We start from the raw sequence: 68249 nt of genomic DNA, 5'->3' as shown, positions 1-68249 counted from the left end.
TCATGAGTTTGAGCCCAGCGTGCTAAAAGCTTAGAGCCTGCTTCGAATTCTGTGTCTCCCTCTCTCTGCCCCTCCCCGGCTCATGCTCTAGCTCTCTCTCTCTCTCCAAAATAAACATTAAATTTTTTTTTAAGGTAGTAGTTAAAAACAACCCTGATACACACACACACATATGCACAAACCAGCTCAAAAAGGACACGCAAGAAACAGATCAGGCATGGTTGCTTCTGGGGAGAATTCTGTAGCCAGGGGTGAGCAGGATAAGGATTAAGATTTCTACTATATGGGTGCACCTGGGTGGCCCAGTCGGTTAAGCGTCCGACTTCCGCTCAGGTCACGATCTCGCAGTTCATGGGTTTGAGCCCCGCGTCAGGCTCTGTGCTGACAGCTCGGAGCCTGGAGCCTGCTTCAGGTTCTGTGTGTGTGTGTGTGTGTGTGTGTGTGTGTGTGTCTGCCCCTCCCTTGCTTGTGCTCTCTTTCTCAAAACTAAATAAACATTAAAAAAAAAACTTTTAAGTATATATAAAAAAGATTTGCACTATATGAATTTACTGTGAGTCAATTAAAAAAACACAAACACTTAAAATTATCTTTAGAAAGCGTACACAAAATCCATCAATGACATTGAAGCCATGAAGTCCAATCCTCCTTTCACAACCTGGGAAAATGAGCTTTTACAACCTGACCCCCTCCGCCACCCCCCCCGCCGTCCGCCCCCCTCCCCCCCCCCCAACAGCAGCCACCCTGCGCCTTGCTGGCCCCAGCCGCCTGGCCTGGAAAGTCTCCACTACTGGGAATCTCATCCCCCTCCAAGGCCCCACTCAAATGGCATCTGCTACCAGGCTTCTGTCTCAGCACTGCCGGCATTTGGGGACAGTTAATGCTTTGGGTCAGGGGTCATCCCGTACACTGTAGGGTGTTGAAGAGCATGCGGGCCTCTGCCCACCGATGCAGGTAACACCCCACCCCCCACCCCTTTCCTGGATGTCACAACCAAAAATGACTTCAGACATTGCCAAATATCCCCTGGGGAGAGAAATCACCCTCAGCCTCAGAAGCACTGCATCACAGAAGACACTGGCACTTCCTGGGCACCGTGAACCGTGTTGCAGCTCTGATTTCTGTCCCACGGCTCGGGGAGCAAGGGACCAGATTTCTAGCGAGGTCATATTCAAACCCCTCTCCCTACGCTTACTTGTGTGACCTGAACTGGCTTCTCCTAAGCCTCCAGTTCCTCATCTATAAAAAGGAAATGACAGAGGCACCTGGGTGGCTCAGTCGGTTAAGCATCTGACTCTTGATTTAAGCTCAGGTTATGATCTCGTGGTTCGTGAGTTTGAGCCCTGCGTCTGGTTCTGCTCTGGAGGTGCAGAGGCCGCTTGGGATTCTCTGTCTCCCTTTCTCTCTCTCTGTCCCTCCCCTGCTCTTTCTCTCAAAATAAATAAACTTAAAAAAAAAAAAAAAAAAAAAAAGGAAATGACAGCCCCTACCCCAGAGGGCTGAGCACCTGACATACACAATGCCCAGCCCACAGCAAGGGATGGATAGAGGTTGGCCCTCAATATTAATAAACACCCCGAAGTGTTATCAGTGCTATAAGAAGAGTGTGTCCAGGGTGTGGTGGGGGCCACCAGGAGTTCTCTCTGATGCAGATCTCCAGAGATGAAGCATGCCCCAGGCGGCCAGCGCCGGGCTCACGTGTAAGGCTTTACGGAACACACAAATGACACCGGGATCATACGTGACTGGGTTTGGGAAACACAAGCCACCCGGTCTGCTGACACAGCCCTTCTTGCCAGCCACGGGCTCTTAAACCTCTCCCTGCAGACACTCGCTCGGACACGTGCACACTCACTCACCCAAGCATCTCCCACTCTGTGGTGTGAATGATCTTTAATAGAAACTCTCCTGTGTCTGTCTGTCCCTCTCTCCAGAGGCATCGGGACAGGGTGATTCACTGCAGTGTCCGGACATCTCACTCCCTCCCCCCACGCAGAGGATGGAGCTATGGCATCGATGCCTTTCCTGTCTCCCAGGGGGGGTTCTGAGTCATCATCTCCAGGGGACAACATTCTGCTCCCACGACAGGAGCCACGGAGGAAGGGGCTTCGGCAGTCCTGGGGGCAGGGAGGGGGCGTGAATCTGATCCGGTCTCTGTGTCTGCCGGGAGCAGAAGTCCTGGGCTGCAGCTCTGCCCGGGAGAAGCTCCAGGGCTCCCTTCTCACACCTAGAGCACCTCTGGGCAGCCGGTTAAGCCCTTGTTCTGCTCAAGTCCCGCCCCGTGGAAGAAGCAGACAAAGAGGACTGGGTATTTCAGGAAGATGGGTGGGAAAGGGCAAGTTGCCACAAAGCAATGAACATGCACTGCTGACTACAGGGCGCCTCCCTGGGCTGGGTCCAGAGCACCAGGAAAGCCCCAGCCAAGGAGGTGTATTCTGCCTCTGGCTCGCGGCCAAATCTCTCCGATGGTGGCTCCAAGAGCAATGGAGGTCAAGAGCCTGGAGGCTGGTCCAGGTTCCCTGGGGCCCCGACGCCCCAGAGTGCTGCCCGGCAGTGGTTGTTGGCAAAGAGGAAGAGGTCCGAGGTGGCTGGCCTGGCCAATTAGGGATCGACGAAGGACACGGCGATGTAGCGGGTGCCCCTGGTGGTGGGGAGCCCCTCGTGGTAGTGCGTGAGTCGCCCGGGGTGCATGAGGGTCCAGCCTTTCCGTGGGGCTCGGATGGAGCAGTTGTAGCGCAGGAACCGACAGCCCCCGCCCTGGGAGACAGGAAGCGTCAGTTCTCCCACGGGAAGCTGGGCCCTTCCCCCACCGCCCTATCCCCCACCTGAGCCACTGCAGCCCAGTGTCCTCAGCCCAGTCTGCCGGGGATGCCTTGTAGAGTGACAGCCACAGCTGCCTAAGGAAGACACTCAACTCAGCAAAGACAGAGGGAGCGAGAGCACTGGCCTTGAGTCAGGCAGCCCTGGGCAAAGGTTGGCTACATGCTTTACTAACCCAGGCCTCAGTTTCCCCTCCCAGGAAACAGGCATGAACCTCACAGGGTCATGAAAATTAAGTGAGATGATCCAGGGAGGGGCTCAGGGCCAGGTTTCTCAACCTCAGCACTATGGACATTTGTGGGCAGAAAACCCCCCGTTTTTTAAATTGTGGTGAAATGTATGTAATTGAAACTTTACCATCATAAACATTTTTTAAGTACACAGTTCTGGCGGTACTTTCTCTTGTGGGGGGGCTGCCCTGGGCACCCCTGGCCTCTACTCACTAGATGCCAGTAGCACCGCCACAGCTGTGACAACCAAAAATGTCCCCAGGGGGTGGGGGCACAAAACCGTCCCCTAGGTGAACCCCTGATACATGGTAAACTCTCAAAAAAATTAGGGGATGCTTGTGTGGGTGTCCTTCACTGTGGCCAGCCCAGGACTGAGTCCCCAAAATGCTTAGAAAATAGCAGCTTAAAAAAAAAAAAAAAGAGGGGCGCCTGGGTGACTCAGCCAGTTGAGGGTCCAACTTTGGCTCAGGTCACGATCTCATGGTTTGTGAGTTCGAGCCCCACGTTGGGCTTTGCGCTGATACTGTGAATCCTGCTTTGGATTCTCTGTTTCCCTCTCTCTCTGCCCCTCCCCTGCTGTCTCTCTCTCTCTCTCTCTCTCAAAAATAAACATTAAAAAATTAAAAAAAAATAGCAGCTTAAGGAATGAGTGAATGAACAATGAATGAATGAATGAATGAATGAATGACTCCCTAGCTGAGCACACCTAGAGGCCTTCCTTGGGACCTTGAGGCCCCCAGAGCTGTCCCCTCTCCACCCCACGTCCTCCTGGTTTCCCCGGCTCTCCCCTCCAACCACCAGCCTGAGCCCCACACCCAGACTAAGCCCATCCTGCCATTTCCAAGGCAGCCTCTTCCTTCTGAGACTGATGGAAACCCTAATCTCCTTATCACCAACAGCTATCAGGCCTCGAGTACTTACTGGGGGTTCCCATAGGCAACCACCTGAATGAGCTCAGGGAACTGTCACAGCAGTTCTGTGGAGGGCCCTCTACATTTTCCCAGCTAAGATAGGAGGAAACTGAGAGCCTAAGAAACATGTCTGAGGCCACAGAGCTGGTGAGCAGGTAGGCAGGTGCCGGTTTACGCAGTCTGACCTCTGACCTCCCGTGCCCACGCTCCACTGTGTCTGAAGTCCTTTCCCTCACAAACCTGGCACCCTCTCTCTCTCTCTGGTTCTTGGGCACTAGGCCCCGCAGGCCCCGCGGCCCCAACCACCCCGTGAGCAGCTCACCTCGTAATCCACGCCGACCCGGTTCAGGGCGATGTTGATGGTGAAGGTGGAGGCGTCGTGGTGCGGCATGAGGGACGGCTGCTCATCTGGCTTGTAGCGGACAACAAAGGCCAGGTCGAACTGGGCCTGTGTCAAGGGGGTGGGAAAGAGAAGCGGCTGGACAGAAGCCGCTGAAGAGCAGGAGAGGCAGGGGTGCAGAGGAGGGGCCCCTCACGCAGTCTTTGGGAGGCTGGCTCCCTGAGGGCAGGTTTGTTCAACGCCGTGTTCCCCCGTGCCTGGCACAGGGAAGGCTTTCAAGAAAAACGTGCAGAGAGGGGAAAGGACAGAAGGAAGGGAAGGAAGAGAAGGGAAGGGAGAGGAGAGGAGGGGAGGGAAGCTAGGGCAGAAGGAAGGCAGCTCATCCTTACAACCCTTTATGGCAACTAGGCAGGCTGCTGATTCGTCTGTCAAGGGCAGTGCCCAGGCAGTCAAAGCAGGTGTCCGGAGAAAGCCTTGTGTGTGAGGCGGTGATCAAGGGAGGGAAGGAGCACAAAAGGCAAAGGGGCAGTCAACAGGTACTGAGTGGGGAGCTAAAGGGAAATTGACAGAGGAGTGAGTATGCTGGCCAGCGAGCCGGGGGCTTGTCTGCAAGCTGGGCAGAGGCATCCTTGAGGCAGGAGTTAAGGACACGAAGGAAGGAGTCAGAGGAGTGATGTCATAGGCTGGAGGCAAGGCGGGCTGCCCCCACCCTGGACTCTTCCAGAGGCGCCCCCACCATGGGAGGAGACTTCACTCCCACCTGGAGACCAAACATTCAGGCCTCTCCCGCAGGCTGGGACCCCTCTCTCTCCTTCCCCCCACTCTCCTCTCCCTAGCCATTCCCCCCCCCACCCCCTCCCTGGCTACATCCCAGGCACACCCACCCTGGTATAATAGCCTGGGTAGAGCTTCTCGGTCATGGGGGCGATGTACTCCACCAGGAACTTGTGCCATTCCCGCTCAAAGCTGATCTGATTCATGTGGATGTCGATGGTTGGTACGTTTTCGTAGCCACCCTGGATGCGGTTGTCCTGGAAGTGACCAAGGCGAGCGTGGTAAGCAGAATTCTAAGACGGCCGCCTGGTGTGTGGACTGCCCAACCGCCCCCACCCCACCTGTAAACACGATGGGATGAGGTTAGGGCAGAGGGCAAAGCGAACGGGCTCTGCAGATGTCACTGAGGTAACAAGTCAGTTGACTTTGGGTTGATCACACGGGAGAGTGCCCCGGGCGTGCCTTTAAATGAGCATCTTGAAGAGAGAGACTCTCCCGCTGGCCTGGAGGAAGCACGGGAATGAATTCTGCCATAGGAGCTTAGATTAGGACTCCGAGCCTCACCTGAGACCCCAACCCTGGCCGCCCCTCAACTGCAGCCTCGAGAGACCCCTGAGCAGAGGACCCGGCTAAACCACATGTGGACTCCTAGAAACCCGGAGATGATACATGGGTGTTGTTTTATGCTGTTGAAGCTTCATGGTGATTTGCTACACCGCAGAAAAAACCAGGTGCAGAGGGTCACAGGTTGGCTCAGGCACTAGAGTCCCAGCACTGACCTGGTCCCGGGAGCACAAAGGCTGGCCAGACCCCAGAAAGCATGGGCTATGCCAGTTCCTGGCCTCCGAAGATGATGTCACCACCAAAGCACGTGGACCAGCATGAGGCTGGTAATCGGACCACTGGTTACTCCAGCTGCCAGGTCAAAGGTTAGCCAGGCTCTGAGGCACACAGGCCCAGGACCTCATGTGCCTTTAAAAATACCCCCTGAACTTTCTGAACTACAGGTACGGGATTCCTCTTCCAGGGAACCACACGGCCTCTCAATCCAATATGCCACTTGCTTCTGCTGTCTGGTGAATGTGGCCTTAACGTCCCTAATTCTTCCTCATCCCACACTTGCTTGTTCCTCCCCCATTACACACCCAATCTGGTAAAGGAAGCTAAATCATTCTAATAACAAACCAGGAACTGGAAATCTAGAACGTGAGATTAAGGAAGCTCAAAGTCACCTAGCGGTCATGGCAGCCTGCGGACCCATACTCCAACCCATTTCTTCAATCCCCTACTCCTCAGTGCCAGAGCACCCCCCGAAAGAGTCCCAGAGAGAGGGGTGCCTGGGCGGTTCAGTCACTTAAGCGGCCGACTTCGGTTCAGGTCATGATCTCACGGTTTGTGGGTTCGAGGCTGACAGCACAGAGCCCACTTCAGATCCTTTGGCCCCCTTTCTCTTTGCCCCTCCTCTGCTCATTCTCTCTCTCAAAATAGATAAATAAACTTAAAACAAGCAAGCGAACAAAGTCCCAGAGAGGTTGGCCAGCTTGTCGGGAACACAGCCCAGAGGGCAGGCTCCCCCACATTTCCCAGCCCAGGCACCTGGGCCCCCCACCTTGTTATCTCCCAGAGACCACTGGCCATAGTGTTCCATCTCCTCCACCAGCTCGTCACAGGCTGTCTCCGTGAAGATGGGGAACCAGTAGACATCTGGGCAGGGCTGGGGAGGGCGGGGACAGAGGGGAGGACTCAGTCACACGGGTCCGGGTGGCACCGCTGCCTCTTCCCCCACCTCCCCCACCCCCCTGTGGAACCCGCCACAGGCAGGGCCCCTCAAGTGGCCCAGGCCCTTCCCCATACCCTGGTCCATGAGCTGCTAAAGGGGGAAGGAAACTGAGCTCAGAGCTGGTCTTTCTCAGCCAAGGTCACAGAACTACCGGGGCAGAGCCAGGAAGGGAATGTGCATACGGAGGGAGGACAGCCCAGCAGGCTTCAGGGCAAATAGAGAAGCACTGTTTCTTACTACTGGCCCCTGGTCCACGGTTGAGACCACATTTGGGGACATTTTCCTCTTCCTCGCCTGGGCCAGGAGAGCAACCCAAGGTCCCGAGGCCCCTGCAGACTCCAGCTGGGAAGTACCAACAGGAGGAAGGACCAGCCCACTGCCCATGCTCTTGCCCAAGTGCTTCCAGAGCACAGAAAGATGCCTCCCCTTCTCTCCTGGGGCAGCTAATTGCCTTCCTCTGCCCTCCGTCCCCCTCAGCAGGTGTAGGGTGTGAATCAGTACCTTTGTTCCCAGAGGCACCCGGTCCTTACCATCTCTACCAGCTTCCCTGCCAGGGCCTTGGTGTAGTTCTCGTGGATGTACTTCTCCTTCCAGTCCTGGGGCGGGGGGAGGGGAGTCGGTTGGGGTCCTCAGGCCTGGCCCGGGCCAGCTGCGGCTCACTCTTTGCCCGACTCCATGGGATGCTCCAAGAGGGGGTTCGTCCCCCTCCCAGGCCCCCTGCAATGCGGGTGAATGTGTGCACGCCTGGGGGAGGGGGTACGCACCATGCCCACCGGGTGCAGGTGTATGATCTGGGCACACAGTATGCCTGCAGGAGCTGGTGTCTTCACGTGTACCTACATGCGTGTGCATGCGTGTGCAGGTCTGCATACAGGTATGTGCATGTGCCCAAGTCAGCCATAAGCTCACAATGTCTAGGAATGCCGTCACCACTTTCTCCTCCTCTGATCTTCTCGACACCCTCAGAAGTGAGTGAGGCTGAGATAGTATGCCCATTTTAGAGCTAAGATAACTGAGACCCCAAAGGTCGAGAGGCTCAACTAAGTCACAGCTGAGGGTCCACAGACCCAGGCCTGACTCCTGGTCTCCCCTCCACTAGATGGCGCTGCCTCTCCAGAGCCCGCATCTCCCAGCCCAAATCCTGCCCCACACGGTCCGGTCCCCGGGGTGGAGGAAGGCAGGTGGCAGGTAGCCCTCAGAGCCCCCAGCCCTTCTCAGGCTGAGCAGGAGTCCCCTTACACCACTGGCTCGCTGGGGTCCCTTCCTCTCCCTCCCCTGCCCATCCACCCAGGACCTCACCTCGGGGTTGCTGAACACCTCCCAGAGGTCGTTGTGGAGGTGGCTGGTCTGGTAGCTGTCCAGGGAGAGAAGGTGGCCAAAGGTGTGCCGGTTGGTCAGGTACATGAACACATCCTGGGGAGAACAGGACGGATGGAAGAGAGCCCCTCTCCCCCACCAGTCCCAGGAGAGAGAGGCATGGCTGCAGCCTCCTCTGTCCATCAAGTTGGAGATCAGGGAACCAAGTGCGGGCACCCCATCTCGTCTCCCTAGCACCCGGCCAGGCCTGACATGGATACAATCAAGGAGGGCTTCCTGGAGGACTGAATGGGAATCAAAGAACCAATGTTGATGGTGTAGAAGCAAAGAATGGTGTCTGATCCTGAAGTTCAGAGCACAGGAAGACACCATCATGCTGCCACATTTAAATAAAAATAACCACAGTCGGGGGCACCTGGGTGGCTCAGTCAGTTGAGCATACGACTTGGGCTCAGGTCATGATCTTATGGTTTGTGAGTTCAAGCCCCATATCGGGCTCGCTGCTGTCAGCCTATCGGCACAGAGCCCACTTTGGGTCCTCTGTCCCCCTGTCTCTGCCCTTCCCCCGCTCACTCGCGCTCTCTCTCAAAAATAAATATGCTTAAAAAATAAAATAACCACAAAAACATATTGGGTGGGGCACAGGGAGAGGGCAAGGGCGTCTCTTCGGCACATCACTCGGGGTACATTTAGGTGGAGAGTTTAGGGTTTTTTGGCTGTGTTGAAAATGTCAATAAAACAGACGGTGTACAAACTGGGTCCACTAAAATGGTCCCCACGGACCCTAAGGACCAGCCCTCATGCCTGATGCCCCAAGTGCCCCCCACCAGGCCCTGGCATCTCAGAAGCTCGAGGCCTAAGGCGACACGATCCAGACCACCTTCTCCATCAACGGGCCCCCCCTGCCAACTGCCCAGCCCTGCCGACCTGCTGCCGGATATTGGCACAGAAGGCCATGTCGGGGTCCAGCTTGCTGTGGTGGAACAGGTCTGTCTGCAGCAGCTCAGCCCGCAGGGCACTGCCCTTGATCAGGTAGATGTTGGAGATGTAGGGCACGTTCCAGACGCCACTAAGGGCGAGAGAGGAAGATGGAGGGGGCTGCAGGCCGTCATAGGCTAGAGATCAGGGCCCCGGGGGAGGAGGCAGTCAGAGGCCGGGAGGGCACAAGAGTGCTGACTTGATTCCCCTACCCTGGGCACGTGGGCTCAGGACAACTGCCAGGAAGTCCTTCCCTGTGTCTGACTGCAGTCTTCCCTGCTTTGGGTTTCGCAGGAATTCGAGGGCAACAAGGACGGGAATATTGGGGGAAGACGGGTGAGGGCGTTCCCATCCCGCAGGTACTCACACGCGCCGCCCCTGCACAATGTCCACATAGTCCTCGGAGCGGGCGTAGTAGCCATCTGCGCTCAGGGCCCCCCAGAAGTTCGACCACAGCCTCCCATGGCGGGTCATCAACGGGGCGATGACGTTCCTGAGGAAGGGAGCACCTCAGTGGGAGTCTCCCTGCCCACTGGGAGTTTGGGGCAGATCTAATTAGGTGCGGGGCGGGGGGTGGGGTGGGGGGAGGAGTGCCCTTTCAACCTGCAAGTGGGGCCTGGAGGGGGGTGGGTTGGCCCATCTGGTTCGTGCTCCCTCCAACAGGGCAGCCGGGAGCAGAGGGCAGGAGGGGCGGCTTGCAGCAGGGAGGAGGGAACATCTTGGACCAAGACAAGGTTGCCGGGCTGGGGCAGGCCCAGGGTGGGAGGTGAGGCCAGGGTGAAGGCGGAGAAGAAAGGCATGGCGGGGGGCCGGGGGGGACTGGAGCGGGGGCCCGGGCTTGGAGGGCCAGCCTGCCGCAGCCCACCCACAGCCTCACTTGTTCTGCTCGATCAGCAGGCGCAGGGTTTTAGGCTCCGTCAGGGCCACGTCAGCATCCACGCTGAAGTAGTAGGTGCAGCCACGGTCCTGTCGGCACAGATCCCTGCAGGTAGGGGTTCCGGGGTCAGCAGAGGGGTCCCAGGTTCCCAGAGCAGCGCTGCAGCCTTACTCTCCAGGTCTGCCCCCCTCTGTGACCACAGGGAACCAGCCAAAGGTCTTTAGAGGGGTCAGGCCAGCCCTGGTGCAGGTTGGGCCCAGCAGCCTTGACCCCGAGACCCAAACCCTGGGCTGTTAGGCTCTCAAGATGAATGCCCGGAGCTCAGCGACTGCTATCAAGTGCCCTGAAAACCCTCGTACTGGGGAGAACACGGCCCACAGACAGGTTTGTACACCGCCCAGGGCTAGGGGGTAAACCGGTTCTGCCCCTTCTGAAGTGTAGTTTAGTCACCCGTACCAAAAGCCTTACAAATTTATGCTCTTTTTGTTAATCTGGCCCAGGGCTCAGCAATGTACAGCCCGTGCTCCAAATCCAGCCCACTGCCTGGTACCATTGTAGGTCGTGACCTAGGAATGGGTTTACGTTTCTGAATGGTTGGGGGAAACAAAAATCAAAAGGAGTCACATAAAAATCATATGAGGGGTGCCCGGGTGGCTTAGTTAGTTAAGTGTCTGAGGTCGGCTCAGGTCATGATCTCATGGCTCGTGAGTTCGAGGCCTGTGTCGGGCTCTGGGCTGACAGCTTGGAGCCTGGCGCCTGCTTCGGATTCTGTGTCTCCCTCTCTCTGCCCCTCCCCCACTCATGTTCTGTCTCTCTCTAGCAAAAAATAAATAAACATTAAAAAAATTTATTTTCAGGGGTGTCTGGGTGGCTCAGTTGGTTAAGCATCCAGCTCTTGGTTTTGGCTCAGGTCATGATCTCATGGTTCAGGGGTTCAAGCCCCACATCGGGCTCTGTGCTAATGGCACGGAGCCTGCTTGGGATTCTGTCTCCCTCTCTCTCTGCCCCTCCCCTGCTCGCTCTCCGTCTACCTCTCTCTCAAAAATAAATAAATACACATTTTTTTAAAAGTTTAAAAAAACTTATTTTTAAGTCGTATGAAATTCAAATTTCAGTGTTTGGAAGTAAAATTGGTGGGAGCACAGCCACGCCCATCTGTGCTACAACCTCAGGGTCAAGTGGGCGTGGCAGAAGAACCTTCCTGGAGGTTCCACAGCCTCGGATCTGGACTAATTCTTCCACAGTCAACAGGGATTACTTGTTTGTTTTAATAATAAAGGCAAAATCAGAGATCGTCTCTCGAATTGTCCTTGTTTACCTACTTCTGGCTTTCCAGTTCTTCCTCTTTCTCTGATTTGCTTCCTGCACCCAAATGACACTGCTCAGCCCTACCCAGGAGCCCCCAGGTTGGCAGGGCAGTGCCTATTTCCCCATTTGACAGTTGGGAACGCTGAGGCCCAGAGAGGGGCAGGAACTTGCTGGAGACCACACGCAGCCTTCTGAACTCCTCTGTCTCCTGGCCTGATGCCCCCTGACACCACGGCCCCCCTGCCCCCTACCGTCAGCAGAGATGACCGTGGTGCCCCAGCCCCCAACTCACGCGCCCACGTTCCTGGCGTCAGCGTTTGCCACCCGAACCTCAGGGCCCACCAGTTTCACGGACTGGTACTCGCTGCCATGCTCTGCCAGGAACTGTTCCACTTGAGCCTTGTGGTGTTGCTCCTAGGGGTGGGGGATGGGAGGGTGAAGATGGGGACAGTGGTTCCACCCCAGGACCACAGCACCCCTGCTCCTGCAAGCCATTCCCCTTCATTCCTCGCACACTCTTGGCCATTGGCTTTCCTATCTCCAGACCTCTGCCCATGCCCATGCCAGCCTTTCTGCCTGGAGTGCCCTTTCCCAGCCATCCCTGACCAGGCCAGGCCCACCAGCCTCTTAAGAGCCTCTGTCACTTGGACAGCATCCCCGACCCCATATCCAGAGTCGTTGATTCTGCCGGTCTGGAGCGAGGCCCAGGGACCTGCTTCGCTACAAAATGCTCCGCGTGATCCTTGGACTGCACTTTGAAAAACAACAGTCCATTCCCCAGGCCCCTTGCAGGGGGAAGCGGACAGATCAGGATTTTTAGGATCAAACCCAGGATTCAGAGCGAAGCCCGGCTCTGCTACCATTAGTTGTGTGGCCTTGGACAAGCCACCTCACCTGCCTCAGCTTCCATTCCCTCCCTTGTAAAATGGGAGGGCAACTGAGCCCAAGTCCCAGGGTTCCTGTAAGGAGGCGACAAATCAGACCGGGCTCACAGGTCTTTAAAGACTGCCTGTGACAATTTTCTTTTTCTGCACAAAAAATGAGAATTCACGTCTCCAGGGAAGCGGGGAGACTCCCAAGGGCAGGGCTGACACCCTTCTCCCGTTTCCACGTGGCACAGTTGAACTAATGTCTGTGACACAGGCAGAGCTGAGCCGAGTGTGCGGCCACAGGGCCCTGGGAGTGGGGTGCTGACTGTCGGGGCTGAAAGGTCTCAGAAAGGGGTGCTGCCGGATGAGAGGACGTTACGGGAGACAAGAAGCCTTGAGAACAGAGAGAACTCGACGGCGTATCTGGCATCCCGGATGCCAGGGAAATGAGGTGGCACTTTACCCAGCTAGGAAGCGGGGGAGAGGGAAGGAGCCAGGAATACTGAACCTGGGCCTGCTCCCCACAAAGCAGCAGGCCTCAGGGCCCTCCTTGATTCCCCAGAGAGGGTACGCAGAGAATGAAAACCAGTTTGTCACCGAATCGAATCAGGAAGGACAGACTGAGGCAGGGAGAGAAACAATGACGATGATGACAGCTAGGAGCACCTGTCACGTGCCTGCCCTTCCCTCCTGTGTGTTCCCCATGCCTACTTGCTTAACCCATGCGGCAATTCCACGAGGCCGGCATGATTCTAGCCCCATTGAATAGGTGAGAAAACTGAAGCACAGAGAGGTTGAGCAATGTCACACAGCCGATACAAGCAGTGGCCCTGGGATTCAAACCCGGCCAGTCTGACTCAAGTCAAGCCCAACGCCCACTTCCATTTGGCCCAGAGAGTGATGCTTCAGTTAGTTCCGGAGATGTCCCAGGCCACCCCGTGAGGCTGGGCCTTGACCCAAGCCTCACGGCGACCCCACCAAGTGCCTGCTACTCACGTGGTTGTGAATGAAAAGCCGCATCTGTTTCCGGGGGTAATGGAGGCGGAGGAGCCGCTGGAAGAACAGGGATAGGAACGGCGTGGGCTGTTCGATGAACACGCCGACCAGGACTGTGGGCAGAGCTTCATCCTGCACGGGGAGGGGGCGGCATGAGGGGCTGGCGTTGTGGCCACTGGGCCACTGCCGAGCCCCTAGGGTGGCCTGAGGGACCCAGAGCCAGAGGCATGCAGACTTAGCAGGAAAGGGGCCTGAGCCAGGGAGCTCCAAGCAGGATGTGCAGACAGGCAGAGGCAGGGACTGACAGGGAAGCAGAAGGAAGCGGGAGGAGGTGGGGGGGTCCCTGCTGGGCAGATCACGTGAGCCTAGACTTGGAGCCAGGACCAGCTGATGGCCTGCTGTCACACAGCTTGGCTGGCATGGGTTTGCAGCGAGCCATAAACAAGGAGTTAAGGGGGCGCCTGGGTGGCTGTGGGTTGAGCATCCAACTTTGGCGCAGGTCATGATCTCACAGTTTGTCAGTTCAAGCCCCGTGTTGGGCTCTGTGCTGACAGCTCAGAGCCTGGAACCTGCGTCAGATTCTGCGTCTCCCTCTTTCTCTGCCCTTCCTCGGCTCGTGCTCTATCTCTCTCTGTCTCTCAAAAATAAATGAACAAAAAATATATATATTTTTTTAATATGAATAGATAAACATTTTAAAACAAAACAAAACAGGGGTGCCCAGGTGGCTCAGTCAATTAAGCATCCAACTCTTGGTTTCAGCTCAGGTCATGATCTCACGGTTCACTGTCAGCACAGAGCCTGACTGGGATTCTCTCTCCCTCATCTCTACCCCTCCCCCACTCATGCTTTCTCTCTCTCTCAAAATAAATAAACTTAAAAAACAAACAAAAAAAACCCAACAAAAAAACGAGGAATAAGATCTGTGAGTGAGTGGAAGGCAGCTATAGGAGAGGAATCAAGCTGAAGGAACCAGAACTTTGGCATGGCCAGGGGGGTGTGCATGAACAGGAGCCATATGTAATCTCAGAAGGCTTCCAAGAGGAGGTGCCTGGGTGAGGAGGAAGAGGGAACCCCAGACGGGAAGGTTATCCCTTTACCTCCCACCAGAGACGATAGTCTCTTCCAGACTCACTCATCCTCCCCATCTGCGAGGACCAAGCGCCCCATGTCTGGCAGCCTTACCCCTATGCCCCTGAGGCTGCGCAGGCCCTCATCACACACAGCGCAGCCTGTCTCGAAGGTCCAGAAGCGCGGGATGTAGTTGCCCAGGTAGTTCAGCTGCAGCTGTAGGGAGACGTGAGGTCGGAGATGAGGGGTACGGCTGGCCCCGCCCACCTGTAACCACTGAGTCACATCCCTCTCAGCCCCTGGTGTTCCCACACCCCAGCCCTCTAAGGGGACAGGAATGCGGCTTTATTTGGGGCAGGTTTTGGAGAGAATGTTCTGGTGCCCTGAAGATCACCGAAGCTGCTCTGGGGGCCCAGGGAGGACTGGCAGCCTGATACACTTTTATCTCTGGATCTGCCAGAAACAAGCTTGTGAAATGCAGACTGCTGCCTGCCCCCCACCCCAGAGAGTCCAACCGAGCAGCTCTGAGGTGGGGGCAGGAAGTCTGCTTTAATACCCTCCCCTTTCTCTCTGACACGGTGCGGGGAGTGGAGGGGGTTGGGGACCACACATGAAGAAGTGTGCTGTGAGCCAGGGCTGGCTCCCCGGGGCCTGTAAGGTCCGGCCCGCACTCCAGCTGCTTCTTAGCTCCAGAAGCGCAGGGACCAGTCTGTGCTGCTCATGACAGACTATGCCTTATGTCCTTCCTAAATGTTTGCTGAATGAAGAAACAAGTCTGCCCTGGGATGATGGGGTACGGATGACTCGGGGCAGCCCAGCTGGGGCCTGGATGGGGTCAGCGACCTCCTTTCTGTCCTGGGGTTCGGCAGGGATGAACATTACTGACCGTCACAGCAAGGAAACAAGTCACCATGCTGAACTCAGATGTGAGGACAGAGGGAGCCAGGGGGCAGCGGGGCCCAGGGGGGCGGCTCTGACCCCAAGGAGAAGTGGTGGGGTCACAGTGAGAGCAGAATTGAGCCTCTGGCCCTGCTCTCACTCTCCCCAGGGGCTGGGGCCTCTCCCTACCTTGGTGGGCCCATTGCCATGAATCAGGACCGGAAGGGTGTCATAGGCAAGGTTCCTCGCTCTCACATGGCCCATTTCAAACTTGAGCACCACCTCATCTGGGGGTCAGAAAGCACAGAGACATCCAGTATCAGGTCCAGAGGCCAAGTTCAAGTCCTAGCTCCTGCTCAGGGCTTGTTCTGGGCTATTAACATCACTTCTTCGAGCCTCAAGTTTCCTCGTCTGTGAAATGGGGGTAAGAGCGGGAGGGTTCTGTGTTGGGCAAGCACTCAGCACCACTCCTGGCACATAATGAGCATAGAATCCACGGCAACCCCCAGTATTTCTGGTGATTACTTATTCAAGCCAGAAGCAGGAGACGGGAGAAAACAAAGACCTGAAACATCCCAGCTAAAGAAGCCCCAGGGACAGAGCCTGGGGGCACCTGCTCCCGACAAACGACAGACCTGGAGAGCAGCACTGAGAATGTGCCAGCCCCAGCGGAAGGCCTGAGCAAGGTGGGGGACAGGTCCTGTCCTGGTGGAGAGACTCCCTCGGGCAGGATCCTGACGGATCCTCTGACCCCACAAGACAGCAGGAGGTAGCAGCCCATCCAACAGTTACAAATGCAGAGGAGTCTTCCGTCAGAGGCCTGGGAAGACACTGGGGAGGGAGGCCCTCCGTGTGGGTGACCATGTGAAGGGGCCCCTCTGCGCAAGTGCCTGGCTCCCCCAAGAGACGCTCAGGACCCAGCTCCTTAGTCTAGGTTCATGTGCTTCCAGAAGCCACAGACAAAAGGGTGTGGCTTTTCTTGCACCTTCCTGGGAAAGGACTCATTAGATTCTCAAAAAATAAGATTCCATTTATCCCATAAAATCACCAAGCAGCTATTGGGTCCAACTATCCTTTTCTTTTTTTTTTTTTCCAACTACTTTTTTCTTAAGATGTCCATCAGCTTCCTGTGCCAGCCACCTGGGAGGTGGGAGGGCAGGGAAGGAGAGGAAGCAGGAGCGCCTATAAGAACCAGGAATGCAGGGCTGGGGACAGGTACCTACTGTGCACATCGCCCTCCTGCTCCCAGGCTGAATTGCTGCCTCCTCCCCTGGTGTCCCGCAGGCTCTTAGACTGACCTCTTGGCCCTCCTTTCTCCACCCCCAGGGAAACACAGCTCTGCCCCAGGACATCCAGGTGGCCTCTGGGACCTGGGGATGGGGCAAGTGACCTCCTGGAACAGTAGCCAGAGAGAAACCAGCCTCTTCTCCTCCTTGGGCTCAGGCCCTGCCTGGAATCCTCATCGTCTTATTAATGACTCTCTTAGGATCCCTCTCCCCGTGGGGGCCGCTCACCCAAGGCTCCATCCAGATTCTGGAAGATACGGCAGCGGTGGTCCAGGGTGATGTTGATCCGCTCCTGTAGGAAAGAGAGCACTGGGCTGCACCACTCCCCCTGGTGGAGGATGGGGCTCCATCACGCCCAGTGTGGGGAGCCTGCCTTCCTACTTCTGCCCCTTCCTCCCCCCAGCACCCGCTGTGCCCTGGCACACCAGGACAGCTCGGAGCCCTGCGATCTACTGGTCCAGTGGCTCTACTCACAGAGAACCAGGGACTTTCAGAATTGGAAGGCATCTAAGGCCACAGCTGGTTCAAGAATAACAATCATGATAACAACAAATGTTTTTCACTTTACTGTCAATCACTGATCTAAATACTACATAAGTATTAATTCATTCAATCCACACAACATCCTTTTTTTTTTTAAATCTTTAAAAAAATTTTAAAAATGTTTTTATTTATTTTTGAGACAGAGAGAGACAGAGCATGAGTGGGGGAGGGGCAGAGAGAGAGAGAGGGAGACACAGAATCCGAAGCAGGCTCCAGGCTCTGAACGGTCAGCACAGAGCCCGACGCGGGGCTCGAACTCACGGACCGCGAGATCATGACCTGGGCCGCAGTCGGACGCTTAAACGACTGAGCCAACCAGGCGCCCCAATCCAAACAACATCCTTATGGGAAAGTCCCACCATCACTACATTTTACAAATTTAAAAAACAGGGCACAGAGAGGTTGGATAACTTGCCTAAAGTCACACAGCTAATAATGGTTAAGCTGGCATTTGAACCCCAGGAGCCCGGCCCTGAGGTCCCTGTTCACTGCACAGGGCTGCCTCTTCAGGATCTAGCTGTGTCTCATGGAGTCCTAGGCCAGGCCAACAAAGGCAAGTGGCATGCTAGGCTCAGCCCTCATCCCATAGAGAGGGAAGGGGACTCCCACAGGGTCCACTTTTATGTTTTGGACCCTGGGCTTCTGCAAATAATGTCACCCGAGGCAACGGGGAAGGAGGAGGAAAGACTGAGTTAAAAAGATCATGTCTCTACCACACAAGTCCAGCTGTTTCATTTCATTAGTTCGTGGATAATAAAAACTGAGGCCGAGAGAGGGGAAGTGACTTACCCTAGGTCGCACAGCACCGCATGGATGGAGGTTATGGGGACAAGCGGGGAAGAATCCAGGAATCCTGACCCCCTCCACCCAAGGACTCTCTGAGTTTCCTGCCTGCCCGGAGGATACTGGCTAGTTTGGGGCGACACTGGTCCAGACCTGCCACCTTCAGTCCCTTCGACGACCCCTGCCTCCCTTAAGGCAGGCTTGGAGGTCATGGCACAGGTCTGGCCAAGACCTCTTCAGCCCCCAGAAACCTGCCCCCCCCCCAGGCAGGGTGGGGCAGGGGCAGCTCAGCCTGTCGGTTCCTTTCAGCGCCATCACCCCCAAAAAGGAGGCTATGAACTCCTATCTCGCTGACTTGAGTGTCCGTGAGGGTAAAGGCCCCCACTGTCTTCTTCGCAGCCACATTCCTGCCCTGCACCTGACAGTGTCTCACATACAACAGGCGCTCAATAAATAGCCGCTGAGCACCTGAGTGAATCTGCGAATGAATAAGTGGGGGCCCAACCCACGGAGTCAGGGGGCACTGCTCCCACTGTAGCATCAAGATCCAGCGTCAAGATCCCCCCCGCCCTGCCCCTGTTCCTCAGCCCCACCTGCCGCCCCTTACCCTCTTCTCTGGGTCCAAGAAGATCTTGGTGTAAAAGAGCTGGTCACTGTCACCGTCCTGGCCATCCCACTCGGCCACCAGTTTGCTGAGGCTGGGGGCATAACCGATGAAGCCTGCGGTTGGTGGGGGACACACAGAGACAGACACTTAGCTCCGGCCCCTAAACCAGAAGCCTCTTCCCAGACTCTGCTTTCATTCATCTCCCACTCCTTTACCTCCTCTTAGAGGTCCTCCTGGATTGAAGGGAGGTAATGTCTGCAGGCTGAAAGCAACCTGCTAGTTCATGCCACTTGGTGACAAGTTCCCCCTGAGTTCACAGAGAAAGATCAATGGTATCCACTAACCTGAACCAAATCAGGTGCTGGGCACCACGTAGGTGGTGAATAAATGCATCAGACCAGGAGTCCCTGGAGAGCAGAGCTGGTAGGACATAGGCTTGGAGCCCCTTTTCTACAGTTATCTGGGAAACTTGGCCCAGAGAAGGGCAGAGGCTGGGCCAAGATCACACAGTGCATGGGGGCTTAGAGGGAAAAACCCACACAGCTCCTTGGCCACAGTGCAGACTGGAATGGAGAGAAAAGGGAGAAGGGGCCAGCCAGGGAGGGCTCCACCCCAGGGAACACCCCCAGCCTTGGGCCAGGACCAGGCCATCTAGACTGTGCTAACTCTCTCAGCCAATGGGGAGAAGTGGCTGCTGGAGACGAACCCCCTTCCGTGGCTGGACAGAAGAATCCGGAATAAAATATGGATTTTACTCTCCATGCAATAAGAAGGCATTGAGTGATGCGTGTGGCTTTGCGCCTGGCTACTGGGTGGAGAGCGGACTGGAAGGGGTGAGGGCTGAGGCCGGCAGAGCAGGCAGGAGGCTACTGCAAATGGCCGGGAGCCAAGTGAGGCGGCAGCAGTGGGGGGTGGACACGAGGGCAGAGTCAAGACCTTTCAAAGTGGGAGTGGCGTCACCAGCCCGCTGACTGAGAGGCGGAGGGGGGGGGGGGACCGAGGGAGGATATTTGGGGGTGGCTCTGGTTTTGATCTGTGCAGATGGGTGGCTGTTCACAAGATGGGGAGGGCTGCAGGGGGCAATATGTCCCGACGGCAGCGGATGGACCTCTCTGGAACCCGCCCAGCCCCACCGCGGCCTCCGCGCCCAGACTCCTCACCTCCAGAGCCCAGGAACCTCTTGCCATCGGACACTGCCGGGTACTTGGCCTCCAGCCTGCGGTCAGGGTAGATAAGCTCCTCGGCTGAGAAGACCACCTGGCTCCTGGCCTGCCGGAACTTCTTCAGGAGCTCTCGAGGCCCCGACGCAAACACCACGTCATAGCTGTGGCCAGAGCCGAGGAAAGTGGGGGCGAGGCAGAGGTGAGCAGGGGCTCATGAGGCCACCTTTGCCACGCCACCCCTGGGCCACGCCAGGGGAAACGGCTCTTCCCTTCTGTCTTTGGCCCAGCCCGTGGCGTTGCCACCCCGCCCTGGGCAGAGATGGTCCCCACCTCACACTCGAAGCATGGTTCACCCCACCTGGGCAGGGCCCCCTGCCCATCTCACCACCCCTGGGAATGGTCTTTTCTGGGCTCACAGGCCCCCTCAAATGGTAGGCAACCTTAGCTAGAGCGAGTCCCCCCTCACCCCCGATATCCTGCAAGGGCTAGAATATTCTAGAATATTCTCTCTGGGCCCCACCCAGGAAGCCCCCAGCCACCTACCTGTCTGTGAAGAGAATGACCATGTTCTCCTTGTCTGCGTGCTTCTCCAGAGCTTTCTTCAGCAGCCGAACCTTCAGCCCTCCACCTGATGATGCCCCCTTCTCCCCATTCCAGTCTTCCCCCAGGCCCAGCGCCTACAGAGAAAGGCCCTTTAATGTGGGCTTTTGGTACAGAACTATCTTGTCAGCCAAAATTCTACCTCTGCCTGAACAGTGAACATCTTTGCCTGTCTGTCCAGCACCTCCTCCCTCCTCACCTGTGGGGAAACCATTCTACACCGTGTGTGAGGCTGACAGGGCTCTGGGGGTGGAGGTGGGGGTGATGTGACCACACCTGGCCAGTCAGTGTCCCATCCTTCCCCCAGCCATGGGTTTGGGCATGTGACCTAAGCATGGCCTGTCAGACTCTTCCCCGGGACTGTTCTGTCCCAATTATGGAAAGGCTGTCTAGTTCTGTCGAGGTTGAGAAGCTGAGGCATGTGGGTCTGTGGCTGGTGGTCATCCTGCCACCATGTAGAGAGAGCATGCCTGCAAATGAAGGCCAAGAGAACCTAGAGATAGAAAGATAAAGCCCTAACCATGCAGCTCGAACCCCTAGATCCAGCTATGCCTGAAGCAAACCTCTGCTTCAACCTGCATTCATGTGAGCTAATCCATTTTCTTTCTGGCTTAATGCCACTGGATTGCAAGCTGTGTAGGCAATGCCCTGGTCTGCCCTGTCATCATTCCAGCCCCAGTGCCTACCACTGTGCCTGACAGAAGGAGGCACTCAGCACACTCAGCTAAATACTGGAATGTCTCCCTGCAGGGCTTAGCCCCCATCCTGCACACAGAGGACACCAGAGGACAGCTCAGCCTGTTTCTTTAGAGCAGAGTTTATACAGGTAAGATCTCCAGAATACGGCCATCTCAAAATCCCTTGGCGGGGGAGGGGGGAGGAGGGAATTGGTAAAATGCTGGTTCCCAGGCCCTGCCTTCTAAACCAGCCCTACTCCCCTAGTGTTAGCATCGCCCCATAGCCCTCCTGTCTCACTTTCCCCACATTCCCAACTCTGGCACCTCCCAGACTTTGCTTACATTCTCCCCTTCTTGCTTTTCCTAAGTCATCCTCCTCTTTTGGGCTTCCAGAAGCTTTCCCTGTGGCCCCAATCAGTTTGGGAAGGGCAAAAACCCAGCTCCTGGACTCACCCGCTACCCCGCGGTTGTCCTGGCCCCTTCCCCCCACCCGGAGCCTCTTACCTGGATCTTGTAGTTGAAGAACTGGCCTGAACGCTTGAAGCGTCGGAACCCCTCAGTCTCCTTCGTGGCCACCGTGAGGACTAAGAGGTTGTCTGTGGACAGAGGACGGCGTGGTGAGTGGGAATGGAGGGTGAGGAGAGGTGACAGGCAGGAGCAGGTCATTGTTCCTACATGTGTCAAATCCCCGCAGGATGTGCCCTCACGTCCACCCATTACAGACAAGGGCCCAGGGCCCGGGTAGGAAAGATGTGCCGAAGGTCACTCAGCTGGTTAATGATAGAGCGGGGACAGAACCTGGGTCTCCTGGAATCTCCTCCAGGGTTCTGTCCCCCTGGGAACTGAATGGCACGACAGGAGGCGTCCAGAACAGAAGCGTCTGCACCTTGCATGGTGGGGCTGGGTTTCTCTGGATTTAGGGGGCTGTGGCCCCAACACGGGGGCAGAGGGAAGGGTTCGTCCTGAATGCCAAGCACCAGGGGGACCTCTCTAGCTGATGCTGGACATGAGCCCAGGGATGGCCACCTGCCTGCACCCAGGGCGCACACTGCTAATCCATCCCAACAGTCTTTCCTGCTGAGCCTCTCTGCCAACATGTGAGAACCTCTGAGTTGACCCTGAGTGGAAACGGACTTGAAATCCTCAGCTTTGGCCAGAATAGCTGTACTACCTTAATAAGAGACTTCTCTCAGGCTCTGTCGTGTGGCTTCACATCTGCAATAGAACCTGCTGAGGGGCGCCTGGGTGGCTCCGTCGGATAAGCATCTGACTTAGGCTCAGGTCACCATCTCGCGGTCCACGAGTTCCAGCCCCGCGCCGGAATGCGTGCTGACCGCTCGGGGCCTGGAGCCTGCTTTGGATTCTGTGTCTCCCTCTCTCTCTCTGCCCCTCCCCAGCTTCTGCTCTCTCTCTCAAAAATAAATAAACATTAAAAAAAAAAAAGGCTACCCAATTGATTCTGATTGCAATCAGAGTTAATCACCGACTTAAGGAAATCATGATTCATTAAAAAAAAAAAAAAAAAACCTGCTGAAAACAGCTCCCCAGGGGGCATCTCTGGGAGCCCTGGGGAAGTCCCTTCCAGATCACAGTACGAAGGGGCACCTGGCTGGCTCAGTCAGTAGAGCATGCAACGCTTGATCTTGAAGTTATGAGTTCGAGCCCCACGCAGGGCAGAGAGATGACTTAAAAAAACAAAACAACACAAAAAACAAACAAACGACAAACAGTACAGTGGTCAACCCTTTATCCATGGGAAATGCATTCCAAGACTCCCAGTGGATAGGACCGCTCCACAGATAGTACCAGACCCTATATACGCGATGTTTTTTCCTATGTGTATGTATCTACGATAAAATGTGATTATAAATGAGGTACAGTAAGGAATGAACAATCGTGAATAATAAAATGGAACAATTACAACAACATACTGTAATAAGCATCATGTGGATGTGGCCTCTCTCTCAACATATCTTACTGCACTGTGCTCACCCTCCTTGCGATGATGTGACATCTAAATGCCTACCCGACGAAACAGAGTGAGCTGAATGACACAGCACTGTGACATAGTTAGGCTGGAGGATCATCTGCTTCCAGACCCTGGTTGACCGTGAGTAACCGAGGCCGCGGGTTAGGGGAGGCTACTGTTACCCACTCCAGGGAATGCCAGACTAATTCAGTGAGATCGGGCCTGTAAAACCCTCGTTGCGTTTTACTAAGAGCTATGACTGGTGCTGATCAGTGAGAGGCAAACACCCTGCTTTGGCATTCAAGGCCCTCCCTGATCGGCCCAGTGATGTACTCCTTGCCTCCATTGAGTGGACGAGATCTCCCCCAGCCAGGGGTCTCACCTTGCTGAGCTCCTCCCCTCCTGCCCCAGCTCCCTCTCTCTGTCCCCTTTTGCTAATCTTCCTCCAGGTCCCAGGGCCAGTGACAGTGACACCCCTTCCCTGCCACCACCTCTATGAAGCCTTCTGAGATTTGTCCTGACTTCTCTCCTGCCTTTAGAGGTAGGACACCCCCCCGCCCACCACCACCACCTTTGTAGCACTAATTACCGTTTCATGGGGTCCAGGACATAATGCTTTCCTGGGTGAACTGACCCACCAAGTGGCCAGGCCGACACAGGCAAGTAAGGCCTTCCCATACACCCCCACCCCCCTAAAAACAAGAGAAGCCTGGGCTGAAAGAACAGAAGCATCCCGCTTGGCAGAGCTGGCTGAGCTGGGCAGGCTGCTGGCCCCAGAGCAGGGGGCAGCTCAGAAGATTTTGGCAGGAATCCACTGGAAGTGGGCCCAGGGCCCTGGGGAGGAAGGGGTAGATCCACTAGGTAGGTATGGAAAGGGGAGGCCTCACCACCTGACCTTGAGGGCCAGGAAAGAGGGGTGCTGCTCACACTTGAGGAGAGGATCCCCCAGTTCTTGCCAGGATGGTTAAGTGTCCCCACACCTCCCCCCCCCCCCCCCGGAGTGAGGAGAAGAGAGTGGCTGGCTCTGAGGCCCTCCTGTCCTTGGCAGGGAATGCTGGGACAGGGAGTGTCACATTTCACAGATGGACAAAGCCAGCATGTGTGTGTGTGTGTGTGTGTGTGTGTGTGTCTAAGTTGGTGGATCAGGGCTCCTGAAGACAGGCTGCGGTGGGAGGGGCTTGAGGGGGTAGGCATCTCGAGGCTCCTTTCCTGAGTCCCCTCTAGCAAAAGAACGGGTACCCGATGGCTAGCCTTTACCGAATACCTTTGGCACGCAGGACTCGGTTCTAAGCTCTTTACTCTCCTAACTCCCCACTCTACAGTTAGAAACCTACGGCTCAGAGATGGTGAGTAACTTGCCCAAGGGAGCCAGGAAGTGGTAGCACCAGAATGTGGTCACAGAAGTCTGGACCCAGAGTCCCCTCTCTTAACCTCTGCACGCACTGCCCTGGCTTGGGGCAGTGACCAGCTGTCTGTCTCTCCATCTGTCTGAAAAAACCCTAGCTGAGGTCGAGGAGAAGGTCCCAGGCTATGCTGGACCCTCCGCACCCACCCAGCCTGTCTCTTCTCTGATTTCCAGGATGATCCCAGATGCCCCATGGGGGCCTTAACAAATCTAGTAGCCGAGGACTCCAGAAGATCACCTGGTCCAGAGGGTCAACCTGCCTACATATCAGCATCACAGGGAGCCTGTGAATTCCAGGACCAGAGGTCTGAGATGGGCCCAGGAGTCTGGATTTTTTCTACCCTTCCCAGGTGATTTCTGATGTCAGCCCATTGGGAAATTTCTGATCCGACCCATCCCCCGGTCCTGATCGGGGCTCCGATGCAGGGGTGCGGGGGTGGGTCACAGCAAGAGAACTCAAGGCAGACCCCTCCCCCAAGGGACCCTGCCATTACCTCTCAATACCCCCTACCCCCACGCAAGCTGCCTCAGTGAACCCAACCTTTGCCCCATTCCCTTGCCTTGCCTGCACCATTCACTCCTCTTTCTTCTGAAGAGGCCCCAGTCCTCCAGGAAGCCCTCTTTCCTCTGCCCAGCAGGTGATGCACCAGTACAAACATGTTCCTTGTCCCTTTTGCCAGGCCAGGCTCCTGTCTTTATTTCCTTGGCCTCCCTCCCCCTCCCTGGGGCTGGGACTGAGCGTGACTCAGGACGTCTGGTGTATACCGTCTGGCCTTAGGGAGCACGGTGGGCAGGTGACTCTAGTAAGCACTACCACCGGTTGAGCCCTTGCTAGAAGCCACATGCCACACAAAGTGTGTTACAGTCATCACATTTGACTATAGACATCCCATGTGGCAGGTGATCGTTCTACCCCTCCCTTCTATAGGCAGGAAACTGAGGCACAGAGAGTCCAAATGACCTGCCGCAGGTCACAGAATCTTGCCGGGAGAAGGGAATGAGCTGGAATTCCAAATGCCTGTGTTCTTAACCTCCCCATTTCTCTGTCCAACATCCTGGAAGGCTGCAGACCGAAGCCAGCATTTCCAGCCGCCCTCTCTCAGGCATCCCCAACGTGGACATTCGGCTCCAGTCACCCGGCAGGCAGCCAGAGCGCAGGGCATGCCACAGGGTGTCAACGTGGAGGATTCGGTATGGAGCACCAGGGCCCTGCCCCCCTGCTTTCTGGCCGGTCCGGCCGGCCCACCGGGGGCCAAAGCCAGGGTCCGCACGAGGCCTGCCACCCAGGGCTCTTGGCCCTCCAGACCTGCTGCCCAAAGTGTAGTACTGGTTTTCCCCGACAGACAGGCTGTGATCCAGGATCAGAGGTGAGCAAAAGGCAGCCGAGCAGAGCGGCAGACAGACTGCTGGCGAGTAACTTAGCTTCTCTGTGCCTTTTATCTGTAAAATGGGGTCATAACAACAATAGTAGTACTTTCCTCCAGAGACTTTCGTGAGCACTGAATGAGCTAATGTCCGTGAAGTGCTTAGCATAGTACCTGGCTGTGGGTGCCACATGTCATAGGGAACGTCCCGAGAGAAGGGCACGTGTGTGGCCAGGTGCTGCCCCGGGGGTCAGGGATGCAGAAAAGCCACCTTGCTGAGAGCAAGAATGATGGGGACAGGCTGAGCCCGGGGGCCTGGGGGAATACAGATCCCTCTTTGGGGTCCAAAGAGAAGGCTGGGAACGCAAGATGGCTCTCCAGGCACGGTCATGACACACCCAGTCTGCTCTCTGGGGAGGTGGGAATGAAGCTCCTCCCCATCCTCCGTGCTCCCCCCAGGCTTGAACGGAAGCCATAAACGGGGCGGCAGAATGGCAGGAGATGTACATTCCCAGGGCCCAGGAGCCCGGCGTGCCTCTCCTGGGTCTGAAGCCCTACTCCTTTCTGCCCCTTCAGTCCTCCTCGGACACTCCCTCCCCCCACACACATCCAGCTGGGCCCGCCTGGCTCCTGGGACCTTTCCACTCCCTGCCTGGAACAGCATGACCCGGGACCCCCGCCCACGCCCTGTTGACTTCCCAGAGCCTTGGAACTTGGCAGCTGTCAGGCTCCAGGTGGGCCTTCCCTCTCCATGGCCAAACCGAGGCCTGCAGGGACAGGCGGGAGCCCAGGGAGAGAGCAGTGATCAGCTAGAAGTCTCTACAAAAGGGAGAAAGGACCAGGTCTATGGGAATTTGTTCATTTGAATGTCGCTTTGTTGACTGTCTCTTTCTGTCTCCCACATTGGTCTGAGGGCTCCCCCAGCATAGGGCAATGTCTCCCTTCTCAAGCATAGGGCATTCTGGGAGCAGAGGGCTGTATCTCCCCCCATAACATTGGGTACCTACTGAGGTGAGCAGTTCTGGGCCCACCCACCGCTAAAATTGGGAACTCCCTAAAGTGGAAACCCCATCTTTCTCTCCATGTGCCAAATCCACGTGCGTGTGGGTACAAGCTGCGAAGAGCGCCATTCCTGAACCTGCCCACTGGAACATTCCTCGGCAGCTGCCCCATCCCAGCCACCTGGCACCGACCGGGAACCCCAGCCCAACCAGGGGAAGGGAGGAGCTGGCCTCTCTGGGGGGTGCTGGAGCATCCCTCACTCCCGACACCAATCAGTGGGTCTGCAGGACCAACTACCCTCCCACTCTGTCCTAGCCAGCAGGCTGAGGGTCCCACCTCAGCTGGGCCTGGGAAAGCTGAGCAGGCTCCTCCAGACAGCACCCCATCCCCACCCCGTCCAGACAGGGGTCGGCGGAGATGAGCAGCGGGTCTGTGTCCCAGTCAATGACTCCACCTCCAAGCACCTACCATGACCCGAGACCAGGTGTTTAACCTTTTGGGCCCTCAGTCTTCCTATCTGCAAAATGGGCTAATGATTCCTTACTTATTAAAAGGATCTGGATAGAGTAAGGGAAGAGAAGGGCTTCAACCTGAGAGGGGCTTGACGTTAGTTCCATGTCTGGCAACCTGTTACCGCTTGTCCATCAATCTACTATTTACTTACGATCTACAAGGTGCTCTGCCTGGATCATCTCAGTCACACACTCAATCCTGCACCTTTAAGGGGACTCCCTTCTGTCTCCTCTGTCCCCTCCGGTCACCTGCCGGGGCCAGCACGCCTGAAGCCTTGTCATCGATTTGGTCCCTGACTCACTTCTGTGGACTTCATTGTGGGAGCAGGAGTTTTTTCTCCTTCAGTGGTCTGAGGCGGAGGGAGCCCACATCAGCAGAAGCAGGGGAAAGAGAGGCCCAGGAAACAAAGGCTATTATAGGGCGCCTAGCTCCTGGCCAGCGAGTGGACCCAGGCCACAGGCCTTTGGCACACACTATCAGCCCACCCCTGTGCTCAGCACCTGCATCACTGGATTTTTTTGACCTGTTTTACTACCCTGCTGGGATACTCCAGGAAAGCAGGCGGTGCTGGGTCCAAGAAAGAAAATGCCAGTATAGGCCAGGTGTTGAGCTGAACCCTCACCAGGAGGCCTCATCTCCTGGAATCCTGGTCAGAGCACTAGGACTCAGGTACCACTGCCCCCACTTTGCAGGCTAGAACACCAAGCTTCATGGAGATTAGTCACCACGGGCTTTACCGCTAGGAGATGTGTGGCCTTGGGCACAACCTGGCACAAAGGAGGTACTAAGAAACGGTGGTTCCCATCCCCTCCCCTGGTGAGGGTCTTCTATACCACCATCCTGCCTCCTCTGGCTCCCGGGTTCTCAGGAAGGAGGGCAGACAAAACAGGGTACCATGGTCGGGGTGGCCAGTTCAGCTCTGCTTTGCTGGGATTGCCCACAGGCTATGCTCTCCTCCAGGCTCGCGACGTTCATCAGGCAGCCCTGGAGGTGACCCAAGGAGCGGTGGGGAAGACACTAGCACCTACTCAGAATGATGGGGCACACTCTGAAACCTGCGCTGGGGATGTAGAGGGAACCCTAGACACGGAGTCCAGTGGGTCTAGAACCAACCACTCCAAGACTGGACAATCCTGGGTAGTCACTGCACCTGTCTGAGCCTCAGTTTCCCCGGGTGCAACCTGGAGAGAGTTAAGACCCACCCAGCAGGCGCCCCGCAGACCACAGAGGACTGATATGACAGCGTAAATGGCTCTGCCATGTGAGCCACCCCCTCCTCTCCCCACCCCAGTGGCTGTGATGCCTACTGTCTCTGAGCCCGGCTCAGAAACCAGGCACCCCTGGGTGTCAATCCTGGTTCCAAGGCCCCCAAGCTGTGTGATCTTGGGCGAGGGAGCCGACTCCAGAACCTCACATAGTGTGCCCCGCTGGAAAAGGGGGTAATAGAAGAGCTCGCTTCCGCGGGTCGAGATCACGCTTAACCCATAGCTGGCCCATAATAAGTGCTCCCTAAACAGTAGCCATTGGTATTACTGTTATGAGAGCTATTATGATTTGGATGGACCTCGGCTGTCCCTCCCCTCCCGGCTGCATGGACGTGGGAACCGCAGCGCCAACAGAGGAAGTGATTTGTCCGAGTCACCAGCGAGTCAGTGGCCAAACGGCCGGAACCCGGATCCCCTCGGAAGCCCAGGCCTCCCGTGCAGCCCAGACCAGCCTCTCGGCCCCGGGCCCGGCCCGCGCGCTCACCCTCCGGCTTGGCGTCGTCCTTCGCTTCGGCCAGGAGCAGCCAGCCCAGCGGGGCCAGGAGCAGCAGCGGCCGCATGGCCAGGGTCTGGGGACGTCCGGCCGTTCCCGCCGCGCTCGCAGGCTGGAAACTTCGCGACGGGGCCCGCGGTCCGGCTGCCACGCACGGGGCCCGCCCCGGGGGCGGTGTCGCACCGCCCTCTCCTCCCTCCCCGCCGCCCGCCCGGGGGAAGGCTTTTCCCGCAGACTCGCCCGAACTGGGGCCTCGCGGAGCTGGGGCGGCTCCCGGGTCCTTCCGCCCGCTCGCCCGCCTCCCGTTCTTCTCTGGGGCTTCTCTACCGCAGGGAGCGGGGGATACGGGGGTGTTCGGGGCGGTCAGGGCCCTCCGCACCCCTGGAGAGACCCCACCCCCGGCTGCTGGAAATGCAGAAAGTGCATCACCATTCACCAAAAAAGGAAATCACTTAATCCGCCTTTAAGTCCCTGGGCGGCAAACAGAACCTCTAAACCAAGAAAGGTCTTGCTCTGAAGTCGCCGTGTTAAGTGAGTGAATGAAAGAAAAGGAAGCAAGCAAGCAAGCAAGGAAGGAAGGAAGAGAGTTAGTTTAGTTAGTTTAGTGGGAGTTAGTTTAGGACCTCCAAGGGCTCCTGGCACAGATGTCAGCCAGGGGCATCCAAGTCTGGGGAAAGAAAGACATCCTCCCTTCCTAGGAAGAAGCCCTCAGACAGATCGGGAGCCTCTTTCCCGGCAGAGTAAGCTCCAGAGGCGTGGGTGGTTGGGTGCAGCTCAGGGTGCGGCAGGCCCCCCTCCAAACCCTGGAGGGGCAAATGGTGGCTGGAAGAGGCATGTCTTGGATGTTAATGAACAGAGTAGGCCATGCATAGGTCCTGGGAAAAAGAGAAATCAATACCCTAAGACTGCTTCAAGGGAAATACTCTATCAATGTCAGCGGGCATACAATATGACCCCACTCAGTAAAAATACACTCTCGTGAATACAATAGAGACAATGCCAGAAGCAAGTGACAGGCAAATGTTTGCAGTGATTATATCCAGGTGTGGGATTGTATATATGTATGGTTATATATTATACATTACATATATTATTTCCTGGTAGATTTATTTATTTATTTATTTATTTATTTATTTATTTATTTATAAGCAGGTTCCACGCCCAGCACGGATCCCAACACAGGGCTTGAACTCACAACCCCGAGATCAAGACCTAAGCTGAGATCACAAGTCGGACGCGGATACTTAACCAACTGAGCCACCCAGGCATCCCTACTTTTATTTTCTTATTTATATTTTTCATTGCTTTTATAATTTTTCATGCAATTAATATATCCTATGTGTACAATCCAAACAAAACCAACACGTTATTGTTAGAAAATGGGTACAATCCCTGGGCACCTTGGAGCTCATCTCATCGTATAGAGATTTACTTCACTGTACAGATGGTAGGAGGGAGCACAGAGGGACCCAGTAGCCAGCTCAAGGTCACAAGGCAAGTAAAGGGAAGAGGTGTGGGTGCGATCCAGGTTTTCTATCTCCCAGCTGGGACCCCTGGCAGGCGGGGAGTTTCTGCAGCTGGAGACAGGATTTGGTGCCAGAATCCACCGGATGTTTTTGAATTCAGGAGAATACAGACTGAAATTCCAGATCTTTCAAGAAGGAAATGGAGGGATGGGCAGAGGGATGGAGAATGAATGTATGTTGCCTGGTTCAATTTTTCAAAGTTCTTTCTCATTCTGTGTTCACAACAGCCTTGTGAGTTAGGCAGTATCCTATTTGTGAAATAAGGAAACTGAGGCCCAGAGAAGTGAAGGGACCCTGCTCGACATCACCCAGCTGGTGTGGGACCACAGTAAGGGAGGTGGCTTTAGAACCTAGTTCTAACTCTCCATTTGCCGGGACCCAAGGAGAACCTCAATGGTCACAACGGTCACGTACTTTGGACAGACAAAGTCCTTGGGCAGCGGGGTTCCCCTGGTCCACGGGCCCAGAGTCATTGTAAATCAGGAGAGGGAATTAATCTGGGAGGCTGCTGGCCTCCTCTGGAGAAAGGATTCACCCCGGTGCAGCCTGCCCTCCATTCCTTCCGTATCTATTTCCTGCTCCCTTTGCCAAATTGCTAGAACTTGAACCTGGTCCAAACTTCATCCAAAAGTAGAGCCTGTCTCCTTAACCAGTGGTGGCTGCTGCCCAGATGTTACTGCTGGTACGTGCTGCACGTGTTGTGCACATTTAAAGGCACAGGATTCGGCTTTCCTGGGAAGGTGCAGAAAGGACACCTGGCCTGGAGGGCGGTTCTCTGGTGCCAAGGGGTAGGGGCTGATCTTCTCATCTCCATTGTCATCGTCTTCTTCTTCCTCTTCTTTTAAGTTTATTTTCTTATTTTGAGAGAGAGAACGCGCACGCGTGAGCAGGGGAGGGGCTGGGGGGGGAGGGAGGGAGGGGCAGACAGAATCCCAAGCAGGTTCCACGCTGTCAAGCGCCAAGCCTGATGTGGGGCTTGAACTCACAAACCGTGAGATCATGACCTGAGCTGAAGTTGGATGGCTGCCAGCCGGCCCTCAGCCCCCCTCTGCCTTTATACTCATCATCTAGTCCCACTGGCACTTAGCCCCCTTAATAACAATAATGACGGTGGGGTACCTGGGTGCCTCAGTCGGCTAAGCATCTGACTCTTGATCTCAGCTCAGGTGTTATCTTAGGGTTGTGAGTTCAAGCCCCGAGGTGGGCTCTGTGCTGGGTGTAAAGCCTACTTAAACAATAATAATAATTATTATTATAATTATTAACAGGATTTCCAAGCTGTTCCCTTAAGTGAAAATAGAGAGATACAAGTGTATATTACATGCTCCAATTTCTGTGAATGGAAAACAGCAGTAGTTGAGTCTAGGGAGAGGAACGGATGAATTGGGGCCCCGAGAGAGAGAAAGACTTCACCCATCACCTTATAGCACATTTAGAATTTTGGATCATGTATGTGTGTTTCTTGTTTCCTGGCAAAAATAAATACTGAATGGTTATTTTAAGCCAGGAAGTATGTGAAATGTTTCACATGCTTGTGTCTCTTAAGTCTCAGAGCAGCCCTACTGTGTTTTAATTTTTTTAAATGTTTATCTCTTTATTTTGAAAGAGAGACAACAGGAGGGAGACGGGCAGAGAGAGGGAGAGAGAGAATCCCAAGCAGGCTCTGTGCTGTCAGTATAGAGCCCGATGCAGGGCTCAACCTCAGGAACTTCGAGATCGTGACCTGAGCCAAAATCAAGAGTCGAATGCTTTACCGACCGAGCCACCCAGGACCCCCAGTCCTACTCTATTTTATAATCCCCATTTTATGGAGGGAGAAGCCCAGGGAAGTTAGGTGACTTGCTAGCAAGGGGTAAGGCCAAGAGATTTGAAGCCCAGAGAGCCTGATGTCAGGGTCCTCTCTCTTGACTCCTGGCTTTGTTGTAGCTCTGTTGCTTACCCAGGGCTGTGATTCCCCTGTAGGGGTGGGAAGTGGGGAGGGTGGGTGATTGGGGGTGGGGGGAGTGTTGAGAGTGGCAAGGGAGTTATGAGCACAAATAATGAGGCTCCCCTTTGACCCAGGAATCTGCTTCCAGGAATCGCTCCCCCTGAAACATTCATGTAAGTAGGCCAAGATGGATGTCTATTACATAGTTGTTTGTAATAGCCAAAATAATTATGTGGCTTTACATTTATTGAACACTCACGATGTGTCATGCGCCTTGCATACCTTGCCTGCATTGACTCAGTTATGCCTCAAAAACGTAAGACACAGGGGTGCCTGGCTGTCTCAGTCGGTAAAGTATGCCACCCTTGATCTATGGATTGTGAGTTCGAGCTCCATGTTGGGTGTAGAGATTGCTTTAAAATAAAAACTCTTTAGGGAAAAAAACATATACGAGGCAGATTCTCTAGTCATCCCCATTTCACAGGTAGAATCAAGCCTGGTCCAGTCCTTTGTTCTCACCACACTGTGCCGCCCAGGTACTTTTGCCTTCTCGAGGGGGTTGAACGGATCCTGTCTTTCTAACTGTAGGTCATGGATTCCTGTACATTCATGAACATATACTGTGGGGTTTGTGAACTCCAGGTGGGAATTAAGAATTGTGTTTATGGGGCTGCCTGTCTGGCTCGGTCAGAAGGGCATGTGATTCTTGGAGTGCCTGGGTGGCTCAGTCAGTTGAGGACTTTGGGTCAGGTCCTGATCTCATGGTTTGTGAGTTAAAGCTCCATATGGGGCAGCACCCTCTGTCCACCTCTCTCTGCCCCTCCACCACTTGTGCTCTCCCCAACATAAATAAATAATAAATAAATAAATAAATAAGTAAACTTAAAAAGAAAAAAAAGAGGAGGGTGCCTGGGTGGCTCAGTCAGTTAAGCGTTTGACTTCGGCTCAGGTCATGATCTCACAGCTTGTGAGTGTGAGCCTTGCATCGGGCTCTGTGCTGACAGCTCAGAGCCTAGAGCCTGCTTTGGATTCTGTGTCTCCCTCTCTCTCTGCCCCTCCCCTGCTCACACTCTGTCTCTCTCCCAAACATAAACAAACAAACAAACAAACAAACAAATCAACATTAAAAAGAAAAAAAGAGGAGCATGTGACTCTTGATCTTGGGGTCCTGAGTTCAAGTCCCATGTTGGGTGTAGAAATTCCTAAAAAATAAATAAATAGGGGTGCCTGGGTGGCTCAGTTGGTTAAGCATCCAACTTTGATTCAGGTCATGATGTCATACTTCATGGGTTCGAGCCCAGCGTTGGGCTCTGTACTGCGATTGTGATCTGTGCTGAGATTGGGCTCTGTGCTTTGGATTCTGCGGGTGTCTCTCTCTTTGCCCCTGCCCTGCTCATGCTCTGTCTCTGTCTCAAAAATAAATACACAATTGGGAATGCAAGCTGATGCAGCCACTCTGGAAAACAGTGTGAAGGTTCTTCAAAAAACTAAAAAGAGAACTACTCTACGACCCAGCAATGGCACTACTAGGCATTTATCCACGGGATACAGGTGTGCTGTTTCGAAGGGACACATGCACCCCCATGTTTATAGCAGCACTATCAACAATAGCCAAAGTATGGAAAGAGCCCAAATGATGTCCATCAATGGATGAATGGATAAAGAAAATGGCATATATATATGACATTTTATATATATATAATATATATATATGACATATATATATATATATATATATATATATACATATATACGCACACACACAGTAGAGTATTACTCGGCAATCAAAAAGAATGAAATCTTGCCATTTGCAACTACGTGGATGGAAATGGAGGCTATTATGCTAAGTGAAATTAGTCAGAGAAAGACAAAAATCCTATGACTTCACTCATATGAGGACTTTAAGAGACAAAACAGATGAACATAAGGGAAGGGAAACAAAAAGAATATAAAAATAGGGAGGGGGACAAAACAGAAGAGACCTCATAAATATGGAGAACAAACTGAGGGTTGCTGGAGGGGTTGTGGGAGGGGGATGGGCTAAATGGGGAAGGGGCACTAGGGAATCTACTCCTGAAATCATTGTTGCACTATATGCTAATTTGGATGTAAATTTTTAAAAATAAAAAATTAAATTAAAAAAATGCACATTATAAATAAATAAATAAATAAATAAATAAACTATTAAAAAACAGTTGTGTTTATGCTTTGATAATAGCTTTGGAAAAAAAAAAAAAAGGTAAGCATACTTGCAGGATCACCTGGACAGGCACCTTCTCACTGGGTGCTGGCATTCCCAACTCTGCAAACATATGTCTGCTCACAGCCCACAAGAAGCCACCTCAAATGACCGTTTAAAATTTTCAACAACTGAGAAGCACTGTCTGACTTTGGAATGTCCTGAAACCAAAGTGGAAACAATTGCTCCATTGTCCTCCCCTGTGCTCATATTGAATTTTTTCCCTTAGAAACAAAGCAAAATTTCTCTTCTGTATGAATGATTCACAATTTAAAGTCATTTTCAAATAATGAGACTTTAGTGTCTTATGTTATTTAATAAGTTAAAACTCAGGGTGACATCAAGAAGATGACGTGGTGTGGCAGAGAAATGAGACAGTCCTGGGCGGGATTCGTGTCTCCATATGCTGATCTGGAAGAATTGGCAACAAAATATTTTGTATAAAGTCTAGTTTACGGTGGCTTCTTTCTTTCTTCTCTCTTTCTTTTCTTTCTTTCTTTCTTTCTTTCTTTCTTTCTTTCTTTCTTTCTTTCTTCTCTCTCTTTCTTTCCTGTACTAAGGGTTTTTTTTTGCAGGGATGCAGGGAAAATCGTCATTTTTACACAAAAGTTAAATTTTTTTTTTTTTTAAATCGTAGGGCTGTTGAAACCATCAGTAGCAAATGGGGCCCAACACGTGTTCAGTTTGGCTGGCTCATTGTTTTTTTTTACAAGTAACTTGGACGCTCTCACGCCTCCACCCCCCCCCCCCCCCCCCCTCCGCCCCAGACCCCAGCCTTCTCTTTGACTTCGCTCTATCAGCGGGGGAACGGGTGGTCCAGCCCCTGCGGCTCCGGTCAGTTCCTCGCCGAAGCTCCGCCCCCTTCTCTCCGACCCGCCCCTGTCTCTTCCCTCCGCCCTTTCCTTCCCCTTGTGTCGCAAAAGACTCGGCGGCGCTTGACGGCCGGGGTTGTTTGACGGCCGGTGGCAACCGAGAGGGAGGAGGAAGCAGCGGTGGCTGCTGCTGCTGCGGCGGCTGCGGCAGGGGCCGGGGTGGGCGCCGCGGTCCGGGCCGGGGAGTGAGGCGCGGGCGGCCGGGCCGGTGGGCTGGGCGGCGGGCCCGGCGGCCGCCCCCGCGCCGCGCCTGGCGGCCCGATGTGGCTGCAGCAGCGGCTTAAGGGGCTGCCGGGACTGCTGTCGAGCAGCTGGGCCCGCCGCCTACTCTGCCTGCTCGGCCTCCTGCTGCTGCTTCTGTGGTTCGCCGGCTCCGGGGCGCGGCGGGCCGCGGGCGGCCTGCACCTGCTGCCCTGGTCCCGCGGCGAGCCGGGCGCCGCCGAGTCCTCCGCCTGCCTGGAGGCGGCCACCCGCGCCTGGCGCGGCCTGCGGGAGCGCGGCGAGGCTGTCCCACTGGGCCCTGGAGTGCCGGCCCTGGTGGCCAACGGCTTCCTGGCACTGGACGTGGCCGCCAACCGGCTGTGGGTGACTCCTGGAGAGCGAGAGCCCGCCGTGGCGCCGGACTTCGTGCCCTTCGTGCAGCTGCGACCGCTGAGTGCGCTCTCCGAAGCCGGAGAGTCAGTGCTGTTGCTGCGTGAAGGGCTGCTGCGCCGAGTGCGTTGCCTGCAGCTCGGGACCTCAGGCCCCGGCCCTGCGGCCGCCGCCCCCGGACCCGCTTCGGCCTCCGGCCTCGTCACCGGATCCGGCCGCGACTGCGTGCTGCTGCAAGAGGACTTTCTGGCGCACCGGGGCCGACCCCACGTCTATCTGCAGCGTATCCAGCTCAACAATCCCACGGAGAGGGTGGCCGCGCTGCAGACTGTGGGACCCACTGCCGGCCCGGTCCCCAGAGCCTTCACCAGTACCCTGGAGAAGGTGGGAGATCATCAGTTCCTCCTCTACTCGGGCCGGTCCCCGCCTTTTCCCACGGGGCTGGTGCACCTGGTGGTGGTGGCGGCCAAGAAGCTAGTGAACCGGCTCCAGGTGGCTCCCAAGACACAACTGGACGAGACAGTGTTGTGGGTGGTGCATGTTTCAGGCCCTGTTAACCCCCAGGTGCTCAAAAACAAAGCAGCCAAGGAGCTCAAGGTGGTCCAGGATTTGGCACGGAAGGAAATGCTGGAGCTCTTGGAGATGCCAGCGGCTGAGCTGCTTCAAGACCACCAGCGCCTCTGGGCTCAGCTCTTCAGCCCAGGTGAGGCCTGGCCAGTTCTTGGGCCACAGTGCACACCTTACACCAGGGCCTCCGCGGCCCACCCTGGAGATGTCCCACTAAAGTCTGCAGAGTTGACCCTGAAGGGGAGCAGTGGGGTGGTTAAAGGGAGCTTGGCCATTGACCTGGGCTGACTCTGCTCCACCGCTTGGTATTTGTGCGAGCGACGTGGGACCAGTTTACTGATCTCCATGGGCTTGTGTTCAGTAATAACAGGAGCACCTCAGAGGGCTTCTGTGAGTCCGAGGAAGGAATGGGCATAAAAGACAGGCCTTACTGTTATTTGTCCTCATAAATGAGGCCTGATTTGGAGAATGGTTTTGGGGGTCAGCTTGTAAAGGATAAATCAGGCAGAAGGGCCTGGCGGGTCCCCAGATTCTTTCTTTCCTCAGTCCCTCACAGTCTGGCTGGTGACGGGCATGCACTTTTTTTTTTTTTTTTTTTTTACATGTTTGTTTATTTTTGAGAGAGGCAGAGAGAATGCAAGCAGGGGAGGGTCTGCAGAGGGTCTCTGCACTGATAGCAGAGAGCCCAATGCAGGGCTCGAACTCACGGACTGTGAGATCATGACCTGATCCAAAGCCAGATGCTTAACCGACTCAACCACCCAGGCATTCCCCCCCCCCCACCCCGCCCTTTTAAAGTGTATTTTGAGAGAGAGATCGAGAGAGCATATGAGCAGGGGAGGGGCAGAGAGAGAATCCCAAGCAGGCTCTGCACAGTCAGCATGGAGTCCCACAGTGGGGCTCAAACTCATGAACCATGAGGTCACGATGAGCTGAAATCGAGTGGGATGTTTAACCGACTGAGCCACCCAGGCCCCCCCCCCCCACCTTTTTTTTAAAGTGACCTCTGCGGTTCGTGGGGCTTGAACTCAACAACACTGACATCAGGGGTCATGTGCTCCATTGACTGGAAGGGAATGGAACCTCTCCAGCAGGTGGAATGCACCCACCAAATAAAAACTTCCTTCCCCTAAAGACTGTTGAAGTAAAGGAAATCCTATTCTAGGTGAAAGAGAGATTTTGGTTCCCAGGGTGCTCGTTGTCTAAATCCTTGTATTTAGTTGCTCAAAGTGTGTTTCACTCGTTCAGCAAGTATTGATCGAATCCTGCCAGGGACTGTTCTCCATACGACGGATAGAGAAGTGACCAGAACAAAGCGCCTGTTTCATGGTGCTTGCTTAAATTCTGGATGGGAGGAAGACAATAGTAGAAAAGTGAAAGTTGGAATAAATAAGCCAGATTGCTCTTTAGAATACGAAGTTCCGTAGAGCGGGGCACCTGGGTGGCTCCGTCGGTTAAACCAGCCAGCCCTTGATTTCTTGTGTCAGGCTCTGTGCTGACAGTGAGGAGCCTCCTTGGGATTCTCTCTCTCTGTCTCTGTCTCCAATAGCGCTTGTGCAATCTCTCTCTCTCAAAATAAAATTAAAAAAAAATTTTAAAAGTTCCGTAGAGAAAAATTAAAAGTATGTGATTGAGGATGACAGGGTGGGGTTCAGAGTGGGGTGGGGGCCTCTGTTTAGCTCCAGTTGTTGGGGAGGCCTTTCCAAGGAGGAAGCACTTAAGCTAAGACCTGAATAGCAAGAAACTGACCATGTGATGATCTAGAGGGAGCTGGCAAGTCAGAGGCCCTAAGACAAGAGCAGGTTTGGTGGAGAGGCCAGGATGGCTGGTGGGTAGCAAGCCAGGGAGGGGTCGAGGTAGCCAGATCCCGAAGGGCCTTGTAGACCGTGGTGACGACTGTGAATTTGATTCTACGTGGGGTGGAAGGGAGAGCAGAGACAGCTGTCGGATGTACATTTTTCAGGATCCCCTGGCTGTTCTATCCAGAACATAGACTATAAGGGACAAAAGTGGGACATGGAGACCAGATGAGAGGCTTTTGCAGGTGCCGAGGTGAAAGAGGAGGGTGGCTGGCACCTGAGTTGTGGCCGTGGAGACAGAAGTGGATGGCTTCTGTTACTTTCAGAAGTGGCGCCACCGGGACTTTGCACGGACTGGGCGTGGGGCGTGAGAACTGGAGGGTGACTCCCGAATTTGTGGGGAGCGCTCGAGCAAGTGTCTGGTGATAATTTGTGGAAGGATTGCTTTGGGGCTGGAAGAACTCCGAGCACATCAGGTCCCAAATGCCTGTCAGGCGTCTGGGTGGAGACCCCAAATGGGCAGTTAGCTGTTCTGAGTCTAGAATTCATACAGATTTGGGAGATCCGGTGTTCAGATGTTATTTAAAGCTCCAGGACTGGAGCACAGGATGATGGCAAGGAGCAACCCAGGATGGGCCAGAGCGCTGACGACGGTGTTCCGGAGGCAGAGGGCAGGGGGGCGGGGGGCGTGCCGGACTCTTCAACCGGCACCGTGTCCCGGCCACGTCTGTGTTCTTCTGGGCGCTGGCAGGATTTATGTTTGTTATGTTATTTATGTTATTATGTATAGGATTTAATGTTTATTTATTTTTGAGAGAGAGTGCGAGTGGGGAGGGATGGGAGTGGGGGGTTGGGACTATGGATCCAAAGCAGGCTATGCACTGACAGTGGTGCCTGATGCGGGGCCTGAACTCACGAACCCTGAGATCAGGACCCGAGCCGAAGTTGGACGTCCAACTGACCGAGCCACCCAGGCGCCCCAGGAGGCCCCACTTTGAACAGGATTTTAGGCTTCAGGCGCACCGGGTCAAGTTGGTCATGTGAGGGAGCCAGAGCTCAGGGGAGGCTGGAGCTGCCATTTCCGTCGCTCCCACTGTTCCCTTCAGAACCTCATCTTCCCGGCCGGGCTGTCCCCGCTTAACGTGCAACCTTTGTGGCGTTTCAGGTGTGGAGATGAAGAAGATCACGGACGCCCACACCCCGTCTGGCCTGACCGTGAACCTGACGCTGTACTACATGCTCTCCTGCTCACCAGCCCCGCTGCTCAACCCCAGCCTGAGCCACAGGGAGCGCGACCAGATGGAGTCGACGCTCAACTACGAAGATCACTGCTTCAGCGGCCACGCCACCATGCACGCCGAGAACCTGTGGCCGGGCCGGCTGTCGTCCGTCCAGCAGATCCTGCAGCTCTCTGACCTGTGGAAGCTGACCCTGCAGAAGCGCGGCTGCAAGGGGCTGGTGAAGGTGGGCGCCCCAGGCATCCTGCAGGGCATGGTGCTGAGCTTCGGGGGGCTGCAGTTCACCGAGAACCACCTCCAGTTCCAGGCCGACCCCGACGTGCTGCACAACAGCTACGCCCTGCACGGCATCCGCTACAAGAACGACCACATCGACCTAGCCGTGCTCGCGGACCCCGAGGGCAAGCCGTACCTGCACGTGTCCGTGGAGGCCCGTGGCCAGCCTGTCAGGATCTACGCCTGTGAGGCCGGCTGCCTGGAGGAGCCCGTGGAGCTGACCTCGGCGCCCCAGGGCCACACCTTCCCGGTCATGGTGACGCAGCCCATCACGCCGCTGCTCTATATCTCCACCGACCTCATGCACCTGCAGGACCTGCGCCACACGCTGCACCTCAAGGCCATCTTGGCCCACGACGAGCACATGGCCCAGCAGGACCCCGGGCTGCCCTTCCTCTTCTGGTTCAGCGTGGCCTCCCTCGTCACCCTCTTCCACCTCTTCCTCTTCAAGCTCATCTACAACGAGTACTGTGGGCCTGGGGCCAAGCCCCTCTTCAGGAGTAAGGTATAAAGCCCCCCTGGGTCTTCAGAGCCTGAGGCCCTGGCCTCGTGTTCTAGCCTCAGACTGGGACGGGAGAGGCCTGGGCGGCAATGGGGTGTCCTCCTAAGCCAGTACCCTCAGCCCGCAACACAGACAGGAGTGAGCGTGTCTGCAGAGGCTATCAGAAAGCGACTTCTGAGAGGAGACCATAGGGAGGGACAGCAGTGGGGCACCCGGGTGGCTCAGTCAGTTAAGTGTCCGACTCTTGATTCTGGCTCCGGCCATGATCTCACGGTTCACGAGATCGAGCCCCGCGTCGGGCTCTGCAATGACAGCGTGGAGCCTGCTTGGGATTCTCTCTGTCTCCTTCTCTCTGCCCTTCCCCAGCTTGCATGCACCCCCCTCCCTCAAGATAAATAACTAAACTCAAAATAATAATTGCAACAAGCCCCTAGATAGACCGGAAACTGCTATCTAAGCCTCAGGTGAGCCCCCTGCGCTCCCTCCTGAGGGCCTGCTCATGCCTCTCGCTGTGGGCCAGCTAAGGTGGCCATCTCGTCAGCACAAGGCAAGGTCATTCCTCTCATTTCCTCAAACACCTTGGCCCCCAGGAAGCCATGACTTTGAGCATGGTTGCTGTGAGACTCTCCTCAGGAATGTGTCTTGGGGATCAGGCTCAGTCCCAGGGGAGGCCGCCCCTTCTGCCCCACCACCCAGTGCTCCATGCTCCGTTGCTGCCAGGATTCCCCGGGAGAGGGAACAGAAGGAAGCCCATCGCTGGCAGTCACAGGAGAAAGTTCTCCAGAGGGAGCGGGGCTCGCTTCCCTTTCTCTCCTCTCCTCTCCTCTTGTCGCACTAGCATGTGCAGAGATAGAGTCAAGAGCTCTGGGTCTGTGCTCCCGAGCAGTTGAGGAGCCTGGGCCAGCTCCGGAGAAATGCCTCCTCACCTCCACAGAGGGCTTTGTGCCTTCTGGTTTCTAGTTTCTGGCCCGAGGCCAGGACTTGCGAAGAAGCAGCTCTCAGCCCTGACGGAGTGGGAGCAGGGTGGGCAGCAGGTCTGAGCCTGGAGCTTGGAGAACAAATGGAAGGTCAGATGAAAGAGAAACGTGGTTGAGCTGTAACAAAACAGGTGCTCCGTTTGCATTGCGTGGGTCTGATGGCCTCTGTTAAGCCGGCAGGCTGCTCCTCCCTGCTGCCTGGTCGGCTTCTCTGCTCTTAATCTGCCATATACCCGTCTGCCCCCGGTTCCCCACCCGATCCAGGGGACAGGCCAGACCCCTAATTTTGGGGTGCTACCCCGTGGCCCTCAGTTGACTCGCGCTCGAGCTGGGGTCCTGCCAGAGCAGAGCCCAGCGAACGCTGCGTCAGCCCGAGGAGGTGTCCGGGCCACTAACCCCACGGTGGCTCTAGCACATCCCTGGGCCACAGTGTCTGCAGAGCCGGATCATCGCCCGGGCGGGATGCCACCAGGGGCGTCCCCGTCACCTGCCCCGCGTGAGATTTCTGTAGCTTCCACGGGGTTGGTGGTGAACAATAACAACTTGTTTTGTTAATTGAACAGGAAGATCCCAGTGTCTGAGTGAAGGCCCATCTGCACAAGACACCCAGCACCGAAAGTCCTGCTGCACGAACAGGGGATCCTTCGAACGCACCCACCCTTTTGTGCCTTTGTTGGGGACGCCAGTGACGCAGAGTGCGTGTGGATGTTCAGGAGTCTGCATCGGGGAGCGGGAGGGGAGGGCCGGTGGACTTTTTGTAAGCTTTCGACTCAATAAAATGAACCTGTATGGAAAATACTTGAAATTGAACTCACTCCTTCTGCTTTCCCCCCTTCTTCTGTCCCAGGAAACAGAGCCTCTTTTGAAAAGACCTGTCTGGAAAAGTTGTGTTCTATTCCTAATTTAATGTGTTCTTTCTTGACTGAATTTTTAATTTATTGTTGTTGAGATTTTGCCGGATGGTTTTTGCACCCCCTTCAGACAGTGAATCTCGGGCGGGGATTTCCGCCCTACGCCGCCCCCGGGGGGGCATCCGGAGGCCCTGCCGCCTGCACCTGCGCCTGCGTGGAGAGCGTGGGTCTCGGGTCCTCCCCGGTTTGCACGTCGTCTCTTTCTTACCATGAGCCTGTGGAGATCTGTGCTTTTGTACTTCTGGGCTTTAGGGGGAGGTATTTAACTTTCTAGGGGTTGATGATTGTTGGGTTTTGAAATACCAAAGCTTTTTTTTTTGTTCTGTTTCTAAATAAATCTCTTTCAAACTTCCCATGATCGGTTTGTGTGTGGTTTGAAACCTCTGGAGACAGCGTATCTTCTTCCATCAGCTGACTTTCAGGTAGTGTCTGAAGCAGATGGGCTGCCCAGCCCTTTGGGGATGGCTCATTCCCCCCCCCCACACCTAATACTCCTCTTGAGAAGACGCCGATCCATTTGGGGTGGGGGGGGTGTTGGTTTGCCAGCTCACCTGGCAGAGCGGGCGGATTGAGGAGCGTCAGCCTGGCCCCTTCCCTGCTACAGTGCCTCTCCCCCACCTGCCCTAAACAGCCTAGATTTGTCTGTCCTGGGTGTTGCCAGCCCTGGGTTTTGCCAGCCCCGATGGCCTTCTGCCCGTTGGTGGTGGTGGTTGTAGGATCTGATGACCCTGCCTTGTGGGGACGAGATGGGGCTGGGCCCAGGACCAGAAAGGGACTGAGCTAGGCCTGGCAGCCCGCCTTGGGAGGCCGTGGGCACAGCGTCGTGGGTGCTGCAGCATGACTCCCTGCGAAGCTTGGTCTGCTCGCCACCAGCAGAATGATGCTCACAATGGCATGCTGGGAGGGAAAGGAAACCTGTATCTCCACCTCCACCATGAGTTGTCCTGGCTCCACCCACCTTCCCTGGATGGTGCAGAGCTCAGAAGTGCCTTCCTCGTCCAGCCGTGGGTCATTGGCTGGCCTACCCATTTAGGGAAGAAGGAATCTCACGGGGTGCAGCTGGATCTGGTTTACAGTGTGACGGGCCCTCCAGTTGTTTCGTTAGAGTAGAAGCTGCTTGGGGAGCCTGGGTGGCTCAGTCCATTAAGCGTCCGACTTTGGCTCAGGTCGTGATCTCACAGTTGGTGTTTGAGCCCCGCCCCGCGTCGGGCTCTGTGCTGACAGCTCGGAGCCTGGAGCGTGTTTTAGATTCTGTGTCTCCCTCTCTCTCTGCCCCTCCCCTGTTGGCACTCTCTCTCAAAAGTAAATAAACATTAAAAAAAAAAAAAGGTGGAAGCTGCTTGACAAGAGCCACACTTAATGTTCCGCCCCTCTGTTTGGCTTGGAACTCGGCCTATTAGAGGCTCCTAAATGGTAAAAACAAACCCATGTACCTGCTGCCCCGGAAAGACTGAACAACCAGAATTTCAATAAACTCCTTGTGAATTACAGCTCGTGTCGAGCACTCACTGGGGGTCGCTTACTGGACATCCTCGCGGGCCTCTGCGGGAGGAGGTTAGGATCCCCTTGGAATCTTACCAAGCTGCTTTCTCATGGGTGGAAACCTGGAATGGGAAATTTAATTTCATGCTACTTAGCACTTCCCAAAAGCTGAGGGCTCGGTATGGACATGTATTAGCTCCCTGAAAACCAACCTGCATCGTGGGCCCCTGCTGATTTGCAAGTCCCCTAGGAGTTTCCTAGCAGTCATCTGAACCTGGTCCCTGTTCAAGAGGGCGGGGAGAGACCAAAGAATGAGGCAGGCCACTCCAGGGGGGGAGGCAGCAGGTGGAGTAAGAAGGGAACTTACTCTAAGAGGCTTGTCTTGGGCTGTAAGACCAGTGGATCCCGGCACCCGCCTGCCACACATTAAAGCTTCTACAGAGGTCTTACCTGGGTTCAGACACGCGCTCAGTCACCATCATAGTGCTGTCCCCTTGGAGCAGCCTCTGGGAGCAGGAAAGGCACTCAGATCCCACATCCAGGGCCAGGGAAGGGGTGAGGAGCCTCTGATCACCTGGGGCCAGCTCACGGACCACTGGAGGTCACGTCCTCTCCATGACGCCCTGACAGCCCCCCTCCTCTCAGCCCACCTTTTGCTCTGTGTCCCCGTCCCCCAAATTCACATGTTGAAATCCTAACCCCCAGTGTGATGGTGTTTAGAGGGAGCCCTGGGGGAGGTGACTAGGTCATTAGGGTGGAGTCCTCCCAAGTGGGATTCTTGCCCTAATAAGAGAGACCGCAGAGAGCACCCTAGTCCTCGCCTGTGTGTGGGGTGAAGCCTCAACAGGCGTCTAACAGCCCAGAAGGGGTGCTCACCAGAACGCACGTGCTGGTCCCCGATTCCGGACTTCCAGCCCCCAGAACTGTGGGAAGCACCTGCCTGTTGTTTCTTTAAAAAAAAAATTTTTTTTAGACATGTATTATGTATTTATTACTACTTTATTTATTTTTAAATTTACATCCAAATTAGCACGTAGTGCAACAATGATTTCAGGAGTAGATTCCTTACTGTCCGTTACCCATTTAGCCCACCCCCCCTCCCACCACCCCTCCAGTAACCCTCAGTTTGTTCTCCATATTTAAGAGTCTCCTATGATTTGTCCCCCTCTCTGTTTTTATATTCTTTTTGTTTCCCTTCCCTTATGTTCATCTGTTTTGTCTCTTGAAGTCCTCATATGAGTGAAGTCATATGATTTTTGTCTTTCTCTGACTAATTTCACTTAGCATAATAGCCTCCAGTTCCATCCACGTAGTTGCAAATGCAAGATTTCATTCTTTTTGATTGCCGAGTAATACTCCATTGTCTATATAAACCACATCTTCTTTATCCATTCATCCATCAATGGACATTTGGGCTCTTTCCATACTTTGGCTATTGTCGATAGCACTGCTATAACCATGGGGGTGCATGTGTCCCTTCGAAACAGCACATGTGTATTCCTTGGATAAATACCCAGTAGTGCAATTGCTGGGTCGTAGGCTAGTTTTATTTTTAATTTTTTGAGGAACCTCCATACTGTTTTCCAGAGTGGCTGCACCAGCTTGCATTCCCTTTCTTTTTAAAAATGTATTTATTATTAAAAAAAATTTTTTTTGTTTTAAAGTTTATTTATTTTGGGGGGGAGGGGCAGAGAGAGAGGGAGAGGGAATCCCAAGCAGGCTCCGCACTGTCAGTGCAGAGCCCGACGCGGGGCTTGAACCCACAAACCGTGAGATCATGACCTGAGCCGAAAGCAAGAGTCAGACTGACTGAGCCACCCAGGTGTCCTCCTTTCTAAGCCCCCAGTCCCTGGCACCCTGTTATAAGAGCCCAAACAGACTAAGACAGGCATGTTCTTGCAGTGGAGGAATGGAACTTTTTGGAGGCGAAAACAAACCAAGAAACAGAGATTCACAGGGTCTTAGATGAAGAAGAAACCTTACAGGTTTTGTTGCTTAGAATCTGTAACCTGGCTTCGTTGGATCCAAGGACCCCAGAATGGCCAAATGTATGCACTTTTTTTCTTTCTTGAGACGTTCTGTAACTTTCCTCAGATTCTTTTTTTTTTTTTTAATTAAAAAGATGTTTTTATTTATTTTTGAGAGGGAGAGAGAGAGAGAAAGAGAGAGAGCATGAGTGGGGGAGGGGCAGGCAGAGGGAGACACAGAATCCGAAGCAGGCTCCAGGCTCCCAGCTGTCAGCACAGAGCCCATAGAACCCGACCCAGGGCTCGAACTTGTGAACTGCAAGATCCTGACCAGAGCTGAAGTCAGATGCTTCACCGACTGAGCCACCCAGGTGCCCCTTGCGTCGGATTCTTAAAGGATGCCTGGCTTCAAAACGAAGAAGATAACCTCCAGCTCGGGGGTCTTGTTTTTACCCTCCCCCACCCACCACAGGAAGCGGCAGTGGTCTGAGCTTCTGAAGCCTGGTTCGGAGTCTGGCCATTGGGTGGATCACGCCATTTGCTGTGGTGCAGGCGCCCTCCCTGCAGAAAGGAGGCTCAGGGACGGTGGGGTCATCTTGGCTGCTGGGTACCGGCTCAGCAAACTGCTTTACCTGAAACAAGCTATCGGCAGTCTGGCTCTCCAGGTTCCCGGGAACCTCTCCTCTGGACTTTGGCCAACGGAAGCTTTGGATGTATCTTTGGGTTCAGTAAATATTCACTGTGAATCTTCTAGCAGGCCATGCATCTGGCCCTTGGGTGGCAAAGCGGGAAAGATTACATTTGATGAACATCTACTGTGTGCTTGGCACTTAAGTTTTGTGAGGCAGTGGCTACCTCTGTCTTTTCGTTTCGGAATGGCCAGAAACTAGCACAGGGTAGACGGTCCAAGAACGTTTGTGGAATTGCATTTGTCTGCATTACGCCATTTAATCCTTGTGTTTGGGGTTGCGAGTGACAGAAAACTTTAATCATAAGTGGTTTAAACAGAAGGAAAAGTATTGGTTCACAGAGTAGTCCAGCAGGAGTTCAGGAATGGTTTGATCAAGAACTCAAGTAACATCAGTTGGGCCCAGCTCTTAGCCCTGCTTCCTGTAGCTTGGCTCCCATCCACAGACTAGTTACCTTTGTGGTAACGAAATGACCCCAGTTATCCCAAGCCTGATGCCCTCCTAGCAAAGTCAGCAGCGTCTGAGTCTCACTATTCCCACCTGCGGTGCTGAGGTTCACCTCCCAGTGGACAACCCACCCCCCAGTCAATCGCTGTGGCCAGGCTGCAAGGGATATGTTTGTTAGGTTAAGCCAATCAGGCCACCTCTTCAGCTGAGATGGGGTCAATCTCCAGCCACTGAACAGAGGATACTGGGAGAGAGGTGGTTTCTCAAAGGAAATTTGGGGTACTCTTATCAGGAAGGAGGAAAAATAGATGCTTGGCAGCAAAGCTCCTGGGTCCAGTGTGCCCTGCAGGGGAAGTTTCATTCCCATTTTGCAGATGAGGCAAGTGAAGCTCAGAGACCACAAGGCACTGAGCCCCGGGAAAGGGAGGGGACCACACAGAGTCCCTGACCTCAGGGGATGCACAGTATGAAGGGGAGACAGACAGATAAGAAGCCAATTACACTGCGATCAGAGAGTGGGAGCGTGGGGCTGGCACACTGAACGTCTCCGCTGGAGCATCAGGGGTGGCTCCCTGGAGGAAGCTGGAACCTGAGGGATGATGGGTGTCCACCAGGCTAAGGCATGAGACAGGACTTTCCAGGTCGTGGGCAGAGCATGTGTAAGTATACAGACGTGGGTGGGGACATTTCGGGAGGCAAGAGGACAGTAATACTCCGGTTTGTCCAGAGTGTAGAATCCTCTAAAGAGAGGTGGGGTTTATCGATCCATGGTGATGGGGTTCTTGAGAAAACGGCTAAGAAGGAATTCTTGAGACGTCTTTGGTGTAAAAAGGTGATTTTATTAAAGCACAGAGACAGGACCCGTGGGCAGAAAGAGCTGCCCTGGGGTTGTGAGGAGTGACTGATTGTATATTTTTAGGTTTGTGGAGGGAGGGAGATAGTGTAAGTCTCTAAGGAATTTTTTTTTTAATTTTTTTTTTTTTTACGTTTATTTTTGAGAGACAGAGAGAGAGACAGAGCACAAGTAGGGGAGGGGCAGAGAGAATGAGACACAGAATCTGAAGCGGGCTCCGGGCTCTGACAACACAGAGCCCGACGCGGGGCTCGAACCCACAAACCGGGAGATCACGACCTGAGCTGAAGTCGGACGCTTAACGGACTGAGCCACCCAGGCACCCTCTGAGGAATTTGAAAGCAAGGTTTTCAAGGACCTTGAGGGGCTAGCTACTGGTGAGATAGGGTTACTTTTAGTCTTTAATAAAACTAAAACATCGGGGCGCTTGGGTGGCTCGGTCGGTTGAGCGTCTGACTTCGGCTCAGGTCATGATCTCACGGTCTATGAGACTGGAGCCTGTTTCAGATTCTGTGTCTCCCTCTCTCTCTGCCCCTCCCCTGTTCATGCTCTGTCTCTCTCTGTCTCAAAAATAAATAAGCGTTAAAAAAATTTTTTTTTAATAAAAAAAAACTAAAACATCAAGGAAGTAAGGCAGCCATGAGTTCCTTGAGCAAGGTCACGTTCTGCACGTTTCAGGTGTCTATCCGCGAGCTGCAGGCTGTAAGGAGATTTAATTTAAGCTACATTTCTCTTGCCTTTGTTTCCCTCATCACGGATCTTTGACTTCTAAAGGCAAGGGTGGGTAGGCTCTCAGACCTAGCTCGTGGCAATGACAACATCACAGGTGACGCTCCCTCCCATGGACTCTCACGTCCTCTCCCCGCGTTACTGTTATAATTGTAGCCAATCTTTACAGCTTCCCCCGAAACCAAGGGAGGACAGTTTATCACCCGGTTTTACAGAAGTAGAAACTGAGACAGAGTGAAAGAGGATGCCTTGCCAAAGGTCAAAGGGAGGTCGCCAGCGCCTCGCAGGACTGACAACCTCCCATCGGCAGGGCAATTACCACTCTGCTCACATCCCTCCTGGCTGCCCAAGCGCCGTAGGAATCCATGGGACCGCTCTGTGGGTGTCCCGACATATGACAAAACAGAGGCGGGCGAGCCCAGGAGGAAGGCTGTGGATTCTCTCAAAATAGAACTTGGCCGCAAGGTAATTAGGCAGCATTTCTGGGGAAGGGAGAGCTGGATATAAAAGAGTCGGCAGCGGGCTGGGAGTTGGGGGACCTGATTCCATCTCCAGCTCGGTCATTACCATCGCGCAACCTCCCATAAGTGAGGTAAGCGTTTAGACTCCAGGTTCCCACCTGTAAAATGGGTCTAATAGCACCTTCCCACTTCAGGAGATGGTCAGGAAGTCCCACTTAAATAGAGGACTGTGTGTGAACGTGCTTTTTTTTTTTTTTAATTTTTTTTAACGTTTATTTATTTTTGAGACAGAGAGAGAGACAGAGCATGAACGGGGGAGGAGCAGAGAGAGAGGGAGACACAGAATGGGAAGCAGGCTCCAGGCTCTGAGCCATCAGCCCAGAGCCCGACGCGGGGCTCGAACTCACGGACCGCGAGATCGTGACCTGAGCTGAAGTCAGCCGCTTAACTGACTGAGCCACCCAGGCGCCCCAAACGTGCTTTGATAAGTTCAAAACTTTCTACCCACACAGCGGATGGTTTGCACTGAGTAGTAACCCCGGGTCCGCAGGCAGAATTCAGAGGGTCTGCCAACCTGGATAGGTTTCATTTTCACCAACCTCTGGCTGAAATTTAGCATTCCCTCCCATGGTTAACTTTGGCACTTACGTCATTGTCACAGATGACAATGAACGCATTCATGACCCCGTTATAGTTGTTGCAGAGATCTTGAAGTAATCGCTCATGGTTGTTGCGCCTTTGAATTTTGTTTAAGTTTATTTATTTATCTTGAGAGAGACAGAGACCGTGCGAGTTGAGGAGGGGCAGAGAGAGAGGGAGACAGAGAAATCCCAAGCAGGCTCTGCACTGTCAGCGCTGAGCCCGACACAGGGTTTGAACCCACGAACTGTGAGATCATGACCTGAGCGGAAACCGAGAGTCGGACGCTTAACCGACTGAGCCACCCAGGCACCCCTCATTGTGCCTTTGAAATTATGGTAGTCATTAAACTTGCTACTAGATCCCAATATTTGGTCTATTAATGAAGAAGCACAGGTTACCAGTTGCAAATTTGTTTTAAAAATATAGTTAGGGGTGCCTGGATGGCTCAGTCAGTGGAGCAGGTGACTCTTGACCTGGACTCGTGAGTTTCAGCTGCATGTTAGGTGTAGAGATTATTTAAAAATAAAATTTAAAAAAATTTAAATTAATTTATTTATTAAAGTTTATTTACCGAGAGAGGGAGGGAGGGAGAGAGGGTGGGCACCAGTTTGAGTGGGGGAGGGGCAGAGAGAGAGGGAGAATCCCAAGCAGGCTTTGCTGGAAGCCAGTGCAGAGCCCAATGTGGGGCTCGACCTCTCAAAACTGTGAGATCGTGACCTGAGCCGAAATTAAGAGTCGGATGCTTAACCGACTGAGCCACCCAGGTGTCCCTGAAAAAAATTTTTTTTTTAATTTGAAAATTATTGGGGCACCTGGATGGCTCAGTTGGTTAGGCATCCGACTTGGTTTCGGCTCAGGTCATGATCTCACGGTTCGTGGGTTCTAGTCCCGCATCGGGCTCTGCATCGACAGTGTGGAGCCTGCTTGGGATTCTCTCTCTCTCTCCTTTCTCTCAGCCCCTCCCCTGCTTACACGCTCTCTTTCTCAAAATAAATAAACTTAAAAAAAGACCTTTAAAATGATGGCTCATGTTTAGCATACACAAAGTAGGCCAAATGGGAGATAAATAGATAGATATAAGAGGAGATTTATTATGGGAATCGGGTCACGGAATTATGGAGGCTGGAAGTCCCACGATCTGCCACCTACAGATGGAGACCCAGGAAAGCCGGTAGTGTAAGTGGAAATTAGGGCCAAGACCAGGAGCCCATGTCCAATGGCAGAAGATGGATGTCCCAGCTCTAAGAAAAAAAGAGCAAACCCCCCCTTCCTCTCCCCTTGTGTTCTATTCAGGCCCCCTCAATGGGTTAAGTGAGGCCCAGTCATTTGGAAGGACAATCTACTCAGACCGGGTATTCAAACACTAACCTCTTCCAGAAACACCCTTCCAGGGGGTGCCGGGGTGGCTCAGTTGGTTAAGCATCAGATTTCAGCTCAGGTTGTGATCTCACAGTTCGTGGGTTCGAGACCCATGTTGGGCTCTGTGCTGCCAGCTCAGAGCCTGGAGCCTGCTTTGGATTCTGTGCCTCCCCCTCTCTCTGCTTCTCCCCTGCTCGCACTCTGTCTCTCAAAAATAAATAAACGTTAAAAAAAAAATATATATATATATATATAGGGAAAGAAACACCCTTCTAGACACGTGTAAAGAGTAATTTACCAGCTCTCTGACACAAAAATTAATCATCACAGTGACCTGTTAGCTCAGTTGAGTGTTAGTATTTTCATGAACTCATAGATTTAAATATATTTGAGATGCTTTGATCCTTTGAATGTATTAATCTTCTTGATGGCCCATTGATATCACCTTGGGCTTTTGGGAACCTCTGTGAGGGCGTATATTTCCTGGCTCCTGCCTGGAATCTCTATTTCTCCAAGGAGCCCGCTTCCGTTGACCAGGAACCGGCCTTTGGAGACTGTAATCTGGGTGCTTGGGTGCTCATTACACTGGGTGGTTCCTTGCCCAAGGTGAACAACACACACGTTTAAAAGCCCTGCTTTTGATAGAAACCCTGTCCTCGGAGCCCAGGGACAGCACCGGCCACCAGCATTTAATGCTGACTGACCCGAGCTGCCAAGTGAGGAACGGTTTGCTGGGGAGAAAGAAAGGAAAATGACTCAGGGCTTGAACCTGTCACTGGACCAACGTGGGCCCGCTCCTTGGAGAGCTGTAGACCCAGACTACACTGAGTGGAGTTGCCTGCCTCACAGGGTCACTTTCCTTGTGCAAATAAGGAGACCTCGGGGAATACTTTCCAAAACTGTGAACTCCCTAAACTGGGGTAAGCAGGCTCCTTTTAATAGGGTTTGGGATGAATATTTAGAGGGGGATTTTAATATTATAATGAATCTGAGATACCCAGTAGGCACTTTTTTAGTTTATTTATTTAGAGAGAAAGAGAGAGAAAACCAGCGGGAGAGGGGCAGAGAGCGAGGGAGGCAGGAGCCGAAGCAGGCTCTGTGCTGACAGCAGAGAGCCTGATGCGGAACTCGAACTCACAAACCTGAGCTGTAGTCAGATGCTTAACCAACTGAGCCGCCCAGGCACCCCTGTTGGGCACTTTCTGATTCATCTGGACGGGTATGGTTCTCAAATGTTTCTTTTCTTGTTTCAGCAATTTGTGAGTTTCTAAGAGATGAAATGGACAGGCAGAAGGTTCTAGGAGTTTCCTGAGTTCGGGGGGGCAATCCTGAGTCGGGGTTTCAAGGGGTCTCCCTGGTGACAAATGGTGGTACCAGCAGAGCAGGGCTGGACTTAGGGCAATTGCCTCAGGCACCCTGAGCCTGGGTGGGGGTCATCTACACAAAGGACATCAAAAGGACCCTGGGAGGTGGCTATCCCACAGTCACAAGCAAGGGAGAGCTGGCCACTGGGAGGAGGCTGGGAGGTGGAGAAATGCAAGGAAGGAACTTTGGGATGGATGGGATGCAACTTTGGGATCTGGGTGCACACACTGCTAGTTTTCTTTTGTAGTATTTATTCACTTTCTCCCTCCATGGGTCTCACATTAGCAGGGCTCATGGCTGCCCAGGGGAAAGACTACATTTCCCAGCCTACCTTGCACCTAGGCGGGCTCACAAAGCTAAGTGGTCATTCACTCCTCTTGAGTTTTATCAAATCCATTATAACCATCATTAAAGGTCTTTCTCACTCCAATTTTCTACAAATGATCCGGCTCTAGTTTTAATGACCTCATCAGGAAAAAAACAAAACAAAACAAACCCAACAGCAATACTTTTAAATATGTCATAGAAATAGCAGCCAGGGCACCTGCATGGCTCACTGGGCTAAGCGACCGATTCTTGGTTTCGGCTCAGGTCATGATCTCAGGGTTCAGGAGTTCCAGCCCTGAGGGGATGCTCTCCCTCCCTCTCTCTCTCTCTCTGCCCCTCGCCTGCACGCACGCTCTCTCTCAAAAAATAAATAAGCTTAAAAAGGGAAAGAAAAGAAAACGCAGCCAATATTGCTTCAATTGTTTAAGGTTCTTTTAAAAAGCTTACAGTCAGAAAGGTGCCGGGCCTTGCCTCGAAAGGTGTGTGTGACTGCACAGATATGCCCAAGAGTCATCTTAAAAAAAAAAAAAAAAAAAAAAAAAAGTGTTATCTGAAGTCTGGGCCAGATCAGGTTAACCAGGTGTTCTTTATTCAGCAATCTTCTGCGCCCGCCTCCGCGCGCGAGGCCGGAAACCGAGAACAAGTCTGGGTTTGGTGGTTTCCAGCCTGTGAACGTTCGGAGGCCCGCAGACCAGGAAACCTTGCGAGAAGGTTCTAGTTTTCCGTAGCTGAGCGCTGCCCTGGCAGGCCCGGCGTGGACCCGCACGGGAGATCGGAGGGTTCTTTCAAACAGGTGAGCGCCCCGCCCCACCGGGAGCGTCAGAAAAGACGGGAATGTAGACTAAGTGGATAAAGGAAAAACACATTACAAACGACAGAAATAAAAAAAAAAAACACCACGGAAACACACAGAAACAAGTAACCGGGAAGTTACAGCTGTACTTGCCAAGCAAAACGCATACGCTTAAAAATAAAAAACCAGGTAAGCAAAACGCAAACACTTAAGTAAAAAAAAGCAGCCAAGCAAATTAGTCTATTTTTAACCATCATAAGTAGCCTTGCAAGCGCAAGGCCTCAAAAAATTGGTTAAAAACTCAGAATTGTTCCTCTCCACGGAAATCTTTAGTAAAAGGCGAAAGATTTATGCGATCTGAAGAGAAACCAGAGTATGCTCTCGAGTCGCCCGCACACATTCCTCGGGTAACTGTTACCCCGAATTCAGTGATGGTGATTCTCTGCTCGAAAGAGCCAGTGATTTTCGTCGTTCCCCCAGACAATTCTGTGGGAGCGGCCTTATTCTTGGGGAAAAAGAATTCAACCGCAAAAGGAAAATCTCGTCATTTCTAAGTCGGAAATTGCCCGGTGTGCAATGCCTCTTGGGTATGCAAATGACCCTACGTCGTCACGCCCCGGTTCCCGGAAATGCCTTAAACAGTGTATTCGTTTTCCTGCGGGGACTGAGACTACCACCAGGGGGCAGAGCGGAGGCCAGATTGTCAGGATTTACGCTTTGGAGCAACCAGAAAAAATCTTTTATAAATTTTATAAATTTTGACCCCAAGTAAAAATTCCTTTTGTACTTAAGTAAAATAATAAAAATAAAATAAAACTTGAAAATATTTATCTTCATTCATTCAACAACGTTCTTTAAAAAAATTTTTTTTTAATGTTTATTTATATTTGAGAGAGAGAGAGAGAGAGAGAGAGAGAGAGAGAGAGAACAAGCAGCAGAGGGGCAGAGAGAAAGGCAGACAGAATCTGAAGCAGGATCCAGGATCTGAGCTGTTAGCACAGAGCCCGACTGGGGCTCAAATTCACGGACCGTGAGATCATGACCTGAGCCGAAGTCGGACGCTTCACCAACTGAGTCACCCAGGCGCCCCTCAACGACAATTTCCTGGGCACCGTGTTAAATCCTGTGCTGGGCTGCAAGGATAGAGAGACATCCCCGACATTTCATCCTCAGTGAGCCTGTATGTGATGGGGAGGCTGAGTGTGCGTGGTAAGCACTGATAACAGAATGTTCGCTGACATCTAGGCACGCCTAGGGCGGCGAGGGTGTTCTAGGCAGTGCAGAGAGGGTGAGTGACCAGATGGCCTTCAGTGCCAAGATGGGAGCTGTCATTTACCTTGGGGGCAATGGCGAGGCACCCAGGAGCTTTACAAGAGACCAACGCGATCAGATGAGTTATTTAAGGCAGTAGTTCCTTCCACGTGGTCCCCAGACCAGCATGTCAGTATCACCTGGGTACCTGCCAGAGACCCGAACTCTTGGGTCCCTCCCCAGACCTACTGGATCTCAAACCCCGGGGGTGGGGCCCTGCAGGCCGGGATTGCACAAGTCCCCCAGGTGACTCTGATGCAGGTGAGGCAGAGAACCACTGTGGGACAACCATTCTGGCTGATGTGGCGACTGTAGAGACAAGGAGTCTGGGGCAGGTGAATTAGGAAGCTGAGCATTAAAGCCAGAGAAGACTTCCAGGTGGCCGGCATGGGGGTGTGGAGGGAGGAAGGCCTGGGAAAGAGGAAAGTGAGGAGAGGGAAGAAGAAGTCTAGGTAGGTCCTTGGAGGGGGGGGTGGCATAAAGGAGGGGTGGATGCTGCAGGAACGTGTGAAGGGGATTAGGATGTCCCCAGGAAGCCACAAGAAAACCAGGAGCTGGGGCTGCACAGAAGTCGAGGGCAGCTATGGTAAGCGTGTCATGGGTGTCATGGTGGGGAGGTCGGTGGCCTTGGACAGAGGACTTTCTTTCTTTCCTTTGTTTTTAAAGTTTATTTATTTATTTATTATTTAAAAAAAATTTTTTTTAACGTTTATTTATTTTTGAGACAGAGAGAGAGCATGAACGGGGGAGGGTCAGAGAGAGGGAGACACAGAATCCGAAACAGGCTCCAGGCTCTGAGCTGTCAGCACGGAGCCCGACGCGGGGCTCAAACTCACGGGACCGTGAGATCATGACCTGAGCTGAAGTCGGCCGCCTAACCGACTGAGCCACCCAGGCACCCCTTAAGTTTATTTATTTTGAGAGAGAGAGAGAAAGCAAGCGTGGTAGGGTCAGAGAGAGAGGGGAGAGAGCGAATTCCAAGCAGGCTCTGCACGGTCAGCGCAGAGCCCGATGTGGGGCTTGAACTCACAAACCGCGAGAACATGACCCGAGCCGAAATCCAGAGTCGGACGCTAACCCACTGAACTACCCAGGCGCCCCTGAACAGAGGCATTTCTAAGGAGTGGGGGTGCAGGAAGCTCCCAGCTGCAGCTGATGGTGAGGGAGGGAGGGGGCCGGGTGCAGGGGGAGGGGGCTCCGTAGGGACCGCTGGGAGGGGGTGAGGTGGAAGCAGGTGTTGCAGTGCCTTTTAAACGTTCTCCCTGTGCCGCCTCCAAGGTCCCCTTCCTGACTCTCACTCTGACACTGACCACGCCGGGGATCTCACTGAGCCAGCAGAAGCCCCGCCTTCCCTCCTCCAGATCTACCAGCCTGCCCGTCCCTGCCCCTTCCTCTGCCCACTCCCCACCAAGGCTGACCCTCCGCTTGGGCTCCCAGCCTCACCCCTGCCTGTCTCCCCTGCCTGCCAGCAGATACCGCGGGCTTCCTTATTTCCCAACACGAAGGAGGGAGGGGAGGGGGAGCCAGAAAAGCGCCCCAGACCCCATCTCCCTTTCCTCTTGTGGAATTCAAGAATCGAACACAACAAAGGGAGGAACACCTTTACTCTCAGAAAAAAAAAAAAAAAAAAAGACTGTCAGAAATCACCTTATTAAAACCAACTTAATTCACCTCGCGCCTACGAGGATGGCGATAATAATAATAATAAAGGAGAATGACGAGGGTGGGTAAGGATGTGGAGAAGCTGGAACCCTGCGCACCGTTGGGGGGAATGTGAAAGGTGATGTGCGAAAACTTGGTGGTTCCTCAAAAAGTTAAATGCGGGATGATCTTATGACCCAGCAATTGCTCTCTGTTTCTTTTACTTTTGGGGAGAGAGACAGAGCATGAGCGGGGGGAGGGGCAGAGAGAGGGAGACACAGAATCCGAAGCAGGCGCCAGGCTCCGAGCTGTCAGCACAGAGCCCGAGGCGGGGCTCAAACTCGCGAACCAGGAGATCGTGACCTGAACCAAAGTCTCGGATGCTCCACTGAGTGAGTGCCCCTATCACAACAATAATTAAAAAAAAAAAAACACTTTTGGGGAGACTGGGTGGCTCAGTTGGTTGGGCGTCTGACTTCAGCTCAGGTCATGATCTCAGGGTTCGCCAGTTCGAGCCCTTCGTCGGGCGCTGCGCTGCCAGCTCGGAGCCTGGAGCTGCTTCCGATTCTGTATCTCCCTCTCTCTCTCTGCCCCTCCCCCCCCCCCCGAAATAAATAAACTTAAAGCAACGCTTATATTCGAATCCTTCTGCAACTTGCCTTTTTCATGCAACGTCAGGTTTTCAAGATCGATTCGTGCTGCTCTCTGTAGATTCAGTTCTAGTTCATGCCTTTTCTCTGCTGTATGTGTGAGTCCAGCATAGTGCCCAGATCAAGCAGGGCAAACAGGTCAAGGCAGGCGGTTGGCGCTCTCGGTTACTCCTTCCCATCCCCGTGCCCTGATTTCAGGTCTAGCGTGAGCAGCGGAGGGGGTGTGGGAGGCTCAGTCATGATGCTCACGAACTCCAGGTTCTCATCCCTGGACCCTGTGTCACCTGTTATCTTACAAATAAAGCTCCTGGTTATTTTACCGGCAAAATGCGTTGATTAGGGAATAGCAGAGAATTGCAATCTGGGATGAGCACCACTCGGGGTGGGGGTGGGGAGGGGGCGCGAAGGCCTGGGGCACCGGTGGGGAACGTGGGCAGGCGGCCTTCCGGACAGCACGAGGGACACCCCCCGGGGTGCTCTGAGCCCTGCAGCCCTTTGCTTGGACCTAAGGCAGCCCCGTGGCAGGTCTCTGCTCCTGTGGCGCAGCTCCTGCCCCCCCCTTCCCGAGGCTCCCCACCTGCCCTGCCTCCCCCGGGGCCATCCTTCTCGTCCCACCCTGCTTGCCGCAGCCCTTAGATTTCAGCCCTTAGATTTCAGCCCTTAGATTCCCGCAGCAGAATAAATCACTTTGCCCTGTGCCGTGTGCCCTTGGGAGGCTTAGTTCTCTTCTCGGAGTCTCAGTCTTCTCTCCTCTGGGATACAAATGCCTGTTTCACAGGTCTCATGTCGGGATTACAGGAGAAGAGTCATCCAAAGCGCCCAGCAGAGTCCCTCACATATAGTCGGCCCTCAGTATATGGCAGGTGTGACTGTAGTTCCTGGGAGGCTTTCTCTGACTTCATCTGCCCACTTTCACCCCGAGGACCTCTGCTCAGTCCTCCCGCACCCAACTTGCTCTCAAACTCCCCACCCAGCTTCGTGGCCCTGTCACCCCCGCCCGGAGAGACAGGCCTCAAACACAAGCAGGCAGCCCCCATTGGCCTTCTCACCTGCTCTACCTGCTGTCATCCACACTGCCACAATTGCCAGAAAAATACCTCCCGAACCCACTTGACCCTCCAGGGCTTCTGCGTGAACACCCAGCAAAGCCCAGCCTTGTGGTTCACCTACCGCCCCTCACCACCTGCTCCTGTATGGCACTCTCTGCTCCTCTCCAGACCAGCCTGCTGCTCCCGGGGCCTGTCTGTTCCCTTCTGCTCTCCCTTCCCAGGATGTCCAGCCCTTGCCTCTCTCCTCTTCCCCTGAGGCCCGGCTCACCTGCCTCCTCCTCCAGGAAGCCATCCTTGGCACTCCAACCGAGGGGTTCTTTTTCATGACCCATGGTCAGCACGGAGCACCTGCTTCCTGGCGTTCGTGGGGTTGTCCTGCTGCGTTCCGTCTCCCCAGAGAGGGCGACAGAGGTCATGTCTTTTTTCATCTTGGATCTCGGGAACTGAGCGTGTGCCCCACACGGGGAAGAAACTCAGGAGCCGTGGCTGCCGCTGACATCCCAGGCCTTGTTCTGCACCCCGAGATGGGGCACCCGTGGCAGAGGTCCAAGGTCTCTATCCTCTGGGTCAGTCTTATCCCAGAGCCCTCCCCTCCTTTTGTGGCTTCCTCGTTGGAAAAGCTCTGAGAGGCTCGGCCCCGACCTCCCACTCCCCTCCCCCCTTGTCCCTTCTCTCAGGATGCAGACAGATACTTCCCTGAGAAGTTGCTTTTAGCCCAACTGTCCCCAAGAAAGGGGCAGAGAGCGGGGAAGGGGGGAAGCCCCTTTTGACATTAGACGGGGAGGGACATGTCATTACAAAGCCTACGCTAACCCTGGGCCATGGGGAGGAGGGGGGTGGGCACCGTGATTTTACCAAATAGTAACAGAAACTCAGCTCAATCTGGCTAAAGCACCAAAGGGGTTGTATTGGCGCATGCTACTGAAAAGCGTTAAGCAGGTTCAGGCATGGCTGGATCCAGGGGCTCGTGCTGTCCTTAGGGTATTGCACTTCCATCTGTTGGACAAGCTTCCATCGTGAGGCCTTCCGCTATATGTGGCTCATGCCAGGACGGCAGAGAATGGCTTCCCGAGAGCTTTTGATCCCACGTCATCCTCGTGGAAAGAGGGTGCCTCTTCCCTCTCTCTTCCCCCATAGTCGCAGAAAAAGTTCCATGTCTGTGGCCTAACCTGGATCCCACGTCCTCTCTGGAAGGAAGGTGTTGGAGTGGGTAGCACCACCCTAACCGTAGAGACAGAGGTGGGCGTGGAGGGGTGGGTATCCTGGAAGGGAGAGGAAAGCACGGTTGTCAAAATCGAAGGTGGGCAAGAAAAATGTGCCAGTAAAGTCTCCCGATGTGTAAAGTGAAGGGGTTGGGCTTGATGGTCTGTGGGTCGCTGTCCACCTCAGGTCACTTCTGCGATTACTTTATTTGCACGGGCCCCAGGAATCCTGACCTCAGGTACGAATACGCTCATTTGAGTTTGCTCTCTTGCTCCCTTGTGCCAAGTGAGCGTTACAAACAGCCCAGGTATGATTCTACTGCAGGGCGTCTCCGACTTTCACGTGCACGAAGACCACTGGGTGGCGGTGGGGAGCCTCTGGCGGATGTGCACATGCTGACCGGGTAATTCCTGGGTTGGGCCGGGATGCTGCATTTCTATCATGCTGGCCCACGGACCACATTTTGAGCAGGGGCGTAGCAGCGGGACCATCCAGACTGCTTCCTTTCCTCCTGCCCAGCCCTGCCATGTGTGATTCTCTTCCTCCATCCAGACGCCCACCCTGCCTGCCCTCTGGAGAGACCCTCAGCTTGTCATGCTAGAGGAGATGCTTTTAAAAATTTTTAGTGAACGTCAACTGTTTAAAACAAAAGTAATAATTTGTATTTGGGGGTTTATAACCTGGAAGTGAAATATACAAGATTAATCGCACATAGAAGGAGTTTAAATGGAATTATGCTCTTTTAAAGTATTTACCTTTTACTTGAAGTGGTGAAATATTGATTCTAGGTACACTCTGGGAAGTTAATAATGCATAGCATAATCCTTAGAGCAATATAAAAAGGTATAGCTAAAAAACTAATAAGGAATATCAAATTATTCGATTAGCCCCAAAGAATTCAGGAAAAGAACAACAAAGAAGAGAGGATAAATAGAAAACACGTAACAAGGTGATGGACTTAAACCCAATGGTATAAGTAATTACATTACATTAAATATAAATGAATAAAATCTTCCAATTAAAGGCCAGAGGGTATCCAATAGTAAGACTCAACCATATGATGCCACAAAAGAAATACACTCGAACTATAAAGACACAAAGAGGTTGAAGCTACAAGGATGGAAAATTATGCATTAGTAGACCTTACAAGTCTTGTATAGTTGTAGTAATATCAAACGATGTAGATGTTAAGACCAGGAATATTGCCGGAGATGAATAAGGACATTCCTTATTGTCCTTATGGAAGGACACTAGCCTCATGGACACTAGCCTTTTCCTTATGGAAAGCCACTGGGTGGCTCAGTCGGTTGAGCGTCCGACTTCGGCTCAGGTCATGGTCTCACAGTCTGTGAGTTTGAGCCCCGCATCCGGCTCTGTGTTGACAGCTCAGAGGTTGGAACCTGCTTCAAATTCTGTGTCTTCCTCTCTCTCTGCCCCTCCCCTGCTCATGCTCTGTCTCTCTCTCTCTCAAAAATAATGAATAAACATTTAAGAAAAGTTTTTTAAATAAAAAAAGAAAAAGATGCAATGAGGCACAGTGTGACAGAATCAATTGGAGAACACTAAAATCTTTCAGGGCGTGTTGTCTGACCACAAGAGAACTAAATGAGAAATCGAAAACCGTAAGTTATCTAGGAAAGCCTTAAATAGTTGATCGTTAAACAACACCCTTCCAAATTAATCCATGGCCCAAGGAGAAATCAAAAGGGAAATTAGGAGCTATCTTAAACTCAGTGATAATAAAACAAACACATAAAAAATTGTGGGAAGCGGCTAATGTCCTTAGAAGGGAGCTCGTAGCTTCAAGTGAAAGATTTAAAAATAAAAATTCTAAGTTTCCACTTTATGAAGCTGGAAGAGGAGGAACAAATTAACCCCAAAGTAGGGATTAAGATGGGTCATAAACCTAAACATAAAAGCTACGATCATAAAGCTTCTGGAAGAAAACATAGGAGAATATCTTCATGACCGTGGGGTAGGTGAAATTTACTTAGAGCGAACGCAAAAAGCGTCGCGTATAAAAATAAGTAGATAATTTGTATTCCACTAACAGTAAACATTTCTGCTCATTAAGGCAGTGAGAGTGAAAAAGCAAGCCACAGACTAGGAGATAACATTCCCCATCCATTCATCTAGCAAAGGACTTGTATGCAGAGTATATGAGGAAATCCTACAAATCCTCTAGTAAAAACAGAACCTAGTAAAAACTGGGCAGAAGATCTGAATGGACGCTTCCCCCCTGCCCCCCAAAGATGTAGGAAGGCCCAATAAGCACGGAAGAGGTACTCAACATCATTTCTTATTAGGAAGATAGAAATTAAAACCACAATGAAATGCTACATTACACCCTCCGGAATAGCTAGAATCACAAACACTTCTCTGAATGTTGGTAAGGACATACGGTGTTGGCTAAAACAAAGCTATGTGCGCTCAAGCTTAGAATAACTTCCAGTAATTGAAACAGTGTGGTATTGGTGCAAGGGCAGACAGAGACAAATGGAACAAAATAGTCCAGAAATAGAGCCACGTGTATACAGTCACGTGATGTAAAACAACCACACCCATAGTAGACAGCTAATGTATTCATTAAGAAATCGTGCTGTATCTGAGCGCCTGGGTGACTCAGTCACGTCCGCGTCCGACTCTTGGTTTTGGCTCAGGTCATGACCTCACGGTTCGTGAGATCGAGCCCAGTGTTGGAGTCTGCACCGACAGAGCGATGCCTGCTTGGGATTCTCTCTCCCTCTCTCTCTCCGCCCTTCCCTCACTCACGCTCTCTCTCTCTCAAAATAAACAAATACACATTAAAAAACTGTTTCAAAACATGGTGCTCTAGCAACCGAGTTTCAAAATGGAGACACTTTTCTTATATCACACACACAGACCGGTTCCTAAATGTGAAGGGTAGAACAATCCACGTTCTAAAAGGTAAACCAGGAGAGCATTTCATGACCTTGAAAGATTTCCTAAAGTCTAAAAACACTTTTCCATGAAGGAAAAGACTAATCAACTGGACTATATTAAAACGAAGCTCTGATAAGACTCCATGAAGAGAGTGAAAAAGGTAAGGTCACCAAGTGGAAAAAGATATTTGCAATATGTATCTGGGACAATGGATTTCTATCCAGAATATATGAAGAACTCTTACCAATCGATAAGAAAATGACAATGTACTAGAAGACTGGGAAAAATTTGTATAGGTCCTTCACTGAAGAGCATATTCAAATGGCCAGTAGGCATATGAAAAGTGCTCAGCATTATTTGCCATTGCAAATTAAAACGACAGTGAAATATCATTATGCACTTACCAGAACGGATACAATGTTGAAAAGCTGACAATACCCAGTATTGATGAGCATGTGGAGCGACATATACTGCTGGAGAGAGTCAGTTGGTAAAATCATTTTGAAAAACTATACGGAAGTGGCTGCTGAAGCCGAAAGGGCACATACCCCATGATCCCGTATTTCTACGCATAGGTGCGTAACCAAACACCGTGTGTGTGTGTGGTGTGTGTGTGTGTGTGTGTATGTGTGTGTATAAGCCACCGAAAGACACGGGCAGGAATGTCCATAGCAGAATTACTGTGAGCTTCCCGAAGATAACTGCTAAGTTTATGGCAGGAGGAATACCCACACCTGTTTATAAGGTCAAGTACAGGAGTTAATCCCCTGAGAGGGAGCATGGCCCCCTCCCTGCCCTCCATCATATCCCACCCCCCTCCCCACCTCCCGTGGCCAGGAAGCACTTGCTCTGGGGAAACAGCAGACGCTGCTATTGTATCTCCAGCAGGTGGCGCTGAAGGCTCTCTTTTCCCTTCAGTGACACCGCCAGCTCTATCCTGGATCTGGGAAGGGGTGGATGGGTCAGATGGGGAAGACCCGCGCTGAGGCTCAGCCAGAGGCCAGGCTGGGCTCTTCCCCACCCCTTACCTCAGGCGAGCAGGTGAGGCAGGGGAACTCTTACAGGAGATCTTTGTCTTTGCGTGGGTGTTCCTAGGCAGTGCAGGAGGGCCTGTCCCCCTTCTGGCCTGGGATCAGCCGCACAGGGGTCAAAGCCAACCTCATTCTGTCTCCCCTGAGAGTCATGCTTGGTGCATTGGAAAGGGCATAGAACTTGCAGTAACTCAGACCTCCGTTCAAATCCCAGCTCTGCCTGTTAGAGGGCTGTGTGACCTTGGGCAAGTTGCTTCATTTCTCTGAACCTCAGTTTTACTCATCAGTAAAATGGAGCAATAATGCCTTAATGCTCAGGTTAGCGTCAGGATTAAACGGGTCAGCATGTAAGAGCACCAAATTGTAATAGGTGGTCAGTGGGGGTTGGTGGCCTGTCAGTGGTCAGACCCCCGCATGCAGCTGTTTCTTACTCTACACTGTTCCCTGAGTAAGGATAGAATTGGGATCCTGGTAAGACAGAACTGAGGGGTGGGACAAAAAGAGTCCCAGAGACTGCTTTCTCAAGTGCACTTATAGTCACGGTAATAGGCATCATCCTGATTTTCCGATAATTCTTGCTTCTTTTACAAGCGGGCTGGAGGGGGCTGCCTGGGTGGCTCAGTCGATTTCATGTCCGACTTCGGCTCAGGTCATGGTCTCACGGTTCGTGAGTTCGAGTCCCCTGTCGGGCTCTGTGCTGACAGCTCAGAGCCCGGAACCTGCTTCGGGTTCTGTGTCTCCCTCTCTCCCTGCCCCTCTCCCGCTTGTGCTCTGTCTGTCTCTCTCTCAAGAATAAATAAAAAAACACTAAACGAATTAAAAAAAAATAGGGCTGGAGGGAAAATTCTACTTCAACAATAGCGGCTTTTCTAGAAAAAGCCTGGCAAGACAAACATCATACTGTCTATATGTGATGTTAAAACATATCAGAGGTCGGGGCTTTAAGAAACCCAACAGAACCGAGTCCTGTGGGTGGGGGATTTTGGTTTCGTTTTCTCGGAAAGGCCAGGACTGGGCCCCACTGACAAACTGGTGGCTGCTCGGCCATATGTTTGTGAGCGAAGGGTGGGGGGCAGCAGGGGCAGGGTAGCTGCCAAACAGGTGTTTCCACAGTGCGTTTGTGCCCGGGGTGTCCCGAGGCTGGAGCCACCTGTGGCTTCTCTTGGGTCTCCTTTAGGGCACCAGGAATGCCGCTGCTTTCCAGTAAGGCAGGGTCTGCAGCAAATCAGTTCATCCCTGCCCTGAGGACGGATGAATCCAACGGGAGGCATCTCTGCTGCGGTTCCCCCACGAGGGATCTCAGGGCTTTGGAGCCCCAAGAGGCAGGCAAGCCCTGGTGATGTGAGGACGCTTTGGGGGGTGAGCGGCCAGGGTGGGGGGTAAAACAGGAAGCCTACAGATGGGGAGGTGGCCTTGGAGGTGGGGCGGGTCTCAGCCTGGAGCTCCTGGGATTGACGTTGGCGTCTGTCCATCACTGACGCCTGTCCGTCACCTGACCCTTCTTTTCTGCATTCCACCAGCCAGGCCAAGGGGGGTGGGGCCGCCTTCCGAACGACAAATCTCTTTGAGTCACCGGCCTCATCAGCACCTCCGCAGCCTTAGCTCCGCCCTGAGCTTTTCTTAGGTGCTGAGAGCTGGGAGCCGGGAGTTCAGGTAACAGGGTAGGGTCAGCTCGCCCGGTGCAGAAGTGCAGACTGTGGCTCCCTCTCCTGCAGGCGGCCCCACCCCTCCCCTCACCACACAGCCTTGACCTATCCAAGCAGAAAGAGCACCCCTTTGGAATCAGAGAGATCCGAGTTTAAATCCGTGCTCTCCCACTGCTGTGTGACTCTTGCAAAGCGCTTCACTCACCGGGGCCTTGGTTTTCCCAATCTGTCAAATGGACACGGTGGGCCTGCCCAGTCTGCTCACAGGGTCGGGGTGACAGTTATACAAGACACTGTGCTTTGTAAACAAACAAACAAACAAAAAAAAAAAAGCATAAGCTCACAGCAAATGCTGCCCCCCCACCCCCCGCTCCCCGGCCCTCCCCGTGGCTGGATACCGCCCACATACACATCTTGTTAGAAACTCAGCAGTCAGGAAAGATCTTAAAATTTTTGGCCAAGATTGAAAAATCAGATTTTTACAGAAGATTTTGAATTTTCCACGGCATCTGACAATACAAGGGCAACCCCCCAAAAGATTCTCCAGGGTTAGGGTTAGGCTGGCCTCCGCAAGCCCTGCTGTGTCCCCGGCACTGAGGTCACAGGTCAAGCACTATTTGTCACCCGGCTTGCTTTGGTCCACCTGCCCTTTTGATAGGTGTTTGTAGCAACTGCGTTATTTACATGGGAAGTGCAGGGTTATCATCCGTCCCTCTGGTCATTTCAAGGCGTGGCACCACTTCTGGCTGAGTAACAGCCCCCCTTCTCCTCCTGGCGGGCGTGGCCATCTGCCTGGCACTGGGCACTGGCTGTGGAGGAGACAGCATTTAGGAACGTTGCTGGTCTCCGGCTCCTTTCGGAAGAGTGGCTGGCTCTTGGGGCGCCTGGGTGGCTCGGCGGGTTGCCCAACTCTTGATTTAGGCTCAGGTCACGATCCCGGGGTTGTCAGGTCAGGCTCCGTGGCTAAGTGTGAAGTCTGCTTAAGATGTTGTCTCTCTCTCCCTCTGCCCCTCTCCCATCCCCTCCCCTCCAAAAAACAAACAAACAAACAAACAATGGCTCTTTATCTTATCTACTTTTACCTACATTGTCTTTTCTCGTCCTGACAGTCAAAGGTTGCTTGGATGAATTTAGACACCCTGGGGGCTTGAAGGAGCTTCCCGAGGCCCTGACGTGCTCCGCCCTGGCTGCGTAGTTTGCTGTGTGACCTCAGGCAAGCGGGACGGCCCCTCTGGCCTGCTCGCCTGGGATGCCTCGAAGGATCTGAGTATCCGGGACACGGGCTGGGACAAAGGTGGTGCAGGAAGGGCGGTGGTGAGGATCCAGGGAGGGTGCCTGTGTGGTGACACCCGTAAAGCAGAAGCCGGGGGTCGGATCTCCTGAGTTCAAATCCCATTCCGCCCCTCGGCGGCCCCACAGTCTGGGGGACACCACCAGCGTCCGCCTCACAGGGTGGCTGAGGAGGTAAATGAAATAAATCATGCACGAGAAGCCCTTGGCACCATAGTAAGTGCTCAGAAAATAATAGCAATAATTATCAGCAATACAAGAACGGCAGAACCTGCAAAAAGAAGAATAGAGGCTGCCCTGGGTCGAGGGGTCAGCAGACCCAAACTTCCTACGGGGAGAGGCTGGGCGGGGTTATTCAGGTTCGATTTCCAGGAGGGTGGGGACCTGAGTTCGGGTCACACCTGAGCCACGGCAGACGGACGGGGAGGGGGCAGGCGTGAGTTCTGGCTGCTGGGGCATCCCTGGCCCGGTGGGCCCAGTGAGCCCCCCTCTCCAGAGGCCAGCGCTCTGGGTCAGGTCACATGGAACACGCGGCAGGGACACGGGTTCCTCTAACAAAACCCATACAAGGCTTTGGGCCTGAGCTTACCAACCCGGACCGCAGGGATGCAGGGGGTTCACCTTCTCCAAGGAAGGGGCAGGGACAAGAGGGAAAACAGGGAGCTATTTTGAGAAGGTGTCGAAGGCCGGGACACTAAAATTAGACCCTTGGTTCCTAAAAAGACATTGGCGCCAACCAAGACCTTGGAGAGGGGCTCTTCAGCGCGGAATGTGACCCCAGGAAGCGCTCCTGCGGGCCTGGGCAGTGAGGTCAGCCTGCAGGACCAATGGGGCCGCCCAATGGCTAGTGGTCACGGGCACCTCTCCCCCCCCAGCGGCCCCGCCTGCAAAATTCTGGAGCTGGTTCCAACCGCTTCCTGTCCGCGCCCAGCGAGCACGAGGGCGAGGGGGCAGAGCCGCCCGTCCCCGGGGCTGTCTGACCTTCCCAGCCGTGTTTTTCCTTTTTTGACTGTCTCCTTGTCTCCCCTGCTTTCTGTTCCATGCTGGGGGAGGGGGTGCTCAGGTGAACAGCCATCTTGGGGCCTGGGGCTCCAGAGGCCTGGCTGGGAGTGTGCAAATGCTCTACCCCTGAGCTCTACCCACTGCCTAGCTGGGAGTGTGAGCCAGAGGGGCCTGGGATTCTGTCCGCTTGGGCCCAGGCCTCTGCTCCGGCCCCCAGGACCAGGGAAGCCCCCATGCCCCTCCCCTGTCTCCTCCTTCAGTCTGTACACCTCACCCCTGCCCTCAGGGATACGGCTGCCTCTCAGGAAGCTGTCGAAGTCCTATGAAGCCACTTCCTGGAATGATGTGTCAGGAGCCTTCAGTCCCCTGGCTCTGAGACGACCCCTCTCTCCCTCTCCTGCGCCCTGGCCTGAGGCCCAAGACTGTCATTTGACTTTCCTCTCACCCCAAGTTGTTTTCCACGGCGGGGAGGGTGGCACCTTGGGTCCTGTCACCACACACGTGTGAATTCCTTTAACTCCTGCCGGTGGCTCTGGGGATACGATCTCGAAAGCCCCACGAGGTCCAGCCTGCCCCCTCTCTCCCCACAGCCCAGCCCCATGGTGGTCTCTTCCATTGCCCAACAGGCCGAGTCCGTCTGATGGAGCCCGCCCCCCTGCTGTCCCCCTCCTGTCCCCCTTGTCCGGATGAGCCCCACTCCCTCAACTTCAGCGTCACTTCCTCAGAAAGGACTTAGGTGCTTGAAGACACATGTTGAATCAGGCTGAGATGGAACCGGCAGGGCAGTGCCCTGGCCACTCTCGGGGAACAGGGGCCTCGAGGCCCAGGGACCTGTGTAGACCGGCTGCCTGGGTGAAGAAGGACCGATCCGCCAAGGGAGGCTGCAGCCGGGACTCAGCGGGGAGGGGCGCAGCTGGAATAGGGTCTGGGGGCTGTGTCCATGGCGCTCCCCACAGCGGGGACTCATCGATTACTGGCCCACCCAACTGGGCTTCCTGTTCCTGTCCTCACCCTGAAGCCTGGGTTCCTGGGCTCTCACAGAATAGATAGAGCAGGGGCGCCTGGGTGGCTCAGTCGGTGGGATCTTGGGACTTTGGCTCGGGTCATGATCTCAGGGTTCATGTGTTGAGCTCCTCGCAGGCTCTCTGCTGTCAGCCTAAGAG

At 53.7% G+C, this 68249-nt stretch overlaps 2 protein-coding genes, 1 long non-coding RNA gene and 1 other non-coding gene across 5 annotated transcripts; 2 read left to right on the top strand and 2 right to left on the bottom strand.

Moving 5' to 3' along the window:
* Nucleotides 1-1878: 1878 nt before the first annotated feature.
* PLOD1 (procollagen-lysine,2-oxoglutarate 5-dioxygenase 1) lies at nucleotides 1879-29219 on the bottom strand. The gene is made up of 19 exons (XM_043573769.1): nucleotides 28812-29219; nucleotides 21314-21405; nucleotides 20076-20209; nucleotides 19530-19693; nucleotides 18370-18482; nucleotides 16665-16728; nucleotides 15340-15437; nucleotides 14386-14487; nucleotides 13201-13332; nucleotides 11628-11749; nucleotides 10028-10132; nucleotides 9518-9643; nucleotides 9100-9241; nucleotides 8155-8268; nucleotides 7386-7451; nucleotides 6685-6789; nucleotides 5186-5332; nucleotides 4284-4409; nucleotides 1879-2757 (listed from the first exon to the last, which is right to left on the bottom strand). The coding sequence occupies exons 1-19, from the start codon at nucleotides 28885-28887 to the stop codon at nucleotides 2602-2604; spliced, it is 2184 nt and encodes a 727-aa protein (XP_043429704.1). The 5' UTR covers nucleotides 28888-29219; the 3' UTR covers nucleotides 1879-2601.
* Nucleotides 29220-35589: 6370 nt separating this feature from the next.
* On the top strand, nucleotides 35590-42597 carry KIAA2013 (KIAA2013 ortholog). Of its 2 annotated transcripts, XM_043573768.1 has the most exons (4): nucleotides 35590-36678; nucleotides 39507-39805; nucleotides 39881-40360; nucleotides 41898-42597. In XM_043573768.1, the coding sequence occupies exons 1-4, from the start codon at nucleotides 35646-35648 to the stop codon at nucleotides 41913-41915; spliced, it is 1830 nt and encodes a 609-aa protein (XP_043429703.1). In that variant the 5' UTR covers nucleotides 35590-35645; the 3' UTR covers nucleotides 41916-42597. The 2 variants fall into 2 exon arrangements, with proteins under 2 accessions (XP_043429703.1, XP_043429702.1); XM_043573767.1 differs by having other exon boundaries at nucleotides 35600-36678; nucleotides 39507-40360.
* A 782-nt stretch (nucleotides 42598-43379) lies between these two features.
* On the top strand, nucleotides 43380-56897 carry LOC122479548. The gene is made up of 3 exons (XR_006296357.1): nucleotides 43380-43429; nucleotides 47581-47585; nucleotides 56821-56897. It is a non-coding gene; the product is annotated as an uncharacterized LOC122479548 (long non-coding RNA).
* Nucleotides 53621-53736, bottom strand: LOC122482206. Its single transcript, XR_006297012.1, has one exon. It is a non-coding gene; the product is annotated as a U5 spliceosomal RNA (small nuclear RNA).
* Nucleotides 56898-68249: the final 11352 nt, after the last annotated feature.

Source organism: Prionailurus bengalensis, chromosome C1, assembly GCF_016509475.1.
Source record: "Prionailurus bengalensis isolate Pbe53 chromosome C1, Fcat_Pben_1.1_paternal_pri, whole genome shotgun sequence".
Taxonomy (NCBI): Eukaryota; Metazoa; Chordata; class Mammalia; order Carnivora; family Felidae; genus Prionailurus; species Prionailurus bengalensis.
Note: the sequence above shows the minus strand (reverse complement) of the source record. Positions and strands in the feature narration are given on the sequence as shown.

Bases quoted from the DNA above. Each gene is read 5' to 3' on its own strand.
- PLOD1 (XM_043573769.1), bottom strand. From the start codon at position 28,887: ATGCGGCCGCTGCTGCTCCTGGCCCCGCTGGGCTGGCTGCTCCTGGCC. The intron at 9,242-9,517 runs GTGAGTACCTGC...TCTCGCCCTTAG, and splicing joins ATTGTGCAGGGGCGGCGCGT to TGGCGTCTGGAACGTGCCCT. The intron at 8,269-9,099 runs GTCGGCAGGGCT...TGTTCTCCCCAG, and splicing joins GTGCCAATATCCGGCAGCAG to GATGTGTTCATGTACCTGAC.
- KIAA2013 (XM_043573767.1), top strand. From the start codon at position 35,646: ATGTGGCTGCAGCAGCGGCTTAAGGGGCTGCCGGGACTGCTGTCGAGC. The intron at 36,679-39,506 runs GTGAGGCCTGGC...GTGGCGTTTCAG, and splicing joins GGCTCAGCTCTTCAGCCCAG to GTGTGGAGATGAAGAAGATC.